Consider the following 72,089-nt stretch of genomic DNA (forward strand, 5'->3'; position numbering starts at 1 on the left):
GTTGGAATAAGTCCAGAGGAGGTCCACGAGGCTGATCAGGGTACTGGAGCACCTCCCGTATGAAGATGGGCTGTTGGGGCTGTTCAGCCTGGAGAAGAGAAGGCTGCGTGGAGACCTCATAGCAGCCTTCCATTATCTGAAGAGGGCCTATAGGGATGCTGGGGAGGGACTCTTCATTAGGGACTGTAGTGATAGGACAAGGGGTAACGGGTTAAAACTTAAACAGGGGAAGTTTAGATTGGATATAAGGAAGAAATTTTTTACTGTTGGGTGGTGAGGCACTGGAATAGGTTGCCCAGAGAGGCTGTGAATGCTCCATCCCTGGCAGTGTTCAAGACTAGGTTGGATGAGGCCTTGGGTGGTATGGTTTAGCGTAAGGTGTCCCTGCCCATGGCAGTGGGGTTGGATCTAGATGATCTTAAGGTCCTTTCCAACCCTAACGATTCTATGATTCTATGATCCTATGATTCTATGATTGCTGCCTTTAGCAATGTCCAGAAAGAGGTCAGGGTGCTAAGTCAGTAGAGGCACGGGTACCCAGGAGTGCTTAGGAGAGCCTCTCAGTGTGGTCTTACCTTGTATCTCCTAGTTATACCCTAAAAACCAAGGCTTTCTGTGTGGCTCTGTTTGGTCAGTGATTGTTTCTGAGCAATACTGAAAAAATGTTGCCCTCTGCTTTGGCCCTGTTACTGTTTGATAAAGCAAGCTGCTGCTTCACTGGCATCTATCCATCACGTTGTGTCTGGAAACTGGGTCAGAGAAGACTAGCTTTTTGACATACACTTTATAATTGTCACTCTTCATTGTGAACTGCAAGGTCACACGATTCAGTGGCCTGAGGAGAGGCATAGATGCGCTGAACCACTGCCAGAGCAGCTGAAAAAGAACTCCTATTCATTGCAGATTACATGTTTTGACCTAACTCTGACAGAAAACATACCTGTCAGCTCCATGGCAGGCTGATTAGGTTAATTAAGTCCTTGCCTATGAGAACAATAATTAGAACTGTCAGCTGTTTAAATGATGATAGAAGAAAGGGAAGATTCAAGAAGCACTGCAGTTTGCAAGTACTAACCATACAGAAGGGAATCCATAACAGAGAGTGATTTAAAATTTCCTTTCAGGCAACCACATTTATGAATAATGCTGAAGGGAGGAGAAAATTGTGTCCAGTGGGGCTTGTTTTGTTTGGTTTTTCACTTAGAGTAATGAGAATTGAGATGGTCAATGAGTTTATAAACCAGTTTTATAGGCTGCAAGCATAACTGTTGCCTTGGGGTAACCTTAGAAAACTTCACTCTTTTCACGGGGAAGTTCAAGGCAAATAGTGTACATTTTCTCATCCTCTTAATCAAGATATGAGAAGCCATCTTGTGTAGTCTTGTAGATTTGGATTTGTCAGTAAATGCCGTGCACCAAGGTGATAGGTTATTGTAGTAGCACAAAATGGTAAAAGGGGGAGCTGAGAGAAACAAAGCCAGAAAAGCCATATGTAAGGCTAGATAATAAGACTGCACAATCCTGAGAAGCCTCTTAGGAAGTCTGATTTTTATGTCCTGAATTTTTAGGTGTAAATACATTTGCAGGAGACCAGAGGAAAGAGAAAAAAATGTTTTACAGCAGGCCTGGAAAACATAACATGGTAGGAGCAGAGTTTAAGACAAAGACTGAGGAGGAAGAGAGGACATTCATGGTAACACCCTTCCAGTGTGCGCAGAAGGATCACTTGAATCCCACAGCAGCTGGGCGAGGGACGGGAAGAAATCATGGTGCATTGCAGCAGGAAAGAGTATGGTGGAAAACTTTAGAAGTGTTACCAGTGTTAAAGGAGGCTGCCTAATGGTGTGGCAAAAGTACCAGAAAGTATTGAGAAGATGATGATAGGTAAACATTTATTTGAGTTAATGGAGGAAGATAGCTTGCCAGCTCTTACAACTCTATCCATTGGTGACTCTGTATGGGGTTAGGATTTAGCCATAGTCAGGTTAAGATGTCAGCAAAGCACCTCTTCAAGCAAGTCAGGAAAAAAAAAACAAAACAAAAAACAATGAAACACAATAGAGGGAAGAAGATCAGGAACAGCAAGACTATTCGGGGAACTGGACTAAGAATAGTACTGATAGGACAAGGGGTAATGGGTTTGGAACTATGGGTAGATCAAGTTATCCAAGGAGTAGTGCAAAGCAGTTTGACAAAGAGCCCAAAGTCTCAATAAAGCAGTGCAGACACCCCAACAAAGTCTGTTGTAATGACAGATGCAGAATAAAATGAAAAGGTGGAGAGAAAACTAATAGTGACTGATCACTTTTTGTAGAAGGGAATATGACCAACAGCAGAGCTGAGGGAGAAGGGAATGAACAGACACGTGCAGACCTGGCTATGGAAAGGTCATTGAAAGTGATGCAAGGACTAAGGTACTGTGTCCTGAGGTACAAGAAGTCTTTATTTTAACCCTGCAGCACTAAAACCAGTTTTAAAGAATGCAATTCCATGTAAATTTTTTTTAAAAGCCCATCTGCCCTGAATTTTCTATCATGTACGCATATGCCACAAAGAAATAACACAAGCCAAGCTTTAATTAGAAAAACCTTCCAGAAAACATTAATAACTTGCCTCTGTGAAACTGAACAGCTTCTCATCAAACTAGCTTAATCAGAGATATGCACTGTTAAGAAGTCTGTGTAACCGTAACTGATGTTTGGTTTGATTTGGACATGATTTGAGGAAGGAGAATTAATACACAGATATGAGGTTCTCAGTCATTTCCTGACATTGCTAAAGAAAATACAGTCATTGTAAAGCACAGAACATTTCTGAAGCATGGCAGTGATAACAACCTATTTCTTTTTTACCAGCACTAGATAAGTGTTCTGGGCGGCTGGCATCAGATTCTAGAAGAAGCTTATGAGTTATGTCCATCTTGAGCAGAAGTGCCAGAGCCAGTCCCATTCCCACCAACGGGGACTGTTGATGTGCGGCTTTACCAGTTAATGAATTGGGTCATTAACAGCAGTGATTCCTGTGGGCGAGGACTGCCTGTGCTGTTCTGTGTTAAGCAGAGACATCTCGAGCCACCAGTAAGTCACGCCACCTGCCTGCTGCCAGCTGTTAAACACCAGTTGTTGTGGAAACTTCACTGTAGCTTTTTTTTTTCCTATGGGAGAGAGACAAACAGAATGTAAATGGCACAGTGTCACACTCTGCTCTCTGACTGTGGTGAAACTCAAGTGGTTTTAGCTGGAGCTCGGAAGACAAAAATCAGGGGTTTCTGATAAGCATGGCGTTTTGCTATTCAAGCCCTTCCTATGCAGGTAGAGCACCCATCTCCTTTTGCTTTTGTTGATGAATGCAGAAACAACTGTGGAGCCTCTGCTTTATAATTAGAAGACACCTAAGTAATTAAGAAATAAACAGAGACTAAGTATCTAATCATGGTAATGCCCTGAAATCAAGTAGAAAGAGAGTGTTGCTATTTACCTTCTTTTCAATGTTATCTAACTTAAGGGAGCTAGGGATATCTGTGCTACTACATGGCTATAGGAAACACTACCACTTTGTTTTTTCACTTTCTTTCCCTGCAGAGCTACATGCCAGTGGCTACCTCACAGAGTCTTTTATAAACTGCAAGTATGTGCTCAAGAAATAGTCTTTCAGGCTTCAACACACAAATAAATTACCACAGGTTCATAGGTCTCCACTTCCTGACAGGGAAGGTGCACGTGAGTGGTCTCATCCTCCTGCAAATGTGGGGAGCTGAGGCAGTTGTGGTTCACAGTGGAACAGGTAGAAGCCCCCTTGCATTTACCATGGAGAAAGGGTTTCACCACAGGCAGCTCGCAGTCACTGAATGGTGCTTTCAGTCATTTCCTCATATTGCTTGAGAAAATACAGTTGTAAAGCACAGAACAGTTCTGAAGCGTGGCAGTGATAGCAACCTCAGTTTTTTACCAACACTAGATAAGTTTTCTGGGTGCTGGCATCAGATGCTAGAAGAAGCTTATGAGTTGTATCCATCTTGAGCAGAAGTGCCACACTGGATCCTGGGGTTGAGGCCCTAAATTTTTACAAATCACTCAGCAAGTGGAAAGAAGAGTTTTAGCTGCAAGTATAGGAAATCTTGATCAAACTGGGCTACATCCCTTTTAATTCTGCAGTTTCTGAAAACTGGTAAAAATTCTTACCTTTGGCCCTACATTGGGTTCTTAAGTACCTGTTTTGAGACAACTGCATAGAAATGGAATGGCTTTCTCAGGCCTGGAGAGGTAGTGGATGCAGAACTGGGGCAGACAGGCACATGCTCACAGACCTGATGAACTCTGTAAGATTTGGATGTGGTTTTGGTGTGTTTTTATGTGTGCTTTATTATGTGCTTCTGTGTAGGGCTGCTGCTCTGGGGCTTAGCAGGGGTAACAGATCTGAAGTCAATGCATCTATCTGATTCAAAAGTACTGAGGTGCAGGGTTCACCCAGAGGAATTTTGTCTTACAAATTTCAGTGAAGACCTTGTGGTATTCTGGAGGTATTGGACAACAGCCAAGCAGGAGAAAGCACAGGGTCATTTGATGTCTTCTGGCAGGGTAGTTGCTGAAACCAATAAGGTATAATGATCAGTATATTGTGTTTTATAAGCAGAAAACAGTGTAGGACCCGTCTTGTTCTGAGGAGGTAAGGGCTAATGGATTAGCCTTAGGGTCCTTTGAGCATATGTATTTCATAGGCTGATGAGGATGTCTACATTTATCTGATATAACATATGCAAGATGCTGATGACATGAATGAGTCAGGGTTAAATGGAGGCTGGCTTGTAAGAAAAAATAACAACAAGAACTGGAAGAAGCAAGCAGTAAAATCTCTGATAATAATGACAGGCTTTAGCTGCAAGATGGATATCACAACCCAGGTTTTTAATAATTTCTAAATTGGAGGTTGTTTGGTTGTGCAGTTATATTTTGGGCATAACTCTATTTATAAATAACAAAAAGGTCTTCATGCAACCTGCCAATTTATGCAGATGGACAAAGACAGCTTTGGAGTCTTAATAAATACTTTTTTTGTTTTACAATGCTACATCTGTTTTAGATAATGCAGGAATGCTGTTTAATAAGATCTTTCATATATGCTTCCAGTTTAGTATCTCTCCATAATCACTTTAGATACTTATATTAAAGAAATTAAACTAGACAAATGCTAAAGTGACAAGAGTCAGATCTGAGCAACGACATAAACCAGGGAAGCAGATTGAATCTGTAGAAATACCCTGGTCAACAAACTAATAAAATTTTCTTTTCTTCCACTGGACAAAGGGTACATTTTATTAAGCAAGCCCCTTCTGACAGCTGTGTTAATACAGTTAGATGTTGTTGCTGAGAAACTAATCAGAGAAATGTCTGGAAATAGTTTAGGTCTCCTCTTTGATTTAAAAACAGAGTGAAGTTTGAAATGCAACCATATAAAAATAGATTCAGCCTCTGAGTTGCCATTGTGAATAACTCAAAACTCATTGTTTGACTAAAATCTGATAACTTAACCAGAGTTTTTACAAGACTGCAAAACCAGTGGTGTTCTTTCTTGTCTGGTCTCACAGACATTCTTATCAGTATTCAAGACTTCATCTGATTTTATTGTTTGGAAAACCTCAGAAGAGTAAAGTTTAGAACTGAATTTCAACTGATACTATCTCATGTAACTTCTTTCACACTAGTTTATCCCAGAAGAACATGTGCCCATTTAAAATTTTGCTACATCCTAAATCCAGCAAGGCTAAATCTTTACTTTAGGAATATTTCAAGGGCTGGAGTAAAGATCATTAGCAAATATATTTAATTATGCTTATATTGACTGCACTTCCTGCCTGCCTCCAGTGACCAAGTTTTGTGTGGAAAAAAAAGGAGGAGGTAGAGATTGCATGTGAAGAACAGAATTGCTTTGAATGGGTAAAAGGGGATGTTGGTCTTGTCCCAGACATTGCAGTGGTTTGGTGCATAAAACATTTTCTCAGTGTGCTAATCCTTAATAATAGCATACTAGCATGCTGCAGTACCCGTTCTGTGCTTTATATGGCTTTACAGAGGCCTATTGTTAGCAGAGATTGATGGAGGAAGTTACTTAGGTCTACTGAGATCCACCCAGGTCAACTGTCAAGACTTGTGCAGCTGACGCTTACAGCAGGGGAAAAACAAGTTGTAAATGGCTCCTCCATGGGCTTCTGGAAACCAGCACTAGCCTTTGGCTGCATGGAGCGTGTTCTCGACAGGGCATACTCACTGTGGAGGCTGCCGGCAGTCTCCGGTTGTGGGTGGGGATGGAGGGAGCCCCATGCGAGTGCCAGGAGCTGCGAGGGAGGGCTGCCATTCACACAGCCCAGCTTGCCCCTGGCCTCCCTGACACATTTGGCACACGGTAACAGTGTAGCTTTTGTTCCTATCAGTGGCACTTTTAGTCAGCACGCGTTTGGGAAGTCAGCTTGCTTCAGAGACAGTCACTTTGGTTGGGGGAGCTCAGGAGTCCTAGAAGAGGGAATTCCCTCCTTCCCACTGTCATTTGCAGGTTTCATGATCCTTGCATTGGGTACGTAATACTGAAGATCACGAGTGTGTCTTATGAATAACCCATGCAGAAGTGAGGCACACTGAATGTGTGCTAGCATCTACCTACGCATATATATGGAACTAAATTGCATGGAAAAGACCATGTGAAAATCAGGATTTAAAATGTAATTAACCCCCCTTTCCCAAAAGTGTCAAAACCCTAAAACTATTAAAAACAGGAAAAAAAAAAAAAGTTTTCTGTGAGGGTGCTGAGGCCCTGGCACAGGGTCCCCAGAGAAGCTGTGGCTGCCCCATCCCCAGCAGTGTTCAAGGCCAGGTTAGATGGGGCTTGGAGCAAGCTGGTCTAGTGGAAGGTGTCCCTGCCCATGGCAGGGGATTGGAACTGGATGAGCTTTAGTGTCTCCTCCAACCCAAACCGTTCTATGACTTATGAAAATTGGACCCAAGCAGGAACAGCATGGAAGAGGTGAGACCATTGCAATGACAGCTCTACAGGGACCTTCTTGTGTGGTCTCACAAGAAGGTCCTTCTTGAGACAGTGCCTTTTGCAGACAGTGCCAGTTGCCAGCCCTGCTCTGCCATTAATCCTTCCTCTGTCTCTGCTTGGCTTCTCTTCATCCTAGACATCCTGCTGTCCACATCAGTGGGGCAGGTGCTATGAGCACAGCCTTGAAACCTGCTGCTAGAATGTGTTTGGCAGCAGGCATGAGTGACTGTGATGGAAACATCTCTGAGGAATATGAAAGGAGCACAGAGAAGTCTCTGATCTCTCTGCATACAAGGAGGTGAACTGTTGGCCAGTTGAACAGACTGAAAGTCTCCACGGGGCTTCAAAATTGTCCCTCTCCTCAACAAATGACTATGGGGAGGAAGTCAAGGGAGCCAAACCTGAGGATGACTGTTTGGATAGGAATGGAGCAGAGGCTGATATCTCATGAAGCAAAGTCTTGATCACTCTGATCTTTAAGCTTTTTTGAGCATCACTAGAGAAAAGAACTATTTCTTATCTGGCCAAATCACTCTTCCTACCTGAAAGTCCCTGTCTGGGTTGAATTGGCCATCATGGGGCTAGGCAGGTACTGCAGTCCTCACTGCCCATGGTGGTGGGGTTTCTGTGTGTGGTTTCAGGTCTGTTGGGAAAACAATTTCTACTGTAGGCAACACAGACAAGTGCACACACAGGCATATCACGAGTAACATGATGTCATATTCAGTTCTTGCAAACTGTTACTGTCGCAGTGGACTTTCATCGTATGGCAGACTACAATACATTCATTTTTTCTTGCCACAAAGTCAAAACAATAAAACATGCTCTCTCTGACGAGCAAAGAAGCCAGATGTTCAGAATAATTTTTGAAGCACGAGCAAATTCAAAGCCAAATTAAGCAAGTATGTCTTGACATAGTCTTTTCAAGGTCTGTTTTCCCTTTCTGAAGTCTCTCAGCATGAAAAAATAAAAATCTAGCTGGGTGGTAAAACAAAACTTGGTGATTAATTATAACCTTTTCTCAGGGGTATTTCATTGCTGGGAATCATGTCACACATAACCCTCAACTGGCTCTAAGCATTATCCATATTCAGTAAAATATTATAAAGATTTCTCCCTACATTCAATGCCTCTTATGATTTAAATAATGTCAAGGACTCAATTCTGCTTCCTTATTTAGAATTTAAGTGCCATATTTGAAGGACACTATTGGCTACATTTTAGGTATGAAAGGCAGAGATTAACACAGGACATCTCAAACTTCCTCATGACAATATTGGATGGGTTGTGACTTTGCATGAACATTTGCTAATTCAATTTTTGAGAAGTGCAGTTTTTTGGTGAACAGCATGCATATTTGTACATGCAAACATGGTAACTCCACTCCCACAGGTAGGTAAGTTCTTGAATATGGTTTTGTATAAACCCCATAGAAAAAATTTGCTCTTGTGTTCTGCAATCCACACATTATGAAAACACCCACTTTTCTAAGTCTAGGGGCCTTTCCAGGAAGAAAATTTAGCCAGATTGTCAGTTTGGGGGTATATAATCAGTCTATACTTAACAATGTTTTAGTATTTATCTTCTCTGACATAGTATTTGAGCATGCATTGCACACTGCAATGCATACAGATGCATGTTCATTGTATGCCTCTATATGCATTGTACCACTACTGTACAGGAAGGTGCTTATTATAATCTATAAAAATTCTTATGAGCTTGGTTTTAGTCTGGTTTTGATTCATTGGTTTGCATTTAGGAACACAAGTACAGAAGCTTTGCAGGATGTAGACTTTGGAAAGTAGCACAGTTTGTTGTACCTGTATCTACTGCTATTATTAACTTCTTAATAATGAAGTCTTTCAAATCAAAGTGACACAACAGCACACTTGCATCTTGTGGCTTGGCTGAACACAAGATGATAGAAATAATTTCTTTTATCCTTTTGCCCAATGCATTGACTTTGATCTCTATGTATGGACAATTCTCATTACACTACACTTTTCTTAAATATAAACTCAGTACACGTATCTTATGTGTATTTTTGGCTATTCACTCCCTCTACCACATCAAAAGTGCCGATCAATTAGATATGGATTCTTTTGTGCAAAGGAGATCAGGACAAACTGTGCTTTCCTTTGTTTATATCAACCAAAATCCTTTCACAGATTACTTTTCATTAAGCTCAAATCCATAATATATTGTAGCAGAACTAAAAGCTAATCTGATAACTTTGCTGTATCTCCATTCTTAAATAAAGTACAAAGACACTGTCATTTTGCAGCAATACAGCCCTTCCCACCTTAGAGAAATAAGGTGTCTTTTCTGAGTGTCTTAAGAGGAAGAAGATTGTACTCACAAGCTGGAATGAAGATTGACCACTACTGTGGAGCCTCAGTTTTGAGGCACTAAGGATATGCTTTCTTCCCGTGTTCAGCTTTATACAGTGCTAAAAGTAGCAGTGATTTCAATACAGCTGTGAATACTCAGCATTTATTTCAATTGGGTCTGAAGGTCTCAAGCCAGGCACTGAATATCAGACCATCTGGAAGATGTTATGCTAAAGTGATTTGACTCTAGAGCAGAGACGAGGAAAAATCTGTTTTTCCAGAATGACCCTAAAGCTGAGCCCTGCCAGGCAGGTGTCCTGTGGGGAAACTGTATATGATCAGTAACTGAGGACTGCATCCTGCGTTGTGGAAGGGCCTGAGGAGAAAGGGAGTTAAGGTCTCATAGCCTGTTTGGGCATCTCAGGCTTTGGATGTTTAACTTGTTCTTCTTATGTAACTCTATGTGTTCTGGAGGAGCAGTGGTGATCAAAAATGCCTTGCAAAGTCTGACCATGAGTTTTGAGAGCGTAGGGAGTTCTGATTCTGGCCCTGGAGGGTAAGGGACATGACCACGTACTGTTCCTCCCCAGTGTGACCCTTCTGTGTTGTCACCCCTCACTTGTCTTCAACCTTCTTCCCTCATTTAGACAATTTGTATATGCAGTCCTTATTTTTGTCAACCAGATCCCAGGGTGGGACTTAGAGACTCGATATTACCCAAGGAAGCCATGGTTAAGACCACAAGGAAAATCCTGCAGAGCTTCAGACTAGACACACATGGTAGTGGGCAAAATCTTCAGTAGAAAAAGTGCCGAAACATGTGAGGAGCTATCAAGCATGTGTAAACTAGATTTGACTGGTCTCTAGCTTTGAAAAAAAATCACACTTCCTGCCAAAGCATTGTTGACTTACCTCTGTAAAAATTCAGGTGATACTTTTCCTGCCTTTCCAGAGCTTCAGAGTTTAAACCTTCCCAGAGAACATTTCAGTCATGGCACAGTTATTTTTGGATATTCAAAATAGTTTATTTCAGAATGAGAATTCTAGGAGTAAAAATGGTCCAGGGTGAGGTAAGGTTCACAGCATAGAAAATTTCAGCCCAGCATGTAAAGTTTGCCTGCAACAGAAAAGGGATACCCCTTGCAAGATGAATCCTGGCAAACCATGCTTCTGAAATAATTGATCCACAGAAGAGCAACCACAGGAGCTGCTGGATGCCCATGGAAACACCGAGCAGCTCTTTCCGTGCCCAACACGGTATTCCCTTGTGAAAGTAGGAAGGGATTAGTCAAGCAGCCAGAATTTAGCCAGAAATGCACCAGGGTTAGCACACCCTTTCATTTTTCCTCCTTTTTTCACCTTATGGAATGGGCTCTTTCTTGACCAGCAGAGGTCAGGGCCTCCCAGTTCAGCCTCTCCCCGTGGCACCCGGGCGCAGGGAGGCTCCGGGGGAGAGCTCAGCAGCCTTGCGCTGGCACCCGGGTGCAAGAGGGGGATTTAAGAGAGAAAGATACTTCATCTGTGAAAGCACAGCACAAAGGGATGTGGCTACTGCCTGTTCGGGGACCGCTCTGTCCTTCCTGCGGGGTGAGAAGGGGTCACTGCTGCATTCCGTGTCACAGGGTCCCTGGGGACCACAGCTGGGCTCACACAAATAGCAGCAATCTCTGCCATGGGGGGCCTCCACAACCCTGCTGGACAAGGGAGAGGAAGTGACTGTTTCGGTGTCACCCAGTAGGTTAGAAAAGGGTTAGTAGGTTACTAGAAGGATGTCACATTATTCTATGGTTCTGTGTTTTTCTGACAACACCTTTGGGAAACCACCACCTCGTTCTTTGGGGTGTTTGAGGGAATCAAAAAGCTTTGGGTTAAATCCTCTAATAATGCTTCATTGGGCTGATAGTACTGAGAACGTTCACTGAGAATTTTAGGTAGACAGGTCTCTACTTTAAACTTAAATTCATCAAAATCCAATTCTATTGCTCTTTTATTCCTTCCCATTGCTTCCTTCCCATTTCTACCGTTCAGTTGATGTTATTGGAATAGTCATTTTTTACTTCCTTCTTTACACAGGACAGCTGGTTGGTGCAAAATCTCTCACTTCATTTTGCTATGCTGTGCACAGAACAGAGTCAATGACTGTTATGCTCATTTAAAAGAAATACAACAATATACTGGGAAGCTGTTTTCAATACGGAAGGAACACCCTTGGCCTAAGCCACCTACAGTTTAAGATATTCCTTCCAATACCAAAACCTGTTAAATTAAAAGTTATCACTGAACTTTTTCTGTTCTGACTTTAGACCAGTTTTGAACTGTAAAACTAGCCAATCTAATCTAAATAGCCTTTTCAGTATTAGAAGATTGCTTGATCTTAATTTTTTTGTGCTGATGCTTAGGCAAATAATAAATAATTTTTTGAACTTTCTTTTTCCTGTGGCAGTTTTCCTGAGTACACATTTACTGCTGCTTGTAGAATAGTTATTAAAATAAATAGATATCCAACTATATGGAATCACAGAATCATAGAATAATTGGGGTTGGAAATTACCTTAAGATTGTCTAGTTCCAACCCCCTGCCATGGGCAGCAACACCACACACTGAATACATGGCACCTTTTAACAACTGTGTTGTCTTCCTAGGTTTCTATAGAATAAATGGCTTGAGCTGCAAACAAAAGTCTTTAAAAGTAGTTTCTGATTTTTTCTGCATTTTTCATATTTTAAATTCATAATGTAGCCAAGAGTGAAGTTTTTTAAGTACATTTTTCACACTTAGACTAAAATCCAACCATATAACCTTAGAAAGTCAGCTTTTGTGTATTGAGAGAAAACAGAGAAGGAGCTTGATCCTGGTCTGTAATTGACAACAGTGGGAGAAAATATTTAAATCTAGCAGGATTCGCAATCAAGAGGCAAATTGAGCCCAGTGATTCAAAGGTGAGTCTGCAGAAACTAGAAACTTGCGGATATTTGTAAAATCACAAGAACCAGCCTGTTGGAACAGTGTACCGAGGGGTGCAGGAGGAAAGCAGGGAGCTTTCAAAGCATCCCTACTTCAAACTGTATTTGACGCTTTCAAACCACCCCTGCATCTGTCAGGGATGGGCAGGGTCCACCACCATGCAGCTCTGGAGCTGGTGGGCAACTTGCATCTACTGCACTGTGCAGGTCTCAAGGGGCAGTCGGGTGCTGTGACACCCCATGCACTGGTTCAGCATTGGCCTTTGGATGCCACATGAGCCCAGGCTGTGTCTCCATTCCCAGCTGAAATCTGGGTGGGAACCATGGAGGTGAACATGATGAGCAGGAAACAAGAAAACATGTGGAATTAATCAGTTCCAGTGAACTGGGATTTTCTCATTAAAATGTGTTCAGTCAGGCCCATGGAGCGGAGAATGGCTGCCATCCCTAAAATTATATCCTGATTCTCACAAAGCCTGTTTATTCAGGAAACAAAACTGGATGATGGGTCTTTCCAGCTTCCACATGAATTCCTGGTGCTTGTTTACGTTTGTGGCAAGTCTGGATGGTTTCTTGATTTCATTAGAAAGCAAGAAGCAGCTCTACAATTTTAAGTGGCCTATGCTCAAAAATGCTTTGCAAAGGCTTAGTTGTGAAAATATCAGTAGGATTCTGTTTTGAAAATAATAAATTCAGTTACACTTTTTCAGCAGTTGTATCATTTAAGTAAACTTTTAGCACACTTTCTGCATTCAGAGTCATATGTTAAGGTCAAAGATTTGCTGTTTTGCTCCTTCAGTGAAAAGATAACATAATCACATATTATTAATCCATGCACTTTTTACTTCAAAATTAGTAAGAAAACCAAGACAAGCTGTTTTTTTAATGTGCGGGTGAAACAGCTGGATTAATTGTGCTTACATGCTAACTGGAGTTAATGGGGTTGAACAGGTTATTCTGACATAGGAGTACAGCAGCTTGGTATATTTCCACTGTAAAAGACCAGAATATTTTTCCAGCAAGCTCAACACAAGTATATTGTGTTTTAAATCAGGGATCCACAAACTGTGAAGGAAAAAAATACAACTCTGAGGGACCTGCATGATACTACAAAGTTTATGTCAAACAGATTTGCCTGTAGGTTTTTGGACTTTTGTTGTTTATTCCAATCTTCTTTCTTTACTCTTAAGTTTATGTTAACTTATGAGTTTATGTCAATTTATGAGTTTATGTCATAAGTTAATATGAAAGTATTTGGTGATATATGTCTATCCCAAACAGCAGCATATATCCAAAACCTCACAGGCAAGGTGCCTCATGAATCATGTCATGTCATGTAATTATGTCATCCTGCAACCCATGTTGCAGGGCATGGCTGAGGGGGGTTAAAGATGCCTCCAATGCTGGAGCTGCAGGACAGGGAGGGATGCATTTAGCCCCATGTTCCCATCCTGGAAGCAGCCTCTTTACTGAGGATGGCCAGATGTGGAAGTCCTGAGATTAAGTCACCTGGGACAGCATCTCTGTGGGCACATCTGTCTTAGGTTTACAACAGTACGTTGGGGCCCTCCGGCATGGAACTCCAGCAGGAAGACCAGCATGGGGTTCCTGACACTCCATGTTGAGGAATAGCTCTCTTTCTGGGGCAGTCTGCTCTGGGGCTTGGGAGGTGCAGAAGTCCAGACTGAACCCCTAAGGCCACCTGAGCTCCAGTCTGCCCCAAATGCTCTGAATGCCTTTGTTCACCCAGCCCAATAGCTGTGACCTCCCTGCCAGATTAAGGGCAATGTGCACTGTAGGTTCACAGCATTCATGGGCAAAGGAGCACCTGATGTTTTGTCTACCCTCTGCCCTGCTCTGCAGTACCCTGCTTTATGCCAGTCACCACCTCTTGTGCTTTCAGCCTGTATCACTGTCTTGCCTTTAACCTGTCTCTGCTTTCATTGCTTCTGAACACTTTTCCCATTTTTGTTTTAGCCAATGCTGACAATTATCAGTTCCACATGAATACGTTTAGGCCTCAATCATATCTGTGTTACCAGAATGTCATTAGCATTGTGTTGAGCACTTCATAAATCGTGGCCTCAGCTATGTCCTCACTGACACTGATGGAAATTAAATATTATTTTGGGGTATTTGTCAAAGATGCAGAAGTTTGAAGCCTTTGAAAAAACATGCTGAAACACAGCTTGTGATTTTACACAGAGCTCTAATAGAGCAAATATCTAAGATTTTTCTGTTGTGAGCTCAATTGGTAAAATCTCTTCTGACTAAAAAAACCTTGAGAAATGCTTTCTAAGTCCAGACAGCCACCTTCAGTGCCGGTGGCTGCCTCAGAGCCTGTTGAGTTCAGCAGAAGTGGCAGTGGTGCCTCTGAGCGCTGAGCTGCGCAGTCCCATTGAAACGGCATTTGTGTTCAAATGTCCGTGCTTATCAGTTGCTGGGCAGTTTGTTCAGAGAAAATAAAACCTAGGAGCTGGGGTGTGAAACGTGAGCATCTGAGGTGCTGTTTCTGGTAGGACACACTGCTTCAGTCGTGAATAAGAGCAGGGTTGTTATGTGGGGAAGCAATCTGTTCCTCTAGCTATGGATCCTCACTCTTTCATGGTGAGCTCTCTTGGCTTCTTTTTAAGATAATCAGCAATGTAGCTCCTTTTTATTTTGACCAGAATTCAAACATCTGCTCCTGACAACTACAGGGAAAGTAAAAACATAACCATATTCATAACCATAAAATGTTCATGATGAAAAAGTCACATACAGTTTTCTCTGCAAGGCATTTAGCCCGGATATGCTGCTTTAACTGCTATGCTGCACTTACATATACAGCTAAGAGCAAGCCCTCTTGTCATGCATTTGTGCACAAACATCCCACACTGCCTCTTGTAACAACAGCCACATTATGCTTCCTTGCACAAAACCAGCTGTCAGTTTAGATTTCCTTAATCCTGCCAGATTCCAACTCAGCCAGCTAACAACCATTATCTATGGGAAACCCTTCTGCGAAATAAAGCAATGTCCTTACTGAAATGACATGTCATAAAAATTAGTTTGGTCACCAATCCAATGAAATATATTGTTTAAGTTTGAAAATTACAGACTTATGGTATCATATTCTCTGGTGCTACAGATCTCAGAAATGATGAGCACAACTGCACAGAAACAGCACACAGGACCAGATCCCTGCTTGCCCTGATCACATAACACACTTAAACAGTGCAATTGTGTTTTGCAAGTTGTTGCTATGTAGACAGTGCACACGTATGGGCAATGGCGCGATACTCTTGGGCATAATCTTTCTGAACTTCATCAGTGCAAACAAGAAATGTGAACCATGAGGATTTTGACCTGACCAGAGTTAGGATGGTTCATTCAAAAGCAGTATGCTACCACAAAGAAAGAGTTAGAGGTGTCAATGGTTCCCCAAAAGAACATGGTAATGTTTCGTATAGGCTTCTCTGGGGAAGGTTAAGGAGAAGCCAAAAGAAAGGTGCATATTGCAGAGCTTATTTCTGCCTGTGGTAAACATGAGGCAGAGAGAAACCAGGCCATGTTTCCTGACCCTGGACACAGAACACCATGTGGATTGGATCAATGAATGAACATGAGCATCTTTAGCGCAGTGATCTTCAGCTGTCTTAGCCCACAGTGAGCCCTGAAAATAATTTATGTTTCCCCATGTACCTGACTCACTGGACAGGAGAGGAGAGTAAGACTGGATGTGAGCCCAGCCCCCAAGGACCGTACCTTGCTAGTTGAGAAAGGGAAATCATCCCAAAGACAAGTTAAACAGTTCAAATGTGTTCCGGGCCTATTAGCACTTAGACAAGAACTGCAGCTTCTCAAGATACCAGCTGGGGAAAGCTAAACACTTTCTTCAGGTTTTTCTGATTTGCCGCTGGTTTTGAGCGTTTGTATCATAAATGGATTCCAGAGTTGCCAATTGCAGTCGGTTTAAAGCCAGGAGTCAGTTTTCAATACATCAGTAGAGTGTCTTAAAAAAAGAAAAATCAATATGGGATTTTTTTTAGTTACACTGTAGATACCATTAAAAGCAACTATGGGAATGTTTTCTGCCTTTTTTTCCCTCTGTTGCAAGAGGGAGAAAATTATTATTTCTTTGTAATGAATGTTGTGACCTTTATCTATTTACAAGATTTGGCAACAGGGACTTTCACAATAAAAATCATGATGTATAAGGGGACTCATAATAAAATCCATACATATGTCAATCCATACATAATCTGATAATCCTTTTACATCCTGGTCAAAGACAGTAAAGTTTTTAGTGTGTTCAAATTAGAATCTCTTCATGACTTTTCAAGCCACTCAGCTTGATAATACATTTGTAAAACAAGGGGCCAGATTTATGTTTGTGTTCAAAAATAGAATTGTGTGGTTATAGCCCACTGCTGTGCTATAACCACACCAATAAAAACATGTACTTCCTTGTTTGGGAGGAATATCATGTCTTTTTGAAGATAACTTTCATGTGGAAAAGGAGAGAGGTTAGTATCTTTTACAGTAAATGCACTAAATACCATTTTATGAGCTTTCCTTTAAGATTTTGCTTTTCTAAATTAAAATGGTGCTTCTTTGCTAATAGTTATTTCCAACCTAATTATTATTGTTCTGTTGAGTTCAAACTGCTATTTAGAGAGGAAAAAAGCCCTGCTGTGGACTGTTCGCTGTGGGTTGATGGAGGCCTCTAGGCAATCAAACTAATCAGAGCTCAGTCTCAGGGTCAGCCTCATCTCTGCAACAATCTCTGCAGAGGCTGCAGCTGAGCTCTTCACATCGTGTTTGAAAGTTGTGCACATTTTATATAAAAGGTGACAGGCACAAGCAAGCAAGAATCCAGAGCATGCAAGAAAGATGTTTTAACAGGGCAACACTGCAGGCCTGTTTCCAAACTCAATTTTAAATTGCATATAGCAACTGTATTTTTGGGAACAGAAAAAAAAAAACAAACCAAACTTCCCCAAAGCATTGTTTTAGGGTGAGAGCAAACAATAAAAGGATGGGGAGGATGGTTTCACAGTAAAATGGTGAGAGGAAAGCTGGGGGTCAAACCTGTTTCCACTATAGACATCAGTGGGGTTTTGTGGTAGTGTCTGTGCTTACACTTCTGCTGCTGCTGAAGAGAGGCAGCAGTACACCCTTTCTGAACCCCTTCGTCTGCTCAGTTGATTTAGACATAAGTGCGCAGTGGCAGAAACTCTCTCCTCCTCAGTGGCAAAGCAGTGCCCTGCACAATGAAACTCCAATCTCTGCTGAAAACCAGCGATGCTGCAACAGCAACAGGAAGAATGAAGCAGGAAGTGCAGCATTTAAAGGCAATAGGAGAACATGATTTGGCAAGATCGCATCACATGAAACCTTTCTGACTGGCTAACTATGGGGTGATAGGTGAGCAGTATAAAATACTGATTATTTTTAAAATAGGGATGGCTTTGGAAGTCCTCCTGCTAATGGATGTTGGTCAGGCTCGTATCAGGGATCATAACTGAGACAGAGCAACTTGCATCCACTCTGAAGGATGAAAGATTTCAAATTCCTGTGCATGGCTCAGAAAACCTCAGTGTATGCATGCAATACAGCAAAAAGTCTGTGCAGGTTATTGAAGTTTCAAAGTCAAACACTCAAACACCAAGAAACAGCAACAGAACTGTTATTTAGCCCCCTTGTTGTGTGTTATGATGGTGTCTGAGCACTACTGTTTTGTGGTATAGCCCCTCCCTTCTTTAGTGCAGATGATGAATAGTGGTTGAGTAGTTCTAATTACAGCATGCTGCCACTGGAAATATTTTTAAAAGACTGAATTTACTGCCATTGTCTGCAAGGGTCAAACCTACAACTGTGAAGGCCCTCCCTGTCAGGAGGTTTAAGGAAAAAGGCACAGAAGTTCAGATGTGTTTGGAGAACTTTTCTGTAAAGAGGTCAGGTATGAAGGGAGAGGTAGTACTGGATGCCAAAGGAGAGGAGCTCTGATGGCACCTTTCATGGCTGGAGATATCTAGCAGGCAAGGAAACCTGTTGGGAAATTGAGCCAAAAGGGCCAGGTCCTACCATCCCAGAAGATGCACCAGCACTCCTGAAAGCTTCACTGGGCAAGTCAAGAAGTGCAGGAGGGAAGAGATAACCTCACGATGAGGGTGATTTAAATATTGCCCTGGAGAACTGCATTCTGTCCCTGCTCGTGTCACAGCATTTTAATTGCTAGGAAAATCAATTAACAGAGAGTGGAAACTCTACAGGTTCCTCTTTCTCTGGTGTCTGTTTCCTGAGACATCTGGGTTTGATTTGCAGGAGGCCATAGTAGATGCTGCACATCAGGGAATGAATGACCCTATCATCAGAGCAGCGGTTGGACACTGTGCTGAGAACACCTCTGTATCGCAGGGTCACACACCATCAGCAGTGAGACATAAACCAGCCATTCATTCATCTAAAATGGTTATTCCTGTGACCTGAATGGGGACAGGGACCCAGTGGGGATGAGGCACTTCAGTGCTCTTGTAACATGTGTCTGGCCCAGAGGCCAATTACTTGATGACTCTGACTTCTGAGCACTTTGCTTTACCATTTGGTCAATAACCTTGTATTAATAAAATACATGTTCATTTTCCCAAGGTAGTATGAGAAGTATCACTGGTTTATGGATGTAAATGCAAAGAAGAGCCTGGTCCCCTGCAGAGTGCACTGGATTGGGGTGCAAAGAATGCAGGCTCATTCTTGGCTCTTTCTCTCATTTCCATGGTCAGATTATTCTTCTACAACCTCTCTGTACACCTGCTTTCTCATATGGGCCATGGACCCAAATATTCACCCTGCATGGTAAAGCTCTTGAAAGTACTTTCTTTGAAGTTGCAGGGACCATTTTAATAATATGCATTAAAATACCTGTCAATTCCTGCACGTCCTAGCGCAATTAATCAGATTGGACTTCCATGCCAGGGTCAATTACAACAAGCTGAAAGAGGTAGAAGTAGATCCATGGAGATGTAATATTAAAAAGCCCTTGAAGTTCAAGAGTGTCCTATTCTATGCAAGAAACATTGTTTTCCATGCAAAAACCAAGGAGTCAGTACTGTGCACAGTACAGCTGAAGGGTGCCTATAGCCAATTCAGCTCAGAACAAGCAGAACTAGAAAATTTGTCAGAAGATATTTTGGCTTTATTTTTTTTTTCCACATAAGAATCTTGCTTTGAGAAGTTTGTCTAAATCCTTGAAGAGCAGAAACATCATAAACAGAAATGGAGAGATTCAATGTCATGGAATTAGAACACAGCAATGTGGGTAACAACAATATTAGGCAAATAGCTGCTTATTTTCTTGAGTTTACACACATTCTAAGCCCTGAATGTGCTGGTCAGGAGCCAAAAGAAATAGCAATACCTGGCAAGTTAGGAGCAAATCTAGCCAGTGGTGTGTGGGACCAGTCTTCTTTGCTTCTGCTGACTGAACAGAAAGATCTATTTCATGTGGTGGTCTAATAATGACTATTGGTTTGCTTTTTCCTCTACAGATAAGGCAGAGGTGTGTCCTTAGTTTCCCTTGACATCAACTTGGCAATCTTACACTCACCCCAACCATACCCTGGTCTCCCACTGATGGAACTTGTGCTCACTGGGGTCAGTGATGTCTGCAAACACGTGGCTTCTTGCTTGAGGAAGCATAGGGAATATAGCAATATCCAAATTCTGTAGGCAAAGAAGAAGCTGAGCACTATTTTAAGCAAATATTTCCTGTACAGACTTCCGATATGTCTTCTCTTTGTGTTTGCATTTCTCTAAAAGTATTGCATGTGACCACAGAGGCAATTTTTCATACTTCTTTTGCAGTACTTAGCTATTATTTTGCAACACAAACCAGCTGGGAAGTTAGATGAGTAAGATAAAGAGAACAACCAAACCTAGCTCTCTTTCCATTTGTAAGTCTCAACAGTAAATTGCATCTTCAATAATTCCCAACACAAAGTTTTCACCTGAATTAGTTTTATTTTAATTTTTAACTTTACAGCTTGAAAAAAAGGCAAGGTGCTTTTTCAGAGCTCATTGGTGTGGAAGGAGAATAGCAACTGCAAAGTTCTTTGCTTCTTGATTTGTAATAGAATATCAAGAAAGATAACATATAAAAACATTCTATACTGAAGATAATTATGGAGATGGGGTGGGAAGGGAAATGGATGTCCTCTCACTGTGGTCTTTTCCACAGAAAGTTCAGTTTCATAGCTGTACAGGGTCTTTGTTGCACAGATATTTGCATCTGTATTACTCAGATTCTTGTTTTGGATTGGACCCATGTTAAGGGTGATCAGACTTGAGCTAGTTTTAAAATTCTGTAGGTTTGCCTTTAAAAACAATGCAGAAGAAGAAAAGACTGTTTCTCTCTGTGGCAAAAGCTTGTGCCCTGAAAGTTGTTTTCCTTGACTTGAGGAACTGGCCACCAGAACGCTTCTGGTTGTTCCCATTGAACAGCCTATGCCACTGAACAGCTTCCTGATGAATCCCAGGAAGAAAAAAACCTGACAGCAAGTCAGTCTCTGGGTTATCTGAGCTTTCTAAATGGGCAAAAATTAGCCTTTTTCTGTATTATGCCCTTTGGATTATATAGTTCCATAATATATTTATTTTTTCCAACTTCTTTGTGGGTTGCTACAGAAGTTATGCTCTCTTTCAAGAAGAAAGCGCCATGGTACAAGAATTCCTCAAGCTAATGGGGAGCAGATACTGGATTGCATAGTAGATCCCCTGAGGTCTATGCTTGGTTGCACTGTGGCTCAGTGGCCTGTTGCAGAGCATGTAGCTTTTCTTTTTTCCTCCTTTCCATCTTATTTTCTAATTTGTCTTTAGATAATATTGGTCCTGTCCTGTCCATGTACCACAAGATACGCGGTCCAGGCTTGCTTATGGTTTTGAACAGAAAAAACCACAAAGATTAACCTACTGCAGTGACTACTTGGAGACTACATTTTGTTTGAAGAGGAACTGACGCATTTCAACTCAACAAGAGATTCCAGCCCCAACAAATTTCCCTGTGAATTCGCCCTTGTGTTTTACTCCTGTAAGCTGGGAGTCTCTCCAGAGAAAGCACTTTCCTTTCTTCCTGATGCTTACTTCTCTCTCAGGGGTTTCATTTGCAACAGTAGTATATGACATGTCACAAAATCCACTCCCTGCAGCTGATGTGATATAATCTGGGGAGTTGATGTGTTCATCCAGTGAGGCTCAGTGTAAGATATTTTCAGTCCTCCTAACTCAGCTTTTGGCACAGGTGTACAATGACTCCACAGGGCGCAAGGGGTTGGCAAGCTAAAAGAGGTCCTGCACACTGGCATGATTGCACCCACTACTGGTACACAGACCCTGCTCACTGTTTGGTCACTGCTGCAGGAACGGCAGCCACTCTTCCTCTGGCACAAGCTTTCAGTTCAGTTAATTTACTGCATATTCTCTCGCCTTGGTAATCAACAGAAAGGTCACTTTTTATTCACTAACCCATGGATTCACACACAGCTTGAACACAGTTAACAGACACTGACAAGCAGCGGTTTGCTGGGAGACATTTAGGGGGGCATTGCTTCTGGATGGTGCTGCCTGTGGTGATGGGGGCTAGGCAGCAGCAGGGCTGAGCTGTTGTATCCCTCCTCTCTTCTGTAGGACTACACGGATGCAACCGTTCCCACAAGCTGTTTTTAACTGAAGTTCATGTACTTAACTATTTCCTCAGCTTTGACCTGCCCAAGCAGGCTGTGGGGCACCTCAGCCAGGCCTGAGGACAGTCCAGAGACCTTCCCCAGTCTGCCTTGCTGGGGCAAAAGGCCGGTTCCCCAGCCACTAGCTGGCCTTGCCTACTGTTCAGCCCCACGCACGCTTTATTGCTCACTCATGGAAATGGGCTCCAGAAATTCATAAAAAGAATGTAAAAGCCATGAGATTACACTGTTATAAACTCTGGGGGGTTTAATTAGCTTTGGGGGTTTTAGCTTTTGCCTTGAAACTACAAGGACTAAATATTTATCTTAAATATAAGCTACAGTTCCCACATAATCATACACAGACACAGGCCAGACACCAGAAAGCAGATGTGGGAAACAACCAGAAAGGCAGGGCAGTGTAATTAATGCCAGTCAACATGCTAACAAGGTTATTAGACCTCCCTTTCCTGTAACAGTAATCATGTTGATGAGACTGTAATCTTATAAAAGTAACTGGAGTGGTCTGTCTCAGTAGTGGGTGCAAATAATGGTATTATTGTTGCATCCTGTCTGGCTCAGCCAGATACAAGGCAGTGCTGGTTGGAAAAGCCATGCTGCTGTATTACCATGCCCTCATGCACAGAAACACAAACTCGTGCTTGTGCATGTTTCTGTGCAACAGATTGGTTAAAAAATATATTACAAATTAGCTATATATCTATACAGCTATTCATATAAAAATTCAAATGGCCATAATCTATATTAGCTACATGAACTATCAGGTATTAAAAAGTGTTGGTAAATGTTGAAACCTCATCCAACAAACTCTGTGGGCAAACCTTTGGGGATAATACCTGGGCCAATGTCTTTTGGCAGCTTCACCCACAGCCTGAAGGAGCAGATGTGCTTAAATCTGGTGAAATCTGCAGGTGCCACAAACATGGGTGCTGCAGTAAATAATGAGAAGAACAGGTCACTCCTGCAGACTAAACGGATTGACTGGTCAGGTGGGTCCATCTGGGCAATATGTACTTTTATATGACAAAAGGCAGAATTTCTCCAGGAAAGATGAAAAATGTAGAAGGAAAAGCACAGCAGTGGAATAGGCTCAGGGAAATAGTGGGTAACCCACTAAACATCAGCTCCCAGGACAATGTTATTGCTAAGTATGAAACTGTGACTCCAGGAACTTAAAACTAAACATTGACTATAACAAGATTCATGATAAAGTCATGAGAGTTGTGAAGTTATCAGCCCCCACCCCTTCTGGGTGCCTCTGGTCCCAGGGAACTCCTGTGCTTGTGAGGGAATGTGTCTATGATTTCTGCAGAAGGGCTGGTGTGCCCTGTATATTTTCCCAGGGACTTGTGTCTCCTTCCTTAGGGATGCTTGCCTTGGAGGGACAGTGCACAAGGACAAACCTTCCATAGCACTCTGAGCACCTCTGCTTTTTGACTTGTTTGCTAATGGAAATGCATTCTGAGTTTGGGCACATGTGTTATCTTGCATGACTGTAACAACAGAGAACATGGTAAGACTCATATTGCCATCCTAATCTTTACTGAGCCCATCCAGTGGGATTGCTGTCTTTTCAAGGACTGAAGGCAATGGTGAAGAGCCTCTGCATATGTCTAGGTGATGTGCACTTACACTGGGACTATGAAGGAGAGCAAATGGGTTTGATTAGGATACACCACTGCTATAGCAACCCAGAGATAACTTCCAGGCTTGTTACAAGAGAGTGCAGCGTTTGTAATGTCTTAGCAGTCTGGGGATGGGAGATGGATAAAACACATCTTGGAGTGATGAGTTTGAAGAAGATAACCAAATCCCCAATGCACACTACTGTGACTTGCACTCTGGTTCCTTCCAAGTTCCAGCACACTCTCATGTGAAAATGTTGATGCCTCAACACTTTGTGCAATGCTTCATCAAATGGAAGCATTGCATGTCTTGCTCATCCCCCTGAGGTGTCAGGCTACAGGTTTTATGACCTTTCCTTTCCATTCTTTGCAGATAGATTTATACTGCCTACATTTCATGAGATTTTTGGGATGCTTTTGAGTCTTTTCCAAGCTTCGACAGAGAAAAATTATTGATAGTGTTTGCCTCTTCAAGACAAAAAAAGCAACAATATTACATAAGTCATTAATCTTGGTTGCATTGCTTCATTTTTCCTATTGCTCTCAGGGCTTATATAGTGTGCAACTTCTCTTTGAAGACCCCATGAATATGCCTATAGTGAGAAAACTGTGCAGCTATGTACAGAGAAGACAAGCTGTAGTGGAGCTTTACTGGTGCCGGCCAGGGACACATATCTGATACTTGTCTTGGTGGCAGAGGGCAGCTAACCAAAATGACGGTTTCTGGGAAAAGGAACACAAGGCAACTGCATGAAGAAAGTGAAATGGAAAGTGCCAGGATGAAGACAAATGAGAAAGAGCAAAAGGGAGGAAGAGGAGAAATATGGAAACAGAGACACATACATGCGGAAAACACAGAAACCACATGAAGGGACAGTGAAAAAAGCACAAGGGCTCAGACATAGGGTTCACGTCCCCGTATTTTAGCCATTTTTGTGTTGGCTGCTTTCAATTACCTTTTTTTAGAAGTCTTTATCTGCTACAGAGGAGGCTCAGGCAGTCATCACAGATCTAACCTCCAAATGGCTCATCTCATCTCATGTGGAGGGGAGTGGCACTCAGGAGCAAATTTCAAAGCTTCTCAGCCCATTGCTCAGCCTCTTCCATATGAAAAACCTTTGCTTTATGGGCCTCTGATAACTTGACATCACTCCCAGTCAGACTGCCTTATCATGATGTGCAATTATTATTGGCTTCTGAAAATGCTCAGTTCTCAGATGCAGCATTATAAGGTGCTATGAACCCATTTGCAGTTGCCATAGGTCAGTATCCATCTGGTAGGGAACATAAACATGTCAGGGAAAGAAATGCTTCTGCCTTTCTTCACTGAGAGACTTCAGGAGCATTTTTTTACCTGGAATAGTTTCACCATTATGCATTATTTATTTGTAGTCATTATATGGAAACCATACCTATATATATATTTATATGCTATACACTATATGATATATACATATGTAGAGTATATATAAATTGTGTATATGGATTTGTATATATTATGCATGAGAAAGCTTGAGCTTTTATGTCCACTGTGAATTCTGCTTACCCTTCTGTTAGTAGGAAACACGAATTATTGATGAAAATGGAAAGCAAAAATATGTGAAAATTATCAACATGTTAAAATATTGATCTTCTCAGCTCTTGGGCACCCATGAGATAATAGGGCCTGTGCAACTGCAAACACATCTCTGAGATCCCCTGAGCAATGTATACAGCAGGGAAGGTTTGCTTAACAGAAGATAAAATGAGGATGAGTATGAACAGAAGTTTGTGTAAAGTCTGATGAAAAAAGATGTGGTTTTCAGTTTTGCACAAATAAAGAACCATCAGTATAGATAAGATGCCATCTTTGTACTGTCAGTTCTGGCCAGAGCAGGAGCCTCTGAAGATGATCTCTTGTCGCACGTGGCATATTGCTCTATCTCAAGGGCAGAACAATTCAATAGACAAGAACATCTTGAGCCTGAAATGTAATGTAAGAGAGCAACTTACAGTGTGAAGTATGCAGCCAGGAAGAGATTGCTTCATATCATTGTCACAAGAAATAACCCAGAAGCAGAAACTGTATTTGCAAAAAGCCCATGGTATTTCCATTCATAACGAGAATTAATCACAGATACAGCCTTCTGACAAGTCAAAACTAAACCTCAACCAGTAGTCCAAGCCAAACAAGTCCAAAGAAACACAGTTGTCAGTACTGTTGGAGATTGACCAGTTTCTCAGACATGAAGGGGATCCCCAGGGAGGACCGACCACAGGGCAGCCGCACTGGCAGCTGATTTGCAGAGATATAGTAAGCCTCTTTCCTCCCCCTAAGGCTGCTTTGCCTTCCTCAATGAGCTTTCACGTTCTGCACTGGAGGGACGCTGAGTGTGGCAGAGACAGTCACTGCCACGTGCTAAAGCCTTATGGCTAAAATTTATTCCTGACAGCATCCAGTAAAAAATTCACAGAGTAACGCAGAAGTACACAGAGTAAAGGGATGCCCACTCTTGGGGGCATTTGGAAAGCTGTCTGTGATGGAAGAGGAAGACACTGCAGAATTTACCCAAGTCTAACTTTGTGCTCTAAGTTATCAGCTGAATGGTAAATTTTTGCAGATGTGGTTGCAGCTAAGGGGAGAAAAGAAGGCAGCATTTCCTGCAGTTACAGTCCCCAGTGCAAGAGGAACTCATCCTGTTCCTCCTGCCCCAATCCAGTGCAGCCCAAATCCTGCATAGAGTGGGGTGGGAGTAACGTTAGGCACATTTCGTCACAGCTGTGGTCACCTCAGTTTCACAATATATGTTATGCGCTGCTCATCGATAAGTTATGTTCAGGTGAAATTGTTCACGCGTGTGTACATGTATGAATTCAGTACCAAAACTTAGAGGAGTTTGCTCTGAGGTCTGCATCAGGACTCTGCCAAGCTATGACTGCATTTCTGGTCTGTTCTACACAGCTGAAGTTTGCATGGTATTATTTTCTATTAGTCATAAAGAAAATAATTATCAGAATTAAAAAAAATAAATCTGCTCTTTAGAGCATGGTCACATGAAAAGTATTTCATCAGACAGAAATAACCTGGATAAATTGGAATATAATATTCTGTTTATGACAGTGAGGCTATATATGAATTCAGAGGTTATGCCACCTTATTCTAAGAGATCGTGAAGGCTGGTCAGGCAAATAATTGTCCTTTCAAGCCAGAATAAAGTTAGAACTTTGACAGTCCGTATATTTTTGATTTTAAGTCTTCCCCTATGAATCTTCCAAACCTAAGCAAAGGCTGAGAAATCACATAACAAACAATGAACTATGAATGCCCATTATGTACTTTCTTCAAAGAGTGATCTTATAAGATGCTGCTAATTGTTGAATGACACTGAGTGTTGACTAAACACATTCACTTTAATGGGCAGATGCAACTACCATAATGCTTTCTTCTGTTCAGTCATTTTTCAGAATAAAATAATAGCAAAGCACAGCACAGATGGGCCAACGTCATCAGATGCACTTAATCCTAGGCAAAAATCCAGGAGGTCATTTAGGAAACAACAGCCAAGTTCTGTTCACTTTATAGACCTTTGAAGAAGTACAAATGTCTACTTGAGTGGTATACTTTAAATTTTGTAATAATTGATATATTGATTTAAAGGGAAAGAACTTAAATCTGGAGACGATTCACTACTACATTTGAATCAACATTAGAAACCAGGTCTTAGCTTTGGGGAGCAAATTATCCTACCTGTCCATTAAAATACGTCTGTAAGCAAGGACAGGTAAATAAGATGCAGGAGGGATTTTTTTTCCTTGTTTTTTGAACCACGAGTTCTGTAGCATGGGGAAAATGAGTATGATTTCAGCATGAATATGACATAGCTCTACTAGCAAGACAGTACCAACAATAAAGATATCAATACTTTCAAAATCAAGTAATAGGAAGGAAAGGAGGGGTCTCCTGTGAGGATTCCAGTCAAACTCCTGAAAGTGCTATTGCACTTTGGAAATTTATCCTCACTTGAACCTGATACCCAGGTACTGAAGCGATAGGCCCAGGGCAGGCAATGCTATGGGGATGTCCAAGCCTAGAGAGGACTGGTGAGGATGCAGGAACGACATGCTCCACTGTGGTCAGCAGAGAAAACCACTGCCAATTTCTTATGTAAACAGAAAACTCATCCTGTTCCCCTTGCCTCTCCCCAGTCCCTTCCTATTTTTAAACTGGGTTTTGTTCCTGACTACAGAAGAATATAGTAATAACTTGAAATGACAAAATTCCTCATTCAATGGGTATGTGCAAGCTTTGGAAAGCTGCTTAGGTACCTAATTCTGAGATGGCTGGAGCTAGGTGCCCGAGTACCTCTTATCAGAACCCGGAGTTTTCTCTTGCTGTTTTCACAGTCTAAGTCTTTCTTCCCTGGCAACCCCAGTCATTCCTCAGATGTACTCCAAGAGAGGGATTCGGACAGGAGAGTAAGGTCTTTTTGCTCGTCAATGAACACAGCAGATACCCCTGCCGCTGTGCCGCTGTGCCACATCACTGCTCTGCCAGAGTCACCGTCTGCTGCCGGCAAGAGGGGTCTGCCCAGATGGAATGCTGTGCCTGGATGTGTGTGTGTCTCCCATGTATCCTCCAGTCAGCACCTCCCAGCTACTGCGTGGGAGAAAAAGAGTGACAAAGGATTTGCAGCAATGTTTGGCGTTTGTTGACTGTGAGGCTGTCGCCTGTGTGCTCATGACATGGGATTCAAAACACCCTTTCCTCAAATTTAATGGGTTATCTTCACTTTGGTGACTGCTATCATGAGGCCTAGCCAGTTATTTGCTCTTTGTGTACAGTTTGTTTTGGTGATCTCCTAGGCCCTGTGATATAACACCCTGTCGTGAAACGGAAGCGCAATAATGAAGCTGTAGCTGTGAATCAGGGAAATTTGTAAGAGACCAGTTCTCTTTTACATTATGCTTCTCTTGAAAGCCACCTTGCATTGAGCAAGCTTTTGCTTGGAAGACCATATTAAATTGCTTCTGACTGAGGTAGAAAGTGACGAGTGAGCTGGTTAGTCAGCCATTCCCATGCATGTAAGCGTTACACAGTCCTATTTGTGCTCCCCACTCCCAGAAGAGAAGGCTGGTGCCCTTCCCGCTGGTCAGTCTTGTTTGCACAGCCCAGTCTCTGGGTGGTATTCCCTCTGCTAATTCCAGCTGAAGTCACCTCCTGAGCTGACAAAGCTGGCCAGTGGACTGCCCTGCCCAGACTGCTGTCATTGCTCATTCCTCTTGCCAGAAAAATACTTTACTTTTTTTATTTTCAGATTTGGCCAACCAATAAGTAAAAACTTTGTCTCCCAAGCAGAAGTGAGGTCATGCAGATACTGAGCAGAGCTGGGAGTCTGAATGAGCCAGTTATGTCAGCCAGTTAATAACTTCTCTGTTGTCATTTATTTGTCATTCATCCAGAAGAATCCAAAAGTGCTTTACATTCTTTACAAACAGCTCTTCTTGCTAAGAGGGGTGCTTCACACATGGCTGAAAGCCCATCAACCCTGGGAGTGGTGCAAGGCTGCTGGATGGTGCCCTGTCACACTGCTCTGTCGGGGACAGGAGGCAAAGACCATGAGGGGTAACTGAAGCAGCCAGGGAGTTTGGTGCCATGCCCAGAGACAGCCCAAGTAGCCATTTGGAAATTGTCCCGCAGCCCTGGGCTAACACTTCCCACCAGTACACATTGCAGAAACAGACAATTGTGTCAGGGCCACCACCCCATGGGACAGACCCCTCTAGGGCTGCAAAGAGACCCTGACCTGGACTGCCTGTGCTTCTCAGTAAGCTGGGCATGTGCCCATCCCTGGCAGTGTTCAAGGCCAGTCTGAGTAGCTGCTTGGAGCAACCTGCTCTAGCGAAAGGTTTCCCTGCCCATGGCAGGGGGTTGGAACTGGATGAGCTTGAGGGATCCGGAGTCAATAGAAGTGAAAGTGCCCATAAAACCTACTTTGCTATTCGCTTTATTTTTTTTTCTTTTTCTTTTTTTTTTTTTTTTTTTTTTAAGAAATGTGAATACCAACATTTTTGGCTAACACAAAAATGTTTGTCTTGGAAAATGCATCTTGTATTCCCCTTTGCTTTGACAGCCTGGAATCTCCTGCTATACTGTATTTCCTGTGTAGCATTATATTCTTCCCTGGGGCAAATGAGCTGGTGTGATGGGATGACAGTTGCAATGCAACAAGGGACATGGGGGATGAGCAATGAACAATATAGGAGACATTTTTCTTCAAAGGAATATGTTTAATCAAAGCCATTTTCCATGAAAATATATCTTCAGAAAGACATTTAAGGATTTGTAAGTAATGTAATTAACCCGATGGGTTCTGCTTCTATTTCTGAAAGCGGCTGGAATGGAACAAAGGATGGTTTGGGCTGCTTCAGTGGGTGAGGAAATACTTGAGGTACAGCAACTAATCCTCAGGGAAGTACAGGATTAGAAGAATTTAAGAATTTTGGCGAAGTGGAAAACATGCAGATTCTTCCTGTCACTACAGACTCCAGCGCTTAGGTTCCAAGATGTTGGAATCTAAAGCTCAGAGACTGTAAGGAAGGCCCAAGAGAGCTGAACTTGTTTAATCTGATGAAAAGAGGGTAGAAGACTGATCTTATAGCAGTCTACAAGTTCTCAAAGGGGAGCTACTTAGACCTTGGAGCCAAATTCTTCTTAGCTGCTGTAGAGGATGCCACATGGGATAACGGCAACAAGCTGTAGCACAGGCTGCCCGTGGTGGATATTCAGAAGAGCATTTTCACCAGAAGGTTGGTGCAGCACTGGAATGGGTTACCCAGGGAGGTGTTCCAATTGCCACCCTTGAAGGTTTCTATCATCCAGCTAGACAAAGCTGCAGTGGACCTGATCTAGCACTGATGGTAGGCCTCTTTGAGCAGTGGGTCAGACTAGAGACCCCCAGAGGTCTAAGTGACATTTCTATGGCTCTTTTATTCCCTCACAAACCTAGGTTTGGAGCTGAAAGTCCATTCTCCCATATGCGCAGGTGGGAGAAGTCTCTAGGCTTCCCTGCCTCCATCCCTAGCACTGTCCCCCTTCTCCTGCCCTGAATCAGCACCACCTGATATTTATTTGATGGTGTGCCACATCAGGTTTATGGTTGTCTTTGGGTCAAAGATTAATTTGGTGATAGTCATCAATTGCTTCCAGATCTTACTACCTAGAAAGTTTTGTTCTGGCTAGATCTCTTATGCATCCTTGCCTGGTGGAAATCAGCAAGCCTGCTTGTTTATCTTAATCCTTATTTTAAGCCGGCTTTTAAAACAGTATGAAGTTTGTTTGATCAGCCTAGGCAATAGCTGCTGTCTGGAAGTGTAGCAATCTCAAATTTGTGTTGTGCAATGAAACAGATGTGACAAATTGAACTTGAATGGAGTTTGTTGCAGGAAGGCATAGAAGAGGACTGTTCCAGCTGCACTGTGATTAATATTATGTTGATGCATGATGAATTCACAAAAGGGTAACATCCCTCTCAAATGCTCTGAAAAACAAAACCTGCAGGCCCATTTTTTTACCTTATTAATATTTCCAAGATTCTTTTTACTACTGAAAGCCACCTGTGCCTAGCCATTATCAGGAAATCTGCTTTTGATAGTGCCCTTGCATTGGGCTTTAGTACGTGAAAAGGGCATCTGGTTTATTTTGGTTTTTTTTTATTAAATAGATAAAACTTCAAAGAGCTCCTCCAGATGACCTGCAGACTCTGAAGCCTTGGCAAATTTTCTCATGTAATTTGCTAAGAGTATTATTACCTGCAGTTTTGATAAAGGTCCCACTTACAGACTGTTGTTAGTTAGTCTTTAAATCACTGCGAAGACATGCTGTTGAAAGCCTTTTTATGATTCCTCTCTAGGCATACCCAAGAATAATGAACAAGAAAGTCTTTCACTTCAGCTGCTAAAACCCCCAAACTCCTTTTTTAATTTGCAAGTCAAGTCAAAGTCCAACATCTCAATAGTAAAATTTTGCATTCTTCAGTATCCTATCTACAGGTCCTTTTGCACATTATAATCAGCAAAATAAAACCTACTGACTGATATTGTTTTGAGAAATAGCAGGGTAATTTACTGCAAACCTGTGAGTCCTGCATTTGCTTCTGAATATGACTTACCATGTGAAAAGGAAATTAACATAGATTAATTAGGACAAATACTTCATGTATATGACTCTTTCGTACGTGATATATTTCCCTTCCAAGTTTTAAAATATTTTCAAACTGAATTTGGAAATAAAAGTAGAGGCTGTGAACACTCAGATGCTAATGGGATGTAAAAAGCCACAATAGCCTACCTGATTCAAGAGGCCCAATTCTGCTCCCATTTAACTCCATTAATAAATAGATTGCACTCATCAGGACATGAAAGCCAGAATCAGATAATAGACTGAAGTATCCAGGCATGTAGCAGGATGAACCTCCTTGAGCCTTTATTCCTTGTCTGTAATAAATCTCTAATGCCTTATTGATAGATAAAACAATTCAAGACAACTATTGCTGTCCTGTCATTAGATAGTGGTGTCCGTGAACAGCAACAGATGGGCTTTTTTTTTTAACCCAGAATATCTGGTGTCAGATGTAAATTAAGTGGATTTCTTGTAAATGAGTAGTTCTCAAAGGTTTTGCATGAATCCCCTTCCTCTGTTTTGTTCAGTGTTTGTGCTTGCTTTCCCCATACTGAGCAGCAGCTCTGTCCCACTGAGCCAGGGCAGGCTGGCTGTAGGGTGAGCTTCACACTCCTATCCTGCGGGCATCTGTTGGCTGGTCAGCAAACAGTTAGGATCAAATAGCTGGTCCTTTGCCAGCCCGAATTGTGATTAAAATCAACAAATAGTCCCTAGTTTTCTTCAAATTGTCAGCTGTTCTATCAGAATAGAGTAAAGAAGCAGGAACTGATTTATATTTTTTTTAATGTATAAAACTGCAGAGGAATAAGAGTTATAGATGGGAGGAACAACTCCTTCTTAGGCATCTTTTCAAACAGAAGATACCTTACCTGTGAGCTAAGTGCATCTAAAGAAGCAAAAATGAGTCAGCAAAAATGAGACATCACTGGGCACACCAAAGTTAACGAGAAGTCTCCTTAATGAGCTCCTTATCTGGGGTACACGTTGCACAAGTAGATCACTACTGTTAGCTTCTTCCATTAATTTTCTTTTAAAAAGTCATGTCAAGAAATACTCAGAGAAATTGGGTTGAAAAGGAAACAAACCTGACCATGAACAAAAATATACCCAACTAAAGCAAGCAAGCGAAAGAAGCCATTTATCACTTTACTAAATTTGTTAGCAACCAAAGGTGGAATTTGGATCATATTGGTTTGTTCAGTTACAGGTGGGTGGATTCTCTAATCCATTTAGATTCTCTGCTTTTCAAGTACAGGGTGGCGTTTCTTTAGCAGAGTCTTCTCAGACTGCTTTTGCTTTTCAAACAAGTTGGTAACAATGGTAATAAAATACCTTTAACTTCTAAATATTCTTTCATCTGAGATGCCATAGCACTTTTCAAAAGTGAAATGATTCTGATAATACTGAAATTTCGGTATGGATTATTATCCTGGTGGTGGCAGCAATCAGAACACAGAACAGAATAAGTAGCTTGCTCGTGTTGGTGGTAAAAAAATGAAACAGAATAAGGGCAGAAGTTGCTGCACATACAATGTGGGGGAAACTAAATCTTGTTCACTTGTAAATCTATGGTTCTCTGTGTTTAGTGCTGAGACGATGCTTAGCTTTTTTTCTGTCTTGACCATTACACTAGTTAGGGTTTTAAAGTTTTTTTTGATGTTGAGTATTCAAGGATAAATACAATTTTTATAGGAAACAGCTCCTTTGCAAACAAGAAATGTCCACGTTCAAGGATCAGTGACAAAACAAAAATGTTGGTGGCTGACAAAAATCAAGTGAATTCCCATTTCAAAGATCCAAGTGCCTCTTATTCTAGTAAGTAAGGCCACCCATGCTCCTGGTTACTTTGGGTAACTCCATGCAAGTTGGGTAAGAACATACTGGAAAAGGAGTATTTTCTGCTTAACTTCTCTACAGCTGGGATGTTAGACTACTGAAGTGTCATAGAACTGTCACACCCCTAACCAGCATTGCAGTCACTACATAAACTACAAGTTTTGATGAAAATCAAGGTGAATTGAGCACATTCTAAAAGATTTAATCTAGTGGGACTTGGTAGACTGAGCAGAAGCTTTTCGGCACATACACTTGCTTTGTGTGCTGATTTGATGGTGGTGCTGGAGCCCAGGGCTCAGCCAAGCTGAGTGAGAACAATTGGAGAGCACCATGCTGCGAGCTGGGCTGGGGAAGAAGCATCATCATACCAGAGAACCTGTGGTCCGTAACTCCCATGCTGTCTGCCCATTTTGCTGCCTACATCTGGACTGCAGACAAGGCCCAAAGCCTGCAGGGTTGGGGTGTGCTTGGCTCTGCCTTGTGTCCACCCAGACTGCATGAAGAGGTAGGTTGGAGCCTGCAAGACACAGGAGATGCTGTGGCCTGCTGTCGCCAGAGCCTGCTGGAGTTTACAGCAGGGTCACTGTTTAGATATTGTGTCTGAAGGGAGGGAACACAGACAGTGAGCAAGCCCGGTCTTGTGACAAGCCTCAAACCAAGCTTAATGAGCCAAGCGAGAGACCTTCTCTGTGTCACTGTGCCTTGAAGTAGCTGAGAAAATAGCTCTGAAAGCACAGCTGATATCAACACCCTTATACCAGGTAAGCTTTGCACATCTCACATCCAGGAACAGGCCACCAGCAGACATTAATGGGTGATGGAGGAAGATCTAGCCATTCCCCCATGAGGTTTTGAGAGTACCAGGCTCTGCTGTACCCTGTCCAAACCCACAGATTACTTTATGGTCCTCAGCATGCTTGGGGCTTTAGTTTAATTTTGGTACTAGTTTAATTTTGGTACTAGTTTAACAGGAAGAGGTAGGAAAAGTGGTGCAGATCTTAACCACCCAGTGAAATGTTTCCTATTACTTTTCAGCAGGTATTAAGGAATCCATTTGGATATCCTAATAACTGAAAAACATCCTCTGTTTCCCAGTGGTGTGGGGATACTTTTGGATTTTCTACTCTGATGGCAATTATCTCAGTGGAATAGCAGTTTCCCCCCTCCCATCTGTGCTCTGCACTGAAACAAAGAGGAAACTGGTGTCTTCTTGTTTTACGCAGCTTGACCCCCAGCCTGCAATTTTTATGATTTGTGTGGTAGTGAAAGGCAAAGAAAGGGGGAAAAAAGCAAGAGCACAAGGAAGACAAGGAGAAAGAAGCTTCATTTTTCCCAAGCTGCCCTAGCACTGACCGCAGCTCAGCTAGGGCTGATTTGTGGCCATCGAGTAAGCGAACACAAAGGCATCAGGGAAAAGGCACAAAAGGCTCTCCTTAGAGATTGACAGCTTGTTAAGGACCATTATTAATACAAGTTCAACTTAAATGACAGGGTCACCTATATGATGCTGTTTGGGCTCCTTGCCCTGGTCTAATAGCATCTTGCCACATTTTTATTCAGTGTTTGTCTGATAGGCACATAACCCTGAATTAACCAACATTTATCCTCAGTTATCTGAATTTATAGGCTCTGTACTAACTCAACAGTGACTGAAAGGGCACCACACTCACCGCTGTCCTTCCTCATCTTTAATGGAAGGAGGAATCACTTGGGTAAGAATCTTTTTTTTTTTTGTTTGAACTTGAAAAGCCTCATTTCATTAAGCAAATGAAATAAATTAGTGGCAAAGGACTACATGTGAGATATTACAGTGGTCTATATGTTAAAGGCATTTTTGCAGACATCTAGTGTAACGGCTGTGTCATAGGATTCTTCAATCCAGGATGACTGCTCTTCTGCAGGACCTGACAAATGAAGGATCCATTCTTCACCTCCAAAATAGTAGGACCATGGCTTAAAAGAAGATAATTTACCAAGACAGGGTGAAATAGCTTAGTTTAATGTTTGTTGATGTTAATTTGTTCCTTACAAGATGGCTATCTAATTAACGCTATTTCACTACCTCTTTTTTGGGAAGAACCTTAATAAGACCATTTCAGAGAAGCTTCAATTAAATTAGATATTAACATTTTGAAATATTATAGATGAAATTTGTATGGGAGAGATAAAGAAAGGAAAAATGCATGTTTTTCAAGCAGTGTAGTCTTATTATTTGGTTATCAGAAGCCTCCCTACTGACAATTTCTGCTAAAGAGCAAAATATTAAGGACAATTTTTTTTCTGCCAGAAACAACCAAAAAAGAATGACTGAACTTAATATACACCTTCAGCTTCTGGTATTGCTGGTCCATGATACTCCATTGTTTCCCAGCAGTATCCCAGGAAGGAGGCATAAAGGGAATGGAAAGTTAAGGGTAAGATGACCTACTCCACCTCCTTCCCACGTTTTCCCTCTCTTCTTGGCTGTGCAGCCTCTGTTTCCTGCACATCAATAGCAGCAAAGGACTGCTAAACTTAAACAGCCTGCCCTGGAATTTTACAGTCCTTCAGATTTTGCATGAAAGTCATCCTTTTTGTAAGATAACCACTACTTTTGTCCTTCAGAAACCAATACTAATTTGAATAAATGGTAAAAAATAGTGACAAGGCAAAGACAAAAAATAAATAAAAGGCTCAGCAGATGTAAATCAGAATGAATCTATTGACTTCAGTGGAGCTACTCGAGTGTGGGCAAACTGAGGTTTTCATCACTGTTATCACTGAGGATGTGGCATTTGGGAGAAGTTTTAGCTGCAACAATTTATTTTATTACCTTTTTCCTGCTTAGCCCATACATACTTGGCATTTTATTGTCATCTCCTCTGCAACAGTCAAGCTTTTTCTCTTGTAGGTGTTAAAATTAAGCATCATGCAATTTTAACACTGGTCTGCGTAGCAGGAGAGGCTATTGGCGTCTTGTGACTCTTCCATGATGTTAAAAGAAAGTTGAAGAAACCAGGGCAATTTGGTCAAATAAAAAAAAAAAAAAAAAAAAGATTGTGTGAGTTTAAGTCTGCTCAGGGGCAACCTTAATTTATTTGCCAATAAGTTACACAAATATTTTCTCTACTATTCAATTAAGAACAAGTAGTTTCCTTGGCAACGGCCACATTACATGGAACTTACCCGAGCTCCAAGATCCAGCAGAGTACTTTCCCTAAGAAAGGAACATACTCATCTATCATGTAAATGTCTAATTTGTACACGGTTTTGAGAGAGAGGGGAGAAAATGGAATTTCCGGCAAATTAACAAAGCCTTTCTCTTTCACTGGAGTCAGATCCATGCTCTTTTCAGTAGTTTTCTCCCACTTTCTTCTTATATCCCAATGATAACCTGTCTATGAAAGTTGTAAAAAAGTAGGATGATGAGCTGGGTGGATTAAAAACAGTAAAAGGCAGGCAGGCTACTGTTGTAAAGGACTGCTGGGGGGGTCTGGTTTAAAAGCAGGAAGGGGGCAGTCTTCTTCCATGCAGAGTTGCTACTGAAGGTGTGCTCTGTGGTTCAGTTGTGATGGTGGTGATTGATTAGTCCTTTTGTGGGCAAAAATAAAGGATCCCAGCCTGATTACACATCAAATTGCTATTTCCTTTTAAACTATCACCTTTCTTGGGGTTGCAATTACTCTGACCCATAACCCTTGCCAGGCTCTTTGTATGCAGGTGTCTTCAGAGGTGTGTGGGCAGTGCGTACGTGGAAGCAAGCTGGTGATCTGCATGTCTATCACTATGACACAAGTCCTCTCGCACACCTGAGGTGTTCCCCAGAACAAACGGAACAGCTGCCATCGTAGCCAAGCCTAAACACCACTGTTGGGTGTGCAGCTCTGTAGCAAGTGGGGAGCCTGCCACACCTTCACCTTGGAGGGAGTGCCTTGCTTCCTTTCCATATGCTCCTGCTTTCTTCCCAGTGAAAGCTGGGACCAGCCTCCCCAGGAAAGTCCTGGCTCTGCTCTGCAATTTGCACAGCCCTGCCATGGAAAATGGATTTCAATTTTGTCAGATTTAATCCCCAAGAAAATGTTTCTGCAAAACTGAATAAAATCTGTCCTACTGCTTTCATCCTGTGGATTACATTACATCCATAAGTCAATTTAAGGTTTTTGAGATGTTGTTCCACAGCTTTTTCTCCCATACTTGAAACTTTCTAGAGCACGAAGCTGGAATTTGTTCTTTTGAGCTATTTGCAGCCCTCTGCTCTTAGAAAAAGACTCTCATTAGTGACTCTTCAGACTTGTACACTCTTTGAAATCACAGGTACTCCCTGTTTCTAAAAATCACATGAAGACAGGATTCTTTCCATTCCCTCTGTGTTAGTGGGAATTCTGCCGTGAAGTTAAACAGTGGCAGAATGGTGCCTGTTCCACTTTCCTCCCATCTGCCTGTTTACATTTGTTCAATTAACACAGAAACTAAAGGAATCAGTTAAATCATACCTTTTATCCTTTGCACACCCAAGTTCATATAGGATTATTTAACAGACTTCTTATGGTAGCACTTTTCCTATTGAACCACATTCTGCTTTGAAGGAAGAGCAATTCAGAGCAGCTTTGCAAAATTTGTTTCTTGCAGTTAGCAGTTAGATTAATTATTTCCTGTTTTACCAGTCCCTAAGGTACCAAAACCCAGACACAATATGTAATTACACTGCTCCAATTCCAGGTCAGTGTGAAGGTGTGACTGTGATGAAATACATGTTTCTTCTTACTTAATAAAATGTTCAGGGCTGGCTACGTGGTGGCTAATATTAAGACTTAAGTCATAATTTATCTCCTGTAAGTGCCTGAGCATTGTAAATGATGCGACAGATAAACACATTCTCATCATGTAGTGGCCGTATCTAGTTCTGCTCCCCTCCCATCCCTCCCGGCATTTAATTGCACCCATCCTTCAGTCAGCCCTATCTCCCCCTTAATTACATTCTGCAACATATTCATTTCTCTAGCTGCTTTGGAGGCTGGGAAATGAAAAGTCACTGCAAAGTCACCTCATCTGTGAGCAGACAGAATGGGGTGAGACAGGAAACACAGGTCACTGCCTGTTGCTGTGGGTGCAGACAAGGTCTGATTTTTCTTTTGTCCAATGGGAGCTGACACATTTTTGCTAACTTGGGGGTATTTTTTCCTTTCCCTGCTAATTCCAGTGAGAATCCAGTGTAAACTGGGATTTCACTAGCTAAGGAGGTGTGTGAATCTTTCCCTCATTCTCTGAGGTAAAGGCAACCCAGGATTGGTATTGGGACTTGCAATTAGTGTATTTGCCTGAATGTGTGAGAGTGTGTAATTCCCTGGTATTGTAATGGTGCTGGTACCTGGTCTATTCAACAAACACAGTATTGTGATGTTATGCCAAAAAGAAATATCTTCCAGGACCCATTTTAAAATAGATACTAAATATTTCTCTGCCACCTTCCAGTTAAATTCTTTCGTAGCATCACTGGGAGCTCATAATAAACCTGGTTTGTCTCTTCAGTTACTAAACTCATAGAGCTCTGAGCCATTCAGCCATGCCAGTCTCATAAATCTGGACATATTTTTTAATGAAAATTGCTCTGACATACTGTAAAGTCTCCTTCCTTCAGGTCATATAATACTCCAGGCCACAACACTGAACATATTGAGCAATATCATAGAAAATTATTTCCACACCCCTTTCATACACTATCTATTTTTAAAAACAAAAGTTATTGTTAGGCAGCAAAAAGATGAGATAGAAACCATCCCTGTGTGTAATGAGGTCGCTAAAATGGCACACGCACAAAATAAAAATCCCTTTAACATTACCCATCAAGGAAACTGTAATTTAAAAGTTTGGGGTGATGAAAAGAAGTATTTTCTGAAAAGCAGAGGAACACCTGTATGTCTCACGATATAGGCAACGCAAAGTCTGCTCACCTGTGGTCAAGTCATGTCCAGCTATGCTGGCATCTCTAATGCTGTTCAGAGACAGTGGACAGCAGACCATGCATATAGTAAGATTCAGTTACCCAGTGCTGGAGAACTAAACCCGTATATGGACACACTGAAGACAATCACTCCTCTACAGTCTTCAGCAAAGTACAAGATTTTATTTGAATCACAGCAGAATAATAATTTACAATTGTTTTCACCTTGGTTTATGATGCCTTTCCTACTAAAAATGCGATGTTAGGAAGAATGTGAAGGATGAGAGAAGGTCTGAAATGAGCTCAGGATCACTTATATGAAAACTAGTATTTGAAAGATGACCTTTCAGGTCTGATTCTGAGCCCTCTGCTGTCAGTGGGAGTCTCTCCCTTATTTTGAAGAACCCCCTTGAAACACTGAAATGCTGAAGCATCTCAAAAGACGCGTGTGCCACAAGCACAAAAACAGTGCTTGTCTTTACCATTAATCACTTCCTCTTAAACTTTGTTTTCTAAGGAAGGGAAGTAGTGTGTAATTATTTATTTTGCTGATAGAGTTGAACAGGTGACTTAACATGCTCGTTGAGCCTGCACTAATTATTCGGCTGCCTAATACACTACATCTCTCTATTTTCAAGACAGTTTACTGTGCCAATTCTCTTTGATGTGGTCTTCATGAGTACAGAAAGCCCAGACAGCAACCCACAACTTGATCTACTAGCTGTAAAAGGAAACTTTTTGGAACAAGTTCCTTAAGCCTGACAATGACTGCATTGATCACATTATTGAGAACAGGAGCCTGCTCTTTCACATTCACAGAAATAATGGGAAAGTGGTGCATAGGTAAGAAGTTACACACAGAAACAGAAAGACAAATGAGCTTTTCATCCTCTTCTGTTCTGGAGCAAGCTATTTCCTTCATACAAATATCATGGAAAATGCCTCCCCAAGTCACTTCACCACCCTATTGCATTTTTTGTTGCAGCGGCAATGATGTAACTGAGAGCTGAGATTGGTACAATGTGCTTTGTTCAGCCATCTGCCAAATTTAATGAAGTGATAGGGAATCTTTTAAGCTGGATTTGGCTTGCATCGTATGATTAAATGGGGGAAGTGCCCCTATTATGTGTTAGATGTGCTTCTGGGTAAAGATCAGGTCTGCTCGGTTGCTGAATTAAGGGTATTTTACCTTTTGACCCCAGATCCAATAAAAAAGATCAGAATTATTTTGTGTCCCTTTCATTTTGATGGCAAGAAGCCAAATTCCCTGCATTCCTTATTTTTACTTAATTTCCTTTATCTTTTGACTTCTCCTGACTTCTATAATTTTGAATTGGCCTTTTTTGATTCAATGAGAAAGACCATTTGTTCCAGAAACAAACAGGCATGAAGATCTATGCCTCTGCTAGCCACCTGGAACCAGCAGAAACAGGTTTCTTACTGGAATTTCCTCTTGCAGTGTGCAAGCCAATACGTTTTATCTGAATGCTGTTGCTTCAGAGACTTGTGGAGGCAAAGGTGCAATATTAACAATCTCTTCTACTTTTGGGTGACAGCTCAGAACCTCCTCAGGGCAGAATTCTTTGCTATTTTAGCAATACTGGAAGGAGAGTGTGGTGCAGGAAAAACTCAGACCCGAGGAAGAACCTATTGCATTGTGTTATTGCAATGACAGGATCTGAAATCCTCAGATGAGATCATAGCCCTGTTTTGATAGGTATTGTAGAAACACAGAGTAAGAGATACGGCCTTCGGGGTTTCACTGTCTGATCAGGAGAGGCACAGATACCAAGTGGATGTGGATTTAAATTTAGATTCAGTTTTCACACTGGAAACATGGCAAAGACACAGCTGGAAAAGATGAAGACGTTTGTTGGTGTTACATGGAAGTTTCTGACAGAACGGGGAGATTTTCTGGACCTCCAGCCTTCCACGCAGACCATAAGAAAGTCTTTGCTGTTGTGGTGATGCCAGAATTGCTGTCCACAGGTGGACAGACTGTGGGACATACTGCAGACACTACGTGTGCAAAGCAAAGCCCTTGGCACTTGAAGCTCTGTTTACAGTGATGTTTTATTACTTGGGGAAAGGACTGGGGGACATTTTAATCAGGGGAGGACAACCTGGTGAGCAGTCGTTATCAGATTTCATCAAAAAATTTTGCTTGTGCCATAAAGGAGTACAACTGGTATGACAGGACTTCAGTGGAATAGAAGCACTGCCACACAATGCTCCTTGTTTACAGTTATGCAGCTGGTATGATGGGTCTTTTGCTGCATTTTGGGGGCTCAGTGTCTCAGCAGTGTTGTGCTGTTCTGACTGCTACTGCTGCTGCTAGCAGCTAGGCTTTTTGCTTCCCTGGACTTCATCTTGTCCAGAGCTGCATAAAGAAGCCTCAGACTGGACAGATTTATGTTTTTTTCTGTTATTCAAGATAGTGAAAACAATGATCTTGTAGGGTGTTTCTCTTCCCTACATGACAGTTTCGTCATAAACTTTTCCTTGGACTTGATGGGCATAAGGATTCCCAAGCATAGATACGGCACTGGTATTTCTCAGGCTAATGACAAAGTGGCAATGGCAGCAATGCCATAAGAGGTAATATTTGAGAAGGAAGCATCAGAGTTTAATGTGGAAAATAAAAGCTCTGGGGAGTGTCCCCTACGAGTTCATTATACCCAGCTATAAACCCATACTGCTCCTGATTCTCTTTGTTTGGGTTTCATATTTTCATATTTTTTTTATTTGCTTGTTTACATGTGTAACCATTAGCTGTTGCATAAAAATATGTTGTTACTCCATTTATGTTGTAATTCATTGTAATGCATAAGAAAAGACAGAATCCTTTGGCATCCCTATAGTCTAACACATAAACACACAGTACATGGACTCTCTTACCCTAAGGGCTAGCAGTAAAACAGCCTATTGTCTCCTTTGAAGTCCTTCCATATATCTGTATATATGTATATGTATAAAATTATAAAAAGGATCCTTTATAATCTGCATTCTTATGAAATGGATTGGTACACACACTGTTCTCTCTTCGGAGAAAAGGATTAATTTACAAGCGCAATCTCATTTTAAATGTGAATATTCCCAAAGGCTTTTATTTTTAACCATGTTCAGATGTTTCAGGCTACCTTAGAGAGAGGACATTGTCAACAATTAGGGCAAGAGGAAACCAAGGTCGGAGTATAAGGAATTTGGGGGTTTTGTTTCACTCCTACATTGGTAATTTAATTTAAAATTTGTTTATACTAATTGTAGACATATCTGAAACAAAATTTCAGCACAGAGCATTTTTCACAAAGAAAGTATGAGAGCTTATAATGGAAATTCTGGACAAGTACCTCTAAGCTCCACTCAGAGAGAAAGGACCATGTAAGGGGAAGGTGGAGAATACAGGAAAACAGAACTCCTTGCCACGTTTTTTGGATTTTCTCTGTCTCAGGTTTCTGTATCAAGGATAATCCCTTGGAGTGCTGTGAAAATTGGATACTGATGGTGAAATTTCCATGACTGCTTAGAGCAGTTACATGCTTCAGTCCCACTGACCATAATACAAATTAGACATTTAAATCCTTGAAGTGCTTTTGAGAAATTGATACTGAAACGTACACAGACGTTACAAGTTCAACTCCAGATTGCTTTGTGACTACTGGGAAAGCACAATCCCAGCATCCACCACTAGCAATTTTAGGAGTAATATCCCCAATGTTCTAACTCATTTCAGTAGTCCCCCCTGTGCTGTAACAAAAGTGTTGCAGCTTCCTCATGAAGACTGACATGCCCTCTGTGCACCTTCTGCTTGGGTCTGATGCCACATTTCCCATCCTGAGCTTTTGTCCGGAAAGAACCAAGGGTGACATTCAGAGAGGTTTATCAAACTCTGTGGGTGGCACCAAGGACTGCAGTTTAAATCCCTTCCGCACAGACAGGTTGAGAAAAGGAGCAGCTGACTGTAACCTTTTGAACTTTCTGAGAAAGTCAAGTATTGCCTAACAGCCTAATGTTTCTGTTTGTCCCCTTGGTAGCTGTTTATATCCTTCTCTATGGAAAAAGCAAGATATTTGAATCTTGAGGACTTTTTATATGTGCTTCTGGGTTGCCCCACTGCACAAATAAACTGTGTAGGTGCTTTGTGATCAGAATAATCTCACATGATCAGTCATACATTGTTCTCTTGTCAACAGCAGCCATGTAGGACCAGCCTTGTGTCCTGGACTGAATCCAGAGTAAACAAGCACCCTGATGGAAATGCTCCATAAACACCCAGAATCTGGAGACATTCTTAACTTGCAGGATGCCAAGTTTTTTTCTCTGAAGAAAAAAAAACCCTATTCTATTCGACATAAGGCTATTTTATTGGATGAGAGATTTAGATACGAAAAATTTCAAGCAAATTATTTTATGAAGAAAGTTAGGGAGTTCTATGCAGATGTTTAAAAAATGTGGTTTTTTTTTTTTTAAAAAACAGCCCATGCTTTTCATTGTACTGTGTAGGATACACATAGGGCCAAATCTCTGACAGCATAAATGAGGAAATATACTGAAGCTAATAAAGTTGCTACTCATTTGCATCCTTAAACACTGTGGTCCCCTCGTGTTGCTCACAGGGCTATGGAAATTCATGATTTTAGCATTACACCCTCTCCCTCCAAGTTCTTGGGAAGCGTAAAGCTCCTTGTCCCGTACAGCCAGGTCACCACGTTCCTCTTCACTTCAGGCACATTCATGGGAGATGAAGATAAAATTGTTTATCTGGCAGTTGTGCCTCAGCAAATTGCTTTTCCATATGAAGTTACCTATAAATAACTTTCAGTTTCAACTAAAAAAATAAAATGGATCCCAGACCAAAGTCATTCCTCACTTTCTCTGGGATCCATAACACATGGAACACGTAAGAGTACAACGATCTGGGATCCATAACCATATGACTGTGGGTTCTGTAGCTTACAGGTGATGGCTGATAGGATTTTAAACCAGCTTGCCATTTGTTTTTTTGGGTTTTTTTTTCACTGATCTGTAGGGTCCTGGTGGAGGTGCTGAAGATCTGCTCCAGCAGATGCTATATGCTGCTACCTCTTTTTGTCCCCCAGCCAGCATATCCAGGGCTGGCTCAGAACTTCTGCAGAGCACTCATATTAAATTGAACAGCAATACCCATAGTAGCATAGAGCACTACTGATATGCATAATATTATCTGCACCTAAAGCTGTAGATTAATCATCCCCTGAAAAATAGCAAAATACATTATTGAAAGGTGTATAAGCATGGGGCAAGCTGAAGCTGCTTCCTTTAGTGCTGACCTACTGAAGGGTGGTACTGCCATCACAGGAATGAATATTTGGCCCTTAACTTTTTTGCTGTAATAATGAACATGGCATTTCTTATAATCCTTCTGCTTCTACCAATGCTTTGCCCTTAGGAGCACCAGCAGTTAACAGGACAGGCTCATATCTGACAAAGAGATCTCTAGCTCCTCCCCAGTATTATCCCATTTATGGAAATTGCTGCTTCTCCATAAAATCAGTAGTGAGAATACTTCCTCTGAGAAAAACATTTCCATCCTCAAACTGCCCAAGGGAGGAATTAAAGAGAAAAGTATATACATCACAACAGGATATACTCCAGTGTCTTACTGCTATTTCAGTATGCAGGCCTTTATCTCCATTCCTGCCTTTCCACTCGTCGCTGCTCATTATCTTTTCCTTTGCAATGGAGCTCCGAGGCATTTCCACACTCTCCCCAGTTGAGAAAGAAGAGATGCTGGCAAAGAGTTATATTAGTGTGTGGAAGGGGAAATTATCCTACTTGGGGTTATGCCCTTGGCACACCTGCTGCAACATCTGTATGTTATTATACTGCAAAATCTATTATTCTACCCCCAAGAAAACCCCCCAGCTGCCCTGTAAATCTGCTAGTTTTATATATTTGAATCTATTAATACTATAACAAAACTGGTTGAAACATTTACATGTGACACTCACAAAGGTGCCAGGAGAGTGTCAGGGGATGCAGAAACATCTGAGGGGTCAGAAGAAAAAGAAACAAGAACATTGATGCACTCTTGCCTTCTTTGCTTCTTTCTGAACTTTGTAGAAGAAAATGGAAGCAATCAGGGCCACTGTGTCAGGTCCTGGCCTGAGAAACTAGTGCGGGTTAGGGCAGTGACTGTGTCACACAAGTCACAGGAATTTGCATGCTGTATGGGTGAGTGCAAGTGCAAGGCTTCTTGTTTGCTCCCCTTTACTCTGCCCGCATAAATCCGTACCTGGATCAGGCACAGCTACAAGGGCATCCGTGTTTCCCGGGAAAGGGTGGGAAGATGGGAGCGTGTGATTCCTGACTGTAGGTGACTGTGGAACCACCAACATTTGCTCGTCGCAGAAAATTACAAATGTTTTCAGCCTCTTTTCAGGGAGGGGAACTGCTATAGAAAGTCTCAGACTGAGTTTCCCTTGCCATTTGTAATAAAGGCTGGCAAAGAAGGGCAGACACCATTGTCTGGCAGGGATCCATGGGTGCCAGGTGTCAGCCTAGAGGCTGGTAGCGCATCAGTACAGCACGCCACCAGACCAGAAAAAGCAATGTAAAAGTCATCTCATGATCCCATACAGACATTCAATGGCAAGTAGGAATTTGGCATGAGTCGTAGCCATATAAAACGCAATAGCTATCCACAGTGTAACATGGTAGCACTTATTGTCCAAACAGGCTAGACTGTCTTTGTTGTAAAATAAAGGCAGGGCTGGAGATTACTGCTTTTGCTGGAGATCAATGCTTTATACACAGCTTTGGTAGGGCCTGAAATGCCGTGTGTACCTAAGAACTGTTTATGAATTGTGCACCTGAGAGGTGTTTATAAATTGAAGGTAAATCAGAGAAAAAAGGAGAGAACTCAGCAGCAAGGAAGTTAGAAGAAATGATAAGCAATCATTTGGTTCAAAAAGACGTCTAAGATAATCAAGTCCAACAATTAAACTGCAAAACCATCACTAAACCATGTCCCTAAATGCCAGATCTACACATCTACGCATCACCATCAGGGCTGGTGAATCAACCACTTCCCTGGCCAGCCTGGTCTGATGCTTGACAACCGTTTCAGAGAACAAATGTTTCCTAACATTGAATCTAAACCTCCTCTGGCACAACTTGGGGCCATTTCCTCTTTTGGACAAGAGAAGGCAAGAGAATAAGCCAGTAGGCAAATCTATTGTCTGGGATAAATGGGGTAGGAGAGGCAAATTCAGTGGCTTTCAATGAGACCTTGAAAGCAAGAAAAAATTGCATAGTTAGGAGGATGTTTCTGTCAGGAGGTGAAAGGCTAGACATAACAAGGCAATCAAGTATTCTGTATAGTCTACTGGATTATCCAGGACAAAAATTAGAGCACCCAAACCAGAAACTAATCCACGTCCAAGGCTGGCTGCTGCATCTCTGGGATTCCCTGGAGAAACCCTCTTTCCTCCAGTCATTTATGATGAAATCAGCATAGCCTTTGGGTAGATATCTGTGGAAATAGTGCTCTTAAGGAAGCAGGAATATCAGGGGTGACCAGCCTAAGGTCCTGGCTTAATGCCAAACTTCACAGGATTGGCAGTGGGACTGTGCTAGCTCTAGGTTAATACTAGGATTAAGGGAAGCAGAGCCAGCAGGGCTGCTCAGATGAACCTTGCTGGGCACACCCAGAGACACTGGTACCTGTGCCTGTGAAAAACTGGTGACTGTCACCCTGCACCCCAAGCTCTCTGAGCAGTGCTCTGCAAGTCTTTAAACTCTGAATACTCAAAGGTTTTGGCATATGGCTTGTGTTCACCCTGCACAAGATGGTCTTTTACATCTCTCACAGGTCCATTTCCTCCAGATCTGAAAACAGGAATGAATCCAGCAATAAGTCAAGGGTAAGTGAGATGCTGAAACAAAAACAGTATCTTTGCCTCAAGCCTTGTCTCTTTTGCATAGGATTATTCATGCCAAAGGTTTGTTAGTTGCCAGATGTACCCAAGACTCCACTGTAAGTTTATTTATGGTGATATAACTTCAAGAAAGCAGTGAATTGAGTGGAAGGGAAAATTTAAAATGTTATCTGAACAAGAAGAAAAATTAAAAGAAAATTTCACTACAGCAGTGATGTTGATAATTGACAAGTATGCACACGCAAACAGATTTAGATATGGCACTTTTACTTCTATCACAATGCTTTTTGTTTTGTGTAGGCAGCAAACTTCCTAAGTGTTTTCCAGAACGTGGACATAATCTCCAAAATAAGGTTTAATATTAGGCAATAATGGCTTTGTTCACTGAAGTCCTGATCCCTAAAACTGATACTTCAACAAAATTAAGCATAGAAATATTGGCCCAGTTTATGGGTCCTGTTGAAGACAGAGAGCCAAAGTCTGTACTCTGTTTATCAGGATCTGTAATGTTTGGTAGACTGCAGCTGTTCCAAACCTCCCATGCAGACTACACCAATCTCTCAAATCTCTGTCTGATTGGTACTTCCCTTACCTGTCCTTGAGATGTCTTGTCTTTCTACCAATGACTCACACAGCTCATACACATGCAAGAGATGAAACAGGGCTCCTTGGAGACAAGACAGCAAAGATCAAGGCTTCAAGCTATGCTTTCTTTTTGCCAGTCTTCCTTTTGGCTTGCTTTTGCATTGAGTGACAAATACAGCATCATCCCTAACATTACCCATTCTCAGAGTCTTTTCCACCTTTCAGCATAACCCTGTTTGTAGAAGCCACCCAGCAGAATGATATTACTATAAACCTCTGTGTACATGTACAGCTCTTCAGGGTGTGAGGACAGAGAATCAGCTGCCAAAGACTGATGACCAAAGTAATTTTTTAATATCAGCTGAGGGACTAGCACAGAGCACCTTGTGTTCCTGGTGAGACTTGGAATATCATCTGCCCAGCTCAGAGACCAAAGTGCATAGTCCTTAAAAAGAAACTTTATGAGCACCATGGCACAGCTGGACTATACTGAGTTTCAGCAAATACACACAGGGTCACATCCTGCCCTGTCTCCAGTAAGGACATCAGAGGAGGGTATAGAAACTCACCAAGGGGCAGATGGAGACAAACCTGTCCCCTGGGAGTCCTCTAATCCTAACAGGGGCTGGTCAGGTCTGAGATTTAAGCCACTGCAGCCTTTCTTGAAAAGAATTTTCTGTTGGTGTGTTCCGCATTCTTGCTGGTGTTTAAAGATCCACCTCTTATTTCAATCTTGCTAAGTGTAAAACATTTGTATTGGAAAACTGTCCCTCTCCTAAAGGCAAGCATCCGGTATGTACGGCTGCAGCAGGAGATCTGAGAATGGCTCTTGAAAACAGGATCCCCTGGGACCTGACTACCTCTGAGCTCTCAGCTGCTTGGTGGGCAGTTTTTCACTTCACTGTATGCAATAAACATTAACCTAATTCACCACTGTTTTGCAGAACTTAATTTACTTCAGCAAAATGTGTTGTGAGACCTAGAGATTTTTCTGTTGAGCTCAATATGAATTTGCTCATGTATTGATCTGGAGACTGTCAGGGATTCATCTATTTTAGGATTTAACCAAACCACTATACTATATTCATCACCAAAAAAAAAAACCTCCACAAAACCAAAAAACAAAACACCCCCTCCCAAAAAAAAAAAAGAAAAAAAAAATTATTTTATTTATTTCTCTTCTTTTGCAGAGAAGGATGACAAAATAAAGAAGCCAAACAACTCCACTCTTGAGATGTTTTCTTAGCTGTTGCTTGTGCAGAGGCAGGGAAAACAGAGAGGAGGAGAAGTAAAATAAGGGAGGGGAAAGCTGTGGAGAGAAAGTACATTTAGGTCTAATTTATAAGACTTACACAACTGCCATAAAAGGAAAATGGTTCAAACTACAAATGTAAAGCCAAATCAATTTCTGGTGCTGCTCCATTAGCCTCTATGGAGTGCCACCAGAAAGAACTTTAGCCTAGTGCTGTATAGCAGGAAAACGGGGAGCTTGTTCTTCCACAGAAAAGTGGGAAAGATCCCAACTTTACACTGTTAAGCTTTGTTACATGGGAGCTATAAATCCACTTATTATAATGGATAAAATGTAGAATACTGCACGGGAAAATGCCCTGCACCTTGTGTGAGTGTACATCCATGGCTGACCCCCTGCAGCCTGAGCACCAGGGCTGGCTCAGAGGCAGGCACTGATGACTCTGATGACTCGGTGGTGCCTAGGAGCATCCCTCGCTGTGTGGGCAAGAGAAGTGGCATGCCATCAGGAGCAGCCTTGGTTTGGCAAGCTGGAGAAATATGACTGCCACAGGCATGGTCGGCAGTGCCTTGCAGCACATGGAGGAACTGAGGTCACCGAAGCAGAAGCTGACACTTCCCATGGGCCTTTGCCTCCTGCAGTCCAACAGCAGCAGTATCCTCTGGCCTTAGTATATACTCTGGCTCCCCAGCTGCCTTGCTGAAAAACCACTACAGATCCAAGCAAGAACATTTGCTGCATCTGTGCCTCTCTGCGTGTGAGGGTGATGTGTTGTGAGATGAATACTGAGGAACGTATTCAGTGATAACCTTTGCTGCAAACAGATATTTGGTTTTCACTGTCCTGCATGTGCTCTGTAAAAAGCCCTGAATTTAAAGCTGTGTATTAAGAAGCACTGAAAAACTACAGAACTTGACAAGCAGCAGACAAGCTTGGAAAAAACGGCACCACTTTTTGTCAAAAAAGTTGCAAGATTGAAAAAGCTTTGACCAGTACTACTGACAGAAAAAAAAGATTCATGCTCTTAATGCAATTTTGAAGACAGCTACATGGAGTTAATTAGAGACTAGATTTCTGCTTTATAGTATTTGAAATGAACACAAAAACCCTGTTCAAAGAAGATGTAGCTGTTTATGACTTTCTTGACCTTGCTCTAAAGAGCAATGCCCCCCCCTCCCCCCCCCGATCCCTGCTGGATTTCATAGGGCTTTCCTGAAAGGTTGCTAAGAAAATAGTTTCAATGAATTACTGTAAAGTCAAAGTTGTATAGCCCACATGCCTGCCTCAGGGCCTGCGGTTTGCTTCACTTGTTCATGCTTCTGAATAAAGACTGCTGCTTACAGAAAGTGTTATTATTAACCATGTTTCTCCCTGGTGCAATGACTTCTACAATAAGAATTGACCCCTTGGCATATGACCTGAACAAATGTACATAAGCTTTATCTATAAACTTTCAGTCTTTTTTTTAAGAAGTTTTCATTAAACTAGATAACAACAAAAGAAACCATCGCCAGTAGAATAAGCAAGCTCTTCATCTAGTGCCAATAGAATTATTGCCAGGTCTTTTTATTGAAAAAAGAATGAGATTCTTTGTGGAAATCCAAACAAGGTTGCTTCTTAGATGTAGGCTGGCAAGTGGCAAATTAAAGAGTTCAAACCAAACCAACAAAGCTCAGAAGGCTTCTGCCCCTTCTTTTGCCTCTCATTTCATCTTTGTTGTAATTCTTTCTTAGATATTCTGGTTTAGATTCAATATGACTACTACTTCCAAATAATCTAGAATAAACAGAAGAGCACAACTTCTTTTTTGGTGCTGCTGGAATATTCACCTACCCTTTCTATTACAAAATGCCATCTTCATGTTTTAGCAGGCCATATTCTGATATTCAAGAAGGATTTTTATAAACATTTCCTAAACCTTGTCTGAGTTCAGTTTCTTAGCTAGTGTGGAGAATATTCACTTAGCTACTGACAAGGTCCAGTACAGATTCAGCTGCCAGAATTCAATAAAGCACTATTGTCTGAGAATAAACATGGTGTATTTGAAATACTTTCAAAAATACATATTTTATATTACAAGCAGGATGATTGAAACACATAAAAGTACTTAATGAGTAATAATAAGCAGAAGCTTGCACATGAAGTTTATTGTGTCACCTTCTGTAACTGTGACATGCAGATATGGACCTGGATGTAAGCATTAAGATTGTGATATGAAATATTTTCAGGTAGATACCGACTCTGTAAAGCTGAGATGGAGGGATTCACCTCACGTGAAAATACATGAAAGTTACATAATGAAAATACTGCAGGATAGTGATGTGAGTCCTGATCCTGCCTCAAAACCAAAATTCCCACAGGCTGGCAAATAGGATAAGGTCTGCACTGAAGAAGTTTCCAGCCCCTTCCTCTCTCTGAATTATTGCAGGAGTCTGCAGACCTTTTGCACTAGAGGCCAAAGATTTTCTATGTAGAAGAAGGAAATGCATAGCAATTCAAAAACAGATGAAAAATATAACCAGATGAATGTCACAAAAACTGGTGGATATTATCAAAGACTAGTGACTGTTTCCCTATATATTTTTGTGCAATGAAGGTTAGCAGCCCAGCAAGGAAGGTTATTTGAAAACCAGCAATTTTATTCCACCAAATGCTGTTTCTTGCTAGGTTAATCATCACTTTTAAGATGCAGAGAGCATTGTAGGGTTATTCTAGCAGTACAGATGTATCAAAAGAGAACACAATCAATTAAAGCTGCAACTGTACATACATCGGAGCCAGGATGATTTCCTTCAACTGTATGTCAATGAATGGCATTATTCAATATGTGTAATCCTTCAGAGATTAAGAATCATTAGCTAATAAACTATGCCTTAGTGCATCTGTAACATCTGCAGTTTCCTGGTCACAGAAATGCATTTGTCACAGAGAGCACAGAGAGGAAACAGGCATCCATTCCCCAGCTGAAAACCTTATGAAAGCAGGGACCTTGCAGAGGAGGCTGGGGGAGGTGGTGGTAGCCAGCTCTGCACACTGCTTGTTTTGCACAGAAAAAGCAAAGCTGATTAAAAAGAAATATCTGCAGAGACCTAGGGCTTTAAAAGACAAACCCAAAAAAACCCCAAACCCAACAACCCAAATACTTGTGGTTTTTCAAAGGAGCAGGCTCAAAAGAAACTACCTAGAAAGCAGAGAAGTCTGCTGGGCTCTTTGCTGCTCTCAGCATCCTTGTAAGTAACTCTCTCCACAATTATCAGTGGAGTCTATTTCACCACAACGGATTTAATTGTGCATTGACAGTGAGAGGGAGGCAGGGAGTGAGATGACAGACAGCCTCGAGGAAGAGATTTATCCCCTCCCTGTCAGGCAGTTTGATAAGGGATGTTGATTCTGTGAGGTCTCACAATGGCTTTTTTATTTGTTTGCTTAATACTGGGCTGTTTCAGAAACACGCACAGCTGAGCTGAGAGGAGATGCAAACAGAGCGTGCTCATTTGGGAATTACGGGGGTGGCGGTACACAGGAAAATAGCCTCTGTCTTCTTCACAGGAAAGTCAGCTGATAAACTGATCTTAAGACAACGTATCTTCCTTCCTGTAAAATGCAATAACAGGCAGACCTTGTGACCTCGATGGCCTTCTGCTGAGTTTATTCCTAACCAGGGAGGAAAAGGGGGAAGCTTTCCCTGGCAGACATAGCACACAGCTCCTATGTGAATCACGCTGCTATGCTTAAAGCGAGAGCCAACAATACCAGCATAGTGGGCCACATATCTTTCAAAGCAAGTGAGTTCACAAAGAAGTCCCCTGCTCATGGAGATAAGCTGCAGCAGCCCTTTCATTAAACATCCGCTGTGTACTTCCCGTTGGATCCGTGGGCTTGGCCCAGGGCACGGCCGACTGATGAGAGCCAGCAGCCACTCTCATGGCTTCTCGTTTTGCTATTTAGGACAGATTTTCCCTGCAGCACTCGGCAGAGGGCAAAGAGAAACACACCATTTATGTTACCCTATTAAATACACACAGCTTTAGCTGCACTGCATCATGCAGCAGCCTTTCTCATCCCGTCTTGGCTCTGTGCAACAGAGTAAACATCATAAAGAACAAAAAAAGGAGTTTTCCTGAATTTTCCCTGAACTTCCCTGGCAACAGAAAGCTTTAACAGGGTAAGGCTCTTTATTTTTCCCCTCGAAACAACATTCCTCCCGCCCTCCTTCCTCCTCAAATAAAGTTGGCAAAAACCCAGAGTCTTGTGCTTGAGGACCATGCTCAGGGGTCCCTCAGGGAAACTCCGTTCAAAAGAGTTAATGCAGCAGCTCACTTGCCTACTTTGAATCATACTGTGTCTGTGCTCACTTTTCCTCCCCTTGAATTAACTTTGCTTTATAGTAGTGAGATTGTTATGACTCACTTCTAGAGGAGTGAGCCATACAGGTTGATGGCAGTAAGCAGAAATCAGGCCAGGCTTTCTCCTGCTTTGCACTGCAGATGGCCATTTACACGTGTGCTGTGAGTATAAGACCATGACACCTTGGATTTATGGATACTGTACTGTTATTTCTAAAAGCCACTACCCTCCCCTAAAAGATCCAAGAGTGCTTCTACTTAATCCTCCCAGCATTTACAGCAATTAAAGCTTCTGCTGGTACAGAACCAAGAGCCTAGGGCAGGACCTAACTTTACGAGGTGCTATATGTGAGTTCTGACTCTGGACCTTGTGAGCCAAAAAGAGCTAGAGGAGACAAACAAGTCAGGATGGGGTACAGGCAGGATGCGTGTACTGAAAATGGTGTGTCTCATGTCTGTATGTAATTGTCCTTATCTTCATGATGGGGAAAATGAGGTTGGAATTAAAGTGACTGTATTATTTTCCAAGGGAGGCACTGTGCCTGTGGTGCCATTATTGCAGCACAGTGATTGAAAAAGGGATCAGAATTCAGAAGAGCAGGTCTTGTGAGGTCTGTAATAGGACCATGGGTGAGGGATTCCCAGACACCAACATCTAAACCCCAGTAAGACTGTCTGTGACTTGGCAGAGAGTGGAGAGCTACTGCCACCAATGGTGCTGGCTGCCACCACCAGTGGAGGCATTTTGTAGCAGATGGCTGTGGACCTTGGGCTGAGTTGTGCTCCTTTTAAGCAGATTTGCATTAAACAGCAAGGCCAACATTCTTTATCGTAACTAGTGACACCTCCTTCTCAGGTGTCCTGTTTAAGGACAATATGCTTGAGGGGGAAGCAAGCACACAAGCTGATTCTTACTGCCTTCTTTTCCTGGCTCCCTGGGCTGAGACGTGGCACCCATTACCCAGCATTCGTTGCTTATGTGACATGGCCTAAGTCAGACACCACAAGGGGCAAAATTCAAAGCACAGTTCTCAGATCTTTCTGCTTTTTTGCCAGAAGTACCATCTGCAATCTACATTTTGTGGCCGTCCGGCCATGAGTGGCCCACCTGCCAGTGCTGCTCACAGTCTGGAAGCTATCGTAGACATAGGCCATAATTTTAAAAGGAGAAATAAACGTGTTGTAAATTCAACAAACAGTTTTGGCTATTGGGCAACATGCACTGCAGCAGTGGAAGTTCAGGTTCAAAATTCTGCCTCCTAAAACTGGCTCGATTAACAGAAACAAAAACGCAGTGCTGGCTGTCTGCCCACTAAGGAAGTTTTGCACTTTCCTCTCTTCTTTTTCATCCATCTGGAGCAACGAGATTCACATGTAGCCTCTCCAGGACATTTCTGAAAAGGAGGACGGCATCCTCTCCCTCTTTGGAGGTGCAGTTTAACACATCAAACACAGCACCACCATGTCTGACCCCAGTAAGTTTATGTTCACCTCAAGAGTTATATTGGCAGAACTCAACATGGTTCTTTTATGTGGAGTTTGAAAGTCACTTCATCTATCTGGTGTGGGTCAAATGCACGGCAGGGGACATGCTAATAACTGATCTGTAAAGATTACTGCAGGACCATGCCTGATCCTCTGCCCTGGGCTCTCAGGTTTGTTAGAACATAACCTAAATGAATGCATTACTGCTGCAGAAAAATATGCTGCAATCACCCAGACTTTGCTCTAAAATTTGATACACCTGGCACAAATTCACTCAGCTCTGAAATCATCCACATTGTTTAATCTTTGAGCATCCAGTGAATTTCTCCTAAGATTACAGTTCTTTGCAGGGTGAGGTGGAGGGTAGGCAAGTGATGACTCATAAAGGTTTGGCTGAATCTAGTGTGTGAATTTGGTGTGTCTAGTTTTAGACAATACTGCCATCCATAAGGTAAAGATGCCAAAGAGCAAGAAAGGAATTTTTATTAGTTAAAAAAAAAAAAAGGAGAGAGAAGAGAAGAACTCTTTTCCCCACCTTCTTATTACAGCATAACTGGGAAGGGTGAAGCCTGAACGTTCAACCCCCATAGAATTTCCATGTGAAAGAAATTAATTCATTTCAGACAATTCCATCCTCATGCTTGTTTTCTCAGCTGTAAAAAAAAATTACTAACATGCCCCAAGGACCTGCCTTAGGTTCCCTCACATCAGGTGTTTCATACTTCTGAGCCAAAAGAGCAAGACAGAAAGCTTATGTCAGTCACTTATCAGGGTTCCCATTTCAGTTCCTGTTCCTGTTTCTGACTGTAGAGTGATGAGCATGTACATGTTTTTTTTTAGGAAAGCATAAATATATTGGTGGGCAATATTTGTAAGACTTGTCATTTATTAAGAATTTGTGCCCTTGCATGTGTGGAAGGCACTTGATCACCTGGGTCAGGTCCATGGGAATGTTCTACAAAATAATGCATGAAACAGCATGAAAGGGAGTGTTTCTTCACCGTACACAGATTTCATGAGCTGTTCCTTAGCTGGACAAGGCTGGCTTTTAGGACAAAAAGGCAGTTTATGCAATGCTACAGGATAATGTAATGTAGAATGGTTACAAGCTCTGCACAGAGAGTGGGCTGATAACGGCTCTACTGCAGACTGTGGCATTGGGAAATGTGTCGTTTCAGTGCATCTGATATCCTCAGCTGTAAGCTATGACAGCACTTCCTCTTCCTGACTCTTTATTCACAGTATATTTGGTCTATGGGAGGGACTGTCTTTGGCTGCACATTCTCTGGTACCTGGCTGTAGGTGTCTACCTCAGCTGCACTGCCTTGAGATGCTACTTTAAGAACAACACTTTGGTGTGAACAGCAGCTCTCCCAGTTCAGAAAGAGGGGTGTGAAGGTGTAGGTTCTTCCTTTTGACCTCCCCTGTAAGGGAATGAATTGCTGTTAGAGCAATTATATCATGTCCTCCTGCTTCTTCTCCTAGCATGTACATTCTCTCTTGACTGCGGATTGTTAGACACTCCAGACATCCTATACGGCCCCTGTACCGTAACACTGGTGGGGTCTTTCATCAACCTAATAAGCAAATTACCCGTGACAGTCCTGGCCAAACTCCTGATAAAGGTTCTGAAACACAATGACACCCTCACTCTTTTTTTCTCCCTTGTAAAATCAATCAGACTTACACTTTAAATAGGCAAGTGGCCTAAAGGAGAAATTTTCCCAGACTGTCAGAGTCCTGGGAAGGGGAGCTGAGGAAGGTCTTTCTGCTTGTCATTTATTACTGAAAGAAAGTTACTTACATTTGATTTATAAATCTTAAAATGCAGATAAATATTAGTAAATTGTCTGTAAATGACTGGCAGTCTTTTTACACTCCTGGATGTATTTAGCATCCTACATTCTGTAAATCAGACCTTTCTGATTTTGCTAAGGTGACAAGTCATGGCTAGAATGTGTTAAACTCAGTTACAGGAGTACATGAGGTGACTGATGTAATTGAGCATGATGCTTTGGCCTGGGAAATGAAAAAAAAAACACACAGTTTGCTGAAAACCATGGCTAACAGTGATTAAAAAGCAGCTAGTAGCCCTATAAAGACAATTACGTTAGAACCTGTCCAATCTGTGTGGCATTCGTCGGCATGCCATATGAATTGCACGTCATGTATTCCTCTCCTCCCTAGTCCTGAAAGGCTACCCAGTTTCTCAGCATTACACAGGGCTTCCTCAGTAAGGCTTCAAGTACTTGAAGTGCTTCACAGAATTAATACCATTTTGGAGATAAGTGATCAAAGTGTGCTCTGTGATTTAATGCCCTTTCCAGTGTTTGCTCATTTATGTCTCACTTTGCAAAAAATTTAAATTTGCAAGGGGTTTCACACTCATTGGTACAAATTTCAGCTACAGAGGTTCATTGATTTTAGATCGGAACTGTCAGCTCAAGACATTTGAATATATTGAGCCAGGCCTGCATTTTGTGTGAGTGACTGAAACATAACCCCCTGCTTCTTTTTGTATGCCTTTTGGGTGCTGAAACTTCAGCCAGCACTTCGGTCACATTTTCATGCCTTTCTTCACAACAATGTGATGCTCTTGCAGAAAAGACAAATGTCACTCTGAGACCTATTACCAGGAATACTGGATATAAGACAAGAGAGGTAATTATTCTGCCCTACTTGGCACTGGTGCAGCCTCAGCTGAAGCAGTGCATCCAGTTCTGGGTGCTGCATTTTAAGGTAACTGCAACAAGATGGTAAGAGGCTTAGAAAACACAAACTTCTGAGAAAGGTTGAGAGAACAGGGATTGTTTATTGTAGGATGTAGAGACAGAAGGAAGAGGATAATACTTTGAATGTACATTAAAAAAGAAGGCAGAAATCAGTTTTCCCTTTCTCAACAAAGGATAGAAGATACAGTTATAGAATCATAGGATAACTTAGGATAACATAGGATAACTCCAGTTCCTTCCACAAAAAGACCTCTAAAATCATCAAGTCCAGCTGTGAACCTAGCACAGCCAAATCCATACTAAACCATGTCCCTAAGTGCCACATCTACACATCCTTCAAATACCACCAGGGATGTTGAGTCCACAACTTCCCTGGGAAGCCTGGTTCAGTGCTTGACAAACCTGTCAGAGAAAAATTTTTTCCTAATTTCAAGTCTAAACCTCCCCTGGCACAACTTGAGGCCACTTCTTGTTGTCCTATCACTTGTTATATGGGAGAAGAGACTGACACTCATCTTACTACAACTTCCTTTCAGGTGGTTGTAGAGAGCAATAAAGTCCCCCCTAAGCCTCTTTTCTTACTTTTTTCCTTATCCTTTGTCACTGTGTTTCCCCCTGCATCCAATAAAGGATTGACATTCTCCTCAGCCCTTTTGTTGCTAAAGTATTTACAGAAACATCTTTCATTGCCTTTTTCAGCAGTTGACAGGTTAAGTTTTAGATGGGCTTCGGACCATCTAATTTTCTCGCTGCATAACCTCACAACATCTTTGCAGTGTTCCTAAGCTGCCTGTTCCTTCTTCCATGGGCTGTAAACTGATTCCCAGCCAAAAGCTCTCTATTCAGGCAGGCTGGTCTTCCCCACCAGCTTGTCTTCCAGCACATGCTGATGGCCTGCTCCTGTGCCTTGAAGATTTCCCTCTTGAAGAACATTCAGCCTTCCTGGACCCCTTTGCCCTTCAGGACTGCCTCCCAGGGGACTCCGTCAACCCTAAACAGGCCAAAGTCTGCCCTCCAGAAGTCCAAGGCAGCAGCTCTGCTGACCCCTCTCCTTAGTTCTCCAAGAATTGGAACTTATTATTTAGTGACTGCTGTGCCCAAGACGGCCTCCAACCACCACATCACCTACAACCACCCATCTGTTCACAAACAACAGGTCCAGTGGGTGCCTTCCCTAGCTGGCTCACTCAGAAGCTGTGTCAGGAAGTTACCTTCCACACTCTCCAGGAACCCCCTAGACTGTTTCCTCTCCATTACGTTGTATTTCCAGCAGATACCTGGTAAGTTCAAGCACACCATGAGAACAAGGGCTAGCGACTGTGAGACTGCTACCAGCTGTTTATAGAATATTTCATCTGCATTTTCAAGTAATTGGATAATTCACCACTTAAATTTGAATTAAATCTCAGGAAAAATCATCTGATTACAAATACAGTGTCACATTGGGACCGTCTTTTCAGAAACATGGAGTTCTCCTTTAGAAGAAGTATTTAAGAACAGATCAGGCAAACATCTGGCACGCATTGTGCAGGCAATGGAACATTCCTGCTCTCCTACCCTGTGGGAATAACCTATTGATGTTTCTTCCAGTTTCCCTAGAGTTTGGTGGTTCTAAGAGTGCAGACAAGAAGCAAACATTTAGCAAGAAAAGAAATAAAGTGGAGACTGCAACATAGCTGTTTACCTCCAGCCTTGGTTTTACATGTAAAACCTTCAGTACTGTGAGAATTATGGTAAAATCCCCCAACCCACAATTCTCTGGATGGCATGTTGTGACCCTTTACTTGAACCTCATACATAGCACAGTCTACTGAATGTTCCTCATTGGGTTTCCCACTGAGCCCCATAATTTCTGATTGATTAAACACATACATTAGAAAGACATCCAGTCTATGTCTTAAAAAGCCTTTGTTTCTTTCTCTAGCAAAAAGGATTCCATTGCATTGCTTTCTGTGCTGCTCCAAAGGCTAATTAACTTAACTGTCAGAAATCTACATTTTATTCCATTATACCCAGCTTTATCTGTCCTCTACTCAACCTCATTAAGGTTGCTTCTGCCAGCAGATGTCATTTGTATTTAGAGACTTAGAGAAGGTCAGGTTACCACATGGCCTGCAGATCAATAAGCTCGAACAAAACTTGTGCAACTCTTCTGTCATGGTTGGACTGTTTTTCCATTTCTCTAAAGACTCTTGGAATTCATACCTGACCACCAATACTTATACAGCATAAAGCCATGACCGTGAAAAAATGCAACAGGCAAATTAGGCTGCTGTGTGACATGTTATCTTATAGGCACTTACACCTGTATGTGCCATGACCGCAAAATGGAATGTAAAAGCAAAATAATCAATGTAATTAATTTAGCATAATTCAGCCTACCACATAAATAGTCTCTCACTGTCTTTCTCTCTCTGTCTTATGCATATATGCATACATATTGATTCGTTTTGGTTTACAGACACCAGTGTGAATTAGTGTTTCCCTCTAGTATTGTACATTGGAACCAAATTAAATACAAATATGAACATTTGTTTATACCCATAATAAAGTGGTCCAAGTTCCAAACTTGCTATTTGCTCCTGCAAAGGGAACTAGAATTGCAGGTAATTGGGATTGCTGGAAATCAGACTACTCAGTAAATGTCTAAGCACTGATTTGAGAGGTGAACTTTAAACTAAAAACACTGAAACTGTGTGTGTACTTCCTTTCAGGAAAATGTAACAGTGCTAACCAGTCTGTTTTACTCAGAAGCTGTATTTCTCTTGAAGATTCAGATATCCAAACTAACAGCTTGCTTTCATGTCCTTGTCAACAAATCCTAGCCCCAAAGAATCCCTTTAATACGGATCACAAGGCACTTTACTGTCTTTGCTGATTAAGAGAGTGGATAGAAGGTGAGGCTACCAACTAATGCTATCACTGGGAGTAATTTTCCTGATGAGACTTGTCCACTGTCTAGGAAATTAAGTGAGACCACCACAGCATTTTAGAAAGTCTGGTAAGATGTTATTAGACAACTGTGTCTTTCAGTATCTAGGATCATCCTGTGCCAGATTTGAACTAATTATCTAGAGTCAGAGTTGGGCAAATACTTTGGAATGGGGTTTGAATGATTTTTTTTTTTTTTAACCTGGTCCTCTGTTTCTCAACTTAATCTTGAACTGCAGATTATTTGCAAGCATGCTAGATAAAATGAGATATTCTGTTGGATCTACTGTAGATGCAGTAGGTTTCTTCTCTTTCTGTCTAAATATAGCTTTTAGAATTAGACACTGCTGATACAAATATACACATTTTTATACTCAGATCTGGCTTTCTCACATACCTTACAGATATAGCTGAAGCATCCGTTGCTCTGGGGAACATTTTCTAGAGCTGATGTATTCACTGGAGTATTTGCAGGAGGTGAATGTAAATGTGAATGGAGTTGAAGGAAAGAGAATTCACTTCAGAAACACAAGGAAAGCATCTGTGAGATATTAAAACCAATGGGAGCCTTCCTGTCTATGGCTATGTGCTGAAGTTTCCAAAACTTCTACAAAAGAGACCAAATTCTTCTGCTGAGCCTCCAGTTCCTTCCACAAAACAAAGTGCTTAACTGTTGACTTCACCCTCAGTGCCAGGTCCAAGTATTGAGTATCAGTCATTAAGTGCGAGTTGCACAGAAAATTTGGGCATGCCTCAAATTGTCAAGTCTACTTGTGCAAACTCAATATTTATATTAATTGAGGTGAGAAGTGATTCACAGTCAGACAACTGCTGTTTCCTTTGTTCCGATCTGATTGGCAGCACTGGATTATGCTGTGCAGTAACTGTCAAGGCGAGACAGGACACGTATCAGCCCTTCAACTTTAAGCTGTTTGATGAGAGCTTTCATGATATAAACCTGTTTCACACTGCTACGGACAACTTCTTTTTCTATTAAACAGTAACATTGAATGAGTATTTTTTTTTAAATACATTACCAACCCATTTAAAAATAACAATAGAGTTATGCCTGTCCTAAACCAAAATTTCTTTGAAGCTGCTTGAATCTGGAGGCTGATAGTGGCTCCATTATCTGTAGTGTATCAACTGCAACTGCCAAGTCCAAACGACAAGGATTTTCATGTAAAATCAATTACAGACTAAGGTCCTGGTTAGCCACATAAACCTTATATACTGTAGGCAGAAACAATAAATACCTATATCTAAGGCTAGTCAGATGTGAGTCACAAAGTGGAAAGACCGGTAATAATTTGCAGCATGTTCTTAGAAATTACTATAAAAGGATAGGGATGGCACGAGGAAAAATTAAGCCTGAAGCCTTTTCTCCATTTACATTCATTTGAATGAGCCTGGAATCAATAGAAATCAATCCAAAGGACACAGTGTGCCATGTCAGGTGGTAATTATGCCTTGGTGCTGTTCATATTATTTATAATTTTAAACATGCATGCCAAGAAGCTTCAAGTTACAGTATAGCTAGCAATCTCTTCGTTCACAATAAAATAGCTCAGAAGATGATCACCATCTCCCAGAGAGTTGCAGAACATTCCTTTACAAGTAGAAGTGAACTCTCAAGTGTATAAAATAGGGTGGGCAGAGATGGCACTTCAAGTGACACAATAACAAAAATAGCAAGAAACCAGTGGTTTTCAGCTGTCAAGCCCTTTACTTTGTTAATTTTTTTTTTTTTAATTTATTTTGTTTTCCCTGAATAGCAGGGCTGATACCACATCTAGGCTGGGACCTCCACAAGAGACTTCAGAAAGAAGAGAGGCTTGCAATAAAAGACCACATGCAAGGAATATAATTTGCCAGAGAAAGAAAAAAGGCAACTTTAAGTGTGCTGCTAATGGCCTGGATATCTCACTCAACCACAGGATAGATGTCTGCCCACTCAGCAAGTTTAGTCCAAATTTTACTCCAGTGTCTCACATTACAGGTGGTAGCAGGCTGATTCTGTTATTCTATCTGAGCTGGTTAGCTAATCCCCTGCCTAAAATCAGACTTCATGTTTCTCAGAGGTTTCCAGCTTTTCCAATTATTGCTGTATATAATTTCTTTTTCTGCACCTGATGAAGTTTTTAAGTAAATCGCTGAAGCTTGAGTCAAAAGGGGAAAGCTCTTAGCTTCATATAATGTGGCATCTAGTAAGAGACAGGTTCATGGTTTCACTCTAACATGTCACTGAAAATATCACTAGGACCAATCAAGAACCTGCAGCAAATTATACTCTTTGATCTCTTTAACCAGAGATAGAAAAGTTTTAGTTAATTTTCCCTTATCCTGCAAGCACCATTCAAAAGCATTTACAAAATTAATGGCCACTGCTAGATGAATCACTCCCAAACAAGCAGACAGATCACAAAATCACACTGTCAACTGCTAGCTCTGTTCACCAACATGGTAAGGGTGGGGTTGGTCCAGCAGAGAGAAAAAAAAAACCTGTTTGCTTTTGTTTCTAAGGGAACCTTCACTCATGTGTGTCATCACATACCCTTGCACAGGGGCTTTAAGAATTTGTGCCTTGAGGCTAAGGGATGAGTACTGCTGTTTTAAGTCACAGATAAGAGAAGGATGATGTACTGAAGCGTGTCATAAGTACATGCAATACTGCTGTGCTTTACTTCCTAGTACTCTTACACCAGATAAGTGCTCCCCAGGATATTTTTGTGATATGTTTCAGATGCTGTGCTAATAATAATGCTTGCTTTTTGCTTTTTTTTTTTTTTTTTAGGTAAGGGAGATGTAATATTGAAAAGAGAATTGCAAGCTCACCTAGAAACAAATTGCCTTGAGAGTGTTTGTGCTCTGGTCAAGTAACTTTTGCAGGCTGTCTGGTGTTTTGTACAGAAAGACAGGCGTATTAACCAGAGAATCAGAGGAGCTTCATGCACCTCGTAACTTGCAAAACAAGCCACACACTCAAGCACTGCGTGCTCCCAAAGCACACATCAACTTCCATACTTTTAAGTCAAGGAAGCTTCTTACTTCTCTTACTTTGAGGTAATTAATAATTTCTGCATTTGTGAAATTGCAGTCTTTATCAAAGTAACACATCCCATATGTTACTCTATCTTGCTAATACACTTAGCTGTCTCAATTGCTCGGATGCTGTTGCCCAGCTTCACAAACTTGCTGTAACACAAAACACTAGGGTCCTGTGAGCCAACTTACTCTTTTTTTAAAAAAAACTTTATTTTTCTTCTAATAAAATTCTAGTTCATATGTGCTTGGAACAAAGGCTGAATAAATGTGAAACAAGGACTGTGGGCACTGGCTAGTACAAAGCTAAAAGCCAAAGACTGATGGCCATTTACAAGTGATTAAACAGACTTGTTGCACTTGAAAAGACCACTTTCTATTTATGTAAGTTCCTTTAACAAATTGCTTTAGCAGCTGGAGAAACCCACACAGTTGATGTTGTACTCTGCTGTTGTTGGTGCCATATCACACAGCAAGTACAAGCCTTTGAAAGTGTTTGTAAAGGGCTCTACTTCTCCAGCACAATGCGTTACACCTAGATACTGTGGCTGGCTGGTATCTGATAGGCGCTGGCTTTCAGTGTGTGGTTTCCGGGCAGAAAGGCAAAGCCTGCTCCCCTCGCTGCAGTGCTGAGTGGAGGTGCACAGGGTGGGATAGAAACAGATGTGTGCCGTCTCTCCCTTGCTTCTCCCCAAGGCAGGCTGCTTCTGCAAAAGTACCAGGAGAAATCAGTCCCCTGTGCTGGATGCCCTGAGGAAGGTGCGAGTGTGCTCACAAGTAAATATACGGATGTCAGTCCTTAATAAATGACAAGCTCTAACCACCCTTAGCACTGCGCGGTGACGTTCTGCTGCGGTCTCTCTGCTGGGCTTGGCAGAGCCAGCCAGCTCTGCTTGCACCGGGGCTGAGCCTGGCCTCACACTGTTGAGCCTTATGTAGAGTCCCTTTTGCACTCTCACAGAGCTGTAAAAATGATTGTATATGATTCAGAAATGTTCCTTCTGGAGCGCGAAATGCTTCTGACTTCCAGAGGAACCTCTACCTGAGCTGCTCTCTTGGATGAGGCAGAATAATTCCTTTTGTTCCTAAGAAAATTTTCAAGGACAAAGGGAACGGTTGAAGGCAATGTGATGCTCATGTAACTTTTTGTCTCTGCTAATGTCAACTCTGTATTCATTATAACCAGCCAGTGTGAAGGTCTCTGTGATTTGTATCAGAGAGACAGCTTACTCCACACTGCCCTGTCCCGCTGGCTTCCAAATCACTTTCCTAGTAATCGCATTTGAAAGGACGATCATTTTTGCCTTGGATTAGTCTAAAAGCTTTTCTGTCATTACCCCATTTTTCCTCCTTCGCCAGAGGCAGTTTAAGATGAAAAGTACTGGATATTTCCTTTTGTTTGTTTGTTTTGTGCTTTTTACAGCACCTTCCTCGGGAAGAAGCAGACATCTCAAACACAGGCATGGCCAGTCCCTCCAATCCACTTCTACCCTTGGCATCATTCATTTAAACGCAGCCCTATGTATTGCGCTCTAGATTGCATTGCATTAGGTGTTCAAACGATTTTAAATGAAAATGAGTGAACTACAGCAATCTTCCCAAGTGTGTGGAGAGGAGCTGTATAACTGATTAAAAAGAAAAAAAAAAGGATAAAAAGGAGGGACAGCTGACAAGAAGGAAAAAATGAAAGCCAAAGGCAGAAAAGAAGCGCTTGAAAGACAGGAGAAAATAGTGGTTTAGGCATCACTCATGAAGGGCTTTTAGACAGAATGCAACAGCAAACCAGCGCTCAGGAGAAGGGAGAGACCAGTTTCATACCGTGCACCAGGACTCATGCTAACACAGAGTGCCACTAACCAGCAAGAAGGAAGGCAATGAGGTAAAAACAAGGGCACGCCTAGAGAAAATTGGATTAATGGGAAGAAATAAAGGCAGCAAAGAAACTGGTGAGAGATGGGGAAGAAAGAATAAAATGGTAATAAATATGTAAAAAGGAAGAGAGAGGAAAATAAATTCAAAGGAAATGCTTTTAATTTATGGATGTGAGCTTAGACATTTTTAATTTGCATTAAAAAGTTACCTTCCACAGCGAAGTTTAACACAGCAGGCTGCATCTTTTAACTCTTAGGCTTGGGGAAGATATGGGTAAAATATGTAGGTGAAATTCTCTGTATTGTCCATTAACAGACATAGATAAAAATCTTGGATCAAATCAAAAAGTAAATGACTCAAAGGTCGGGCTGTTGGGCTTGGTTTGCTCCCAGCAAAAGGAAAATGGCTGATACAGAAAATATTTCCTCCTGGAGTGATTTCGTGGAGAGAACTAACTGGCGGGCGCATACCAGGAGCAATGGTTAGTGCAAGAGTTGCAGTGTACTTTCCCAGCACAGTCCAAATGGTATTTTCTGGGTAAGTGCAAGGCCTGAGTCATGCTGTGAATGCTGTTTGAATAATCTAACCAACTGACATGAAAACCATGCCCTTTCCTTCTGAAGAAGGGAGATTTCTCTCTAGTTTTAAAAAGACAGTAGCATGGAAAGCAATTAATATGCCACTGTGAGGATAAATGCAAATGTGCAGATGTTTGAGTGAACTACTAGGTTTTGTCTTGTAATCCTTGCTAATTGGAAGGCACAATATGCTAGTTAGAGTGCACTTGGAGGACCAACTTCTGAAAATACAGGTATGGTGTTGTGCGCAGAATTGACTGTCTTTGTATACCAGACCATGGGCTAAATTCATCCCTGCTGACTGACTTGTAGACTTTACAGGATTGGCACGTAGAGCATTGACACTGCAGTAAGGTCTAATGATCAGCCGCTCTGAAGGGAAAGGCTGCGTGGGGTGTACATGTATTCCCCTGGGAAGTCAGCAGTCTTTTTGTACTGATGCTATGTAGTTCAAAGATGAAAGCAACATCTGTTACTAATGAAAGACTTAGGTTGTGACATTTGTCACAACAAAGTGGGAAGACTTACACTGATTTTAGAATATCATCATGCATTCCTGTGCACTTTAAAGAATTAGAGTATCTTTTGTTACTTTTGAAAATGTAAAATAATGCTAAGTAGGTAAGCTCCCTTTAAAGGAAAATCACCTTGACTTTGAAAGAGAATGCCAGTGATGTTACCTTAGGTATATTGATACTCATTCCTAATTTGTATGTTCCTAAATATGAAAATCTAAATTAAATTTATTGGTTTTGCTGTCCTTTTCTTTTTAATTAAGTGAAATGAATGCAAAAATGAGATATTTTTAGACTATTTTCTGTTGACAGTATTCCCTGTAAACATTAACTCATTATTTATCTATCCCAAGGAATGGTATGCATTGAAAGACAATCGTGTTGCAATGGAATGTGACCTTGGCTGGTTTATAACAGCTAAAAAATGCCATCCCTCTGACGTTATATTGTTTTGATGGGAGAGAAAATTAGCTAGCTTATTTGGAGAAGTTGCAAAGAAATCTTCAGCCTCTTAGAATAAGTTCAGCTAACCTTTAGGCTCTCTCTTTGAGAATGCTTTTAGTCTGTGCTTGCACAGTGGCTTTTATCCAAGAGCTTTTAACAAAGTATTGAGGAAACATTAATTAACATTACAGCATTTCAGGGGAGAGGCAAAGTTATTAATCTCTGTTTAAATATCAGACTCTGGACCTGATTTGTCCCTTTTCAGCATCTGATACTGTGGATGGACCCTGTGATCAACCCTAGGCTCTGCCCATGGGTTCACACTCTGTGGAATGTATCAGGGAGGGCACAGCTGGCACTGGGGTCAACCTCAAAACCTTACTCATCCCTTGTCCTGGAGCAGCCTTGCTTTTGCTGCTCCTGAGTGGATCTGCAACTGAGTTGTTTGTCACACAGGCTGTGTCCATAGAAAACAACCATGTCCTTTGCCATCACAGCAAAAGAGGATTGTGTGGTAGTCCTGCCATTCAGTCCATGGTCTCTGTGCAGCAGAGGATGTCTCCTTCAAAAGAACACTGTCTCAAAAGCTTTCCGTGCTGCTTTAGCAGGTGCTTTGGGGAACTTTTGGGTGTCAAGAAACTTCTGCCAGCATGCATGGGTGCAGATGACGTGACACTGTTAGCTAATGGGCAGAGTGTGCTGGGAACACAGCCTCTACAGGATCATGGCGCATCTCCAAAGTTATGTGTGGGTCAGAGGAAAACATTACAGTCAGCCATGACAGACAAGTTATGCCTAGTAGAGGAGGACTTGAGTTATTTACATTATGAGTAAATAACTCTTGTTATATTGTATTTCTGAAACACCTCCCCTGGGTCATTCAGTTTGCCAGAAACCATCTCTCTCAGTCACAGCCTCAGTGATCTCAGCATACAGCCATTAACATAACTTGTTCTAAGCTCTGAAGAGGCACCTCTCTCAACTCTGGTAATGATTTTCTTTTTGAGATGTTGGCTGTTGGTATCTGAGCTTTGGGTCTGGAGTCATAGCAAGGAACATGGGGTTTGTCAGCATAGTTGAGCACTTCTCCTTAACTGCATGGGTTCTGCTGGGTATTTAATTCTGGAAATCAGACTGGGACGATCAGGGAATGAAGATCCATTTAGGGTAATGTCTTAGTTTTGAATTAAGGTGATGTTTTGAAAAAAAACACATTTCCCAGGTTTGTTTATGTTGACAACCCAGAGAGCAGTGTCAGAGCACCCAAACTGAGTTCCCCTCGGGTAAAAACCAAACTGAAAGATGCTTTGCAGGGACTGCACCTAACACCCTCCGGCCACTCTGAGGTCTTCAATTCCCTTCCACTAGACTGAGGAGAATTTCATAGTCTTTTTTGTATATGTTGTAGGAAGTAAATAGATTATGCATCTGTAATGTTTGGCACATACACAAAGAAAAAAAAGATACTTCTCTCATCTATTACTTTTTCTAGTCCTTCTGCATGAGGTAATCACATTCTTCCCTTACTACACCAGTCACTTTTTTTCTTGTGATTTCATTGTTTTTGAATATTTCTGTGTGAAATTGTGCTACCCCAGGTGAGGGCACCTTCTTGCCAGACAGTGGCTTGTAGAAAGCCTGGACCACCATCTCCTTACCTCCTCCGGCTCCCTGAGGGTTAAACTGGTTTCCTGCAAAAGTTTGTGCTTCATTATATATTTCACACATGAGGCTATTTTTTCTCATTATAGAGTCATATAGGTCTCCAAATTCACATGGTTGAGTTTTAATCTTTAAATCAGTCATACATGCATCAGATTTGAATGGTTCAAATTCTGCTGGACTGCACATTGGCGAAAAAAACAAGACTGCCCAAAGAATCTCTCCTTCCCCATCCCTTTCCTGTCCTTCTCCTCCCCAAATAGGGCTTATCAGCTTTATCCACCAGACTTCCATATCAGAATCTCTTCATATCAGATTTTTATCTTCTACTGTTTTCTCTGTCAAGCATCGTGAAAGCTGCAACATTGTTGAGCTTGATACTAGGCTGTGAACCTACAGAAAAGAAACTTAAGCTGTAAGCATTTCCAATTATCCCCTCATAGAATGCTATTTTTTTTTAAGCTCCTCTTGCAATTACAGAAGACTTAGTGGTGTGTAAGACCATATTTATGTCATATGTATTGCTTAATGACTGGTCAGTAGAAGGGTGATTGCTGGACCCATGGATCTGGTTGCATGGTTAGAAAAATCTTAAGACAATGTCATATAAACGCATAAATTCACCAGGATTTTGGCACGGAGAAAAATTCCATAAGATTCCATTTTTTAATCTACCTATCCCCTAGAAATATATTTAACTTATTTTTCTGGTTTACAACCTTTTTACTAATCTTTAATTTCAAGTCAATATTAAAAAGAAAATAAAATTGAAATATCATGGTTTAAAATGTCAAAACTTAGTATTCATCCCAAAAATTCATGTTCCCATATCAGGATTGCTGAAGACAACACTTTTATAACTGTATGTATAGTGAGGCACCTAGCTTAATAGGTTTGAAAAAACTACAGAAATATCAGGTAATTCTGCTTTACCTTACAGCCTCAGTCATTGTTTGTGAAAAATAAATACTAAATGAGACTCTATGAATGAGAATGCATGCCCAGCTGGCCAAATCTGGGTGTTGATAGCATAGTTAATCTTACATTAAGTTTACAACACCTGATGAGCATACCATCAACCTCATACTAATCCATACGCAGAGACAGCCATACCATGAATCCCATACCACAATCTGCATCCGTTAGGCACAGTGCTGACAAGCCTTGTTGAGAAGGCAAAGACTGAACAGACCTGAAGAGTGAACTCTCTCTAGTCGTCAAGGTGGTTTTATGAAAGCCAGAAGACAGAAAGGTGTTCTGTGGAGGAGCCTGTACACCTGCTGCCTTCTGTATTGAACAAGGATGTTGTATCTGTCTCCGCTAGGCAAAAGCCTGTTACTTGTATTCATGCATCCTCTAAATATTATAGTAAACGGCATTTCTGCTCTGCAGTCCACCTTACTGAAGATAATTGGCAGAAATGAGTTTTCAGACTCAAGAGTTGCAAGAATGTATTATGAAAACACAATCATCAGACTGCTGTTTATCCAATCAGGAAATACAAGAAGGTCGTGTGATCTGAACAGCTCACTTCTCAGTGCTCCCAAAGAGCTGGTTGCAGAAATAGCTATGACTTAACAGCTATTTGCTGCAACCTACTTAGCCAGTAATTTAAATACCAGTTAAATTAATGAAAATCATTACCTGTGTAGAAAGGTAACATTTGTGAGATTAATAATTTCCTACAAATTATTTGGTCTGTGCTAATCTCTGTTATTGAACCACTGCAGTTATCTTTTCCCTCCAGGCTAGTTGCTCTCTAATTGCAAGCTGACCTTGAGGTATAGAGACTAATAGCAACACTTACACAAAAGCTAATACAGGCGCCTGGGGTGGAGCATTGTCAGCAAAACAGAGCTGTGGTTATTACTCAGCTATCTCATTTTAGTGCAAGTCTCATGACAACAAGCCCTCTGTAGCACCTCTGCATTGAAAACAGCTACTGCTCTTTATTGATCAAGTTTCTATTTTGGCTGCATATGAGAAAGCATTAGAAATTATCAAGGGCAGGTAGTGTTTTCTGTCAATGGAAGTTCACTGTGAATCTCTCTTGGCTCAACCATTAGCCAATGACATTCCTCACTCAGCTTCAGGCTCTTTCCTCCGAGATGTGATCTTTATCTAAATCATGGCTCAGAGACAAGCAACCTGAATCTCACTCAGATGTGGCCAGAAAGTGTTACCTAAGTGTTATCAGAGAAAGCCTTAGCTTTTATTGTCTGTGACCACAAACTGATGAGGTGGTATTAGCAACTGCCTGGAGAAAGGGTTATTCAGCAGCAGTTGTGCCTGGCTGCCCCTTAACCTGTATGTCTGCAGATCACGGAAGACATACAGCCAAGTTCCAGTGCAGGTGTATGAGAAACTTCATCCTGCATGTTGTCAGAACATGAGGGCGTGCTTTGCAGGTGAGAGCCTGGTGAGGGGAAGCAGCTCTGGTTCACGTCTTCCTCAGGATCATCCAGCACCATCCTTCCCTGGATGATGACTTTCCCTCATGACATCCATCTGGAGCATGGACGGTCAGGGAGGGGAACTCCAGTCTGAAGACAGTCCAGCAGAGCTGTGCTGACGGGTGCCAGAGTAAGCAGGGAGGGACCGGGAGCCAGGGCAGTGGTGTGGGGCTTCCCCCTCTCCTCCTGCGGGATCTCCCGTGCTACGTGCGGATCTGCAGGAAAGGGGAGCCAAAGGCTTGGCTTTGCAAAGAGGGTGGATATTTGGCACAGCCCAGGGAACATCTGACTTTGGAGTTGTCCTTCTCTGGGTTTTCCTGCACAAGCAAGGGAGTTAGACCACTTCCTTGTTTATAAGAGGCTCCTATTTCATCCTTCTTCTGTACAAACAGAGAATTATGATAGAAAATACAAGGTGTCATGGAAACTTGTTGCTTTTGAAAAATAAATTCTGAAAACTTGAGTAAGAGCTAGATTGCATTTCCAATTACTGGGGCCAAACCTTTCTCCCATTTGCCTCCCATAAATCCAAAGTAACTACCCAGTGCAAGTGGAGTTATTTCAGACACCTCTGGTGTGACGGGAAAACTAGTGTCTGATGACACTCAGAATTGCAGCATTTCCCTAATAACTTTCAGTTGCATTTAAATGACTTTTCTAGTAGTCCAACAGGATGGATGTTGTTC

General features: G+C 41.7%; 1 long non-coding RNA gene across 1 annotated transcript; it reads right to left on the reverse strand.

Moving 5' to 3' along the window:
- Positions 1-7,435: 7,435 nt before the first annotated feature.
- Positions 7,436-38,256, reverse strand: LOC130595681 (uncharacterized). Its single transcript, XR_008971363.1, has 3 exons — positions 38,140-38,256; positions 10,278-10,482; positions 7,436-7,678 (listed from the first exon to the last, which is right to left on the reverse strand). It is a non-coding gene; the product is annotated as an uncharacterized LOC130595681 (long non-coding RNA).
- Between the last annotated feature and the right edge of the window lie 33,833 nt (positions 38,257-72,089).

Source organism: Pezoporus wallicus, unplaced genomic scaffold, assembly GCF_028554395.1.
Source record: "Pezoporus wallicus isolate ANWC-B61680 ecotype Strahan unplaced genomic scaffold, APGP_CSIRO_Pwel_v1 contig_2870, whole genome shotgun sequence".
Taxonomy (NCBI): domain Eukaryota; kingdom Metazoa; phylum Chordata; class Aves; order Psittaciformes; family Psittacidae; genus Pezoporus; species Pezoporus wallicus.